This window comes from Microcebus murinus, chromosome 14 (assembly GCF_040939455.1).
Source record: "Microcebus murinus isolate Inina chromosome 14, M.murinus_Inina_mat1.0, whole genome shotgun sequence".
NCBI classification, from domain to species: Eukaryota; Metazoa; Chordata; class Mammalia; order Primates; family Cheirogaleidae; genus Microcebus; species Microcebus murinus.
The window spans coordinates 46,191,833-46,263,921 of NC_134117.1; the positions used below are offsets into that span (position 1 = coordinate 46,191,833).

At 39.2% G+C, this 72,089-nt stretch overlaps 1 protein-coding gene across 1 annotated transcript; it reads left to right on the forward strand.

The window, feature by feature from the left end:
• The first annotated feature begins 11,674 nt into the window (after nucleotides 1–11,674).
• ZNF365 (zinc finger protein 365) lies at nucleotides 11,675–36,066 on the forward strand. The gene is made up of 5 exons (XM_012762744.3): nucleotides 11,675–11,815; nucleotides 13,503–14,258; nucleotides 25,375–25,555; nucleotides 33,620–33,657; nucleotides 34,472–36,066. Exons 2-5 carry the CDS (start codon nucleotides 13,516–13,518, stop codon nucleotides 34,731–34,733), a joined length of 1,224 nt encoding a protein of 407 aa, XP_012618198.1. The 5' UTR covers nucleotides 11,675–11,815; nucleotides 13,503–13,515; the 3' UTR covers nucleotides 34,734–36,066.
• The last annotated feature ends 36,023 nt before the right edge of the window (nucleotides 36,067–72,089 follow it).

The following is a 72,089-nucleotide window of genomic DNA, read 5'->3' on the forward strand; positions in this document are numbered from 1 at the left end:
TCATATCCTCATTGAGCATCATCCAGTTTCCATTAACTGCCTCAAATAGCATTCAAGTTTCACTAATAACTCCATGGTCCTATCAGCTCTTCCCACCAACTTGTCCTAAAACTATCACTATATTTTTAGGTGTTTGTTACGGTGGCACCCCATTTTGAATTATCAAAATTTGTATTTATCTACTGTTGTGCAAAAAAAAATATCACCCTGAAGCCCTGGACTAAAACATCAAAAACAATTTATTATTTACAATGCTTTCTATGGGTAAGGAATTAGCTTTTAGGTTGGTGCATACATTCTGGCTCAGGGTCTTCCATGAGATGGTAGCCAGATGTTGGCTAGGGCTGCAATCATCTCAAGGCTTGACTGGGGTTAGGAATTTACTTCTAAAGGCTGGATTTCCCACCTTCTAGAACAGTGAGAAATAAATTTCTTTGTTTGAAAGCTACCTAGTTTATGGTATTTTGTAATAGCAGCCCAAACTAAAATAAATGATAAAAAAATGACAGAATTAAAAGAAGCAATGGGTAAATCCATACTTCCATACTCATAATGAAAAATTTCAGCAGACTTCATTTAACAGCTCATAAAATACTCTAGCAAAAAATCTGTAAAAACAGCATAATAGACCAATTCGATGTAATCATTTATATAGAATACTGCATCAAAGAATGACAGAATTCATTTTCTTCTCAAGTGCAAATGGATCTTTTGCCAAAATCACAAAGAAAGCCTCAACAAATTTGAAAAAAAATAGAATAATTTACAGCATGGTATCTTTCCACAATAGAATAAAGGAAAAAAATAACAATAACAAAGATATTACTAAAATAATGCTAACTGCTTGATAATTGTGCAATAAACTTTCAAATAAAACATCAATAAACAAAGAAATCAAAATGTAAACTAGAAAAGTTTTTACTAAATCATAACAAAGATACAACATATCAAAGTTCATGGGATTGAGCTACAGCATGAATAAAAGGAAATGCATTGCTTTAAATGCACATATTAGAAAGGAAGAAAGACTAAAAATTAATCATTTAAGTTTCAACTCAAGGGGCAAAAGAAAGGCAAGGCACGGTGGCTCATGGCCTGTAATCCTAGCACTCTGGGTGGCTGAGGCAAGTGGATTGCTAAAGGTCAGGAGTTCAAAACCAGCCTGAGCAAGAGTGAGATCCCCCCGTCTCTACTAAAAAAACAGAAAGAAATTAATTGGTCAACTAAAAATATATAGAAAAAATTAGCCGGGCATTGTGGCACATGCCAGTAGTCCCAGCTACTTGGGAGGCAGAGGCAGAAGGACTGCTTGAGCCCAGGAGCTTGAGGTTGCTGTGAGCTAGGCTGATGCCATGGCACTCTAGCCTGGGCAACAGAGTGAGATTATGTCTCAAAAAAAAAAAAAAAAAGGTGAAGAACAGAAGCAAATAAAATTTAAAGACAGAAGAGGAAAGAAAAATAAAGATAAAAACAGAAATCAGTGAAAAGCAAAACAAACATAATTAATAGTATCAGAACAGCAACAATTGAATATTTGTAAAGATTAATAAAATGTATAAGCCTGTAGCAATACTGCTTTGGAAAAGGAGAGATAGCACAGATTAATTAAAAAGGGGACATTAATGCAGATCTAATAAGAAGGATAATAAGATAATGTTATAAACAATTTAGCATCAATTGATTTGACAATTTAAATGACATGGATAAATTCCTAGAAAAATACAACTTACCAAAACTGTGAGAATTAGAAAACCTGAATAGCTTCAAATCTATTAAAGATATTTAATTCATTATTTTAAAACCTTCCCCAAAGAAAACTCAAGGCTCACATGGCTTTACTGGCAAATTCTTGCAAAAATGTAAAGGAGAATCTCACAAATCTTACACAAACTCTTCAGAAAACAAAGAGACAACTGTTTTCTTCATGTACCTTTTACAAGACTAGTATAACCACACACAATTCTGAAACCTGAAAAGTACATTGGAAGAAAGAGACTTACAGACCAATCTCACACAAACATAGATATTTTTAAACAAAATATTAAGCAATTGAATCTAATGTTATAGACATTGAATTTATTCTAGGTATGCAAGATTGGTTCAACATTTAGAAATCAACATAACCACATTAACATAAAAAAGGAGAGAGATTATAAGAACATCTTGACAGATGCAGAGAAATAATTTGACAAAATTGCCCCACCCCCTGTTTATTATATATTTTTCAAAACTCTTGGTAAGTCAGGAAAAAAGGCAACTTTCTTAAACAAATAAAGTATATTACAACCCCCCCCCCCAGCAAGCATCATGTCCAATAGTGAAATTTTGAAGACTTTCCTTCTAAGATTGCAAATAAGACAGGAATGCCTGCTGTTACTGCTTATATTCAACATTTTACTGGAAGTCCTAGTCATTACAATCTTTTTTTTTAAAAAAAAGATATTAGGATTTGAAAGGGAGAAACAAAACTGTCATTATTTACAGATATCATGATTATATGCCAAGAAAATCCAAAAGAATCTATAGACTATTTGGAGTAATAATTGAATCTACGATGTTGTTGAATACAGGGTCATCATTTTAAAATCATTTTTATATATAGTCTGCAAACAACTAGAAAGTTATATTTTAAAACATGTTATTGATACTATAATAGCATCAAAATACAAACTACATATAAAATCAAGACAACAAAAGATTTTGTTTTGTTGCTCCTCTAACCAATCAAATAGATGCTTATATGATACTACTACTCACATACCAGAATGCTAAATTAAAATCAGAAAGTTCCAAGAGTTGGAGAGATCGTGCAGTAAGTATTTGGAATTCTTATGCATTGCTGGTAGGTTTCTAAATGGGTATAACACTTTTGAATACTATTAGGCAATATCTACCAAAGCTAAATATATGCATAGTCTATGATCTAGCAATTTCTTGCCTAGGTATATATACCACAGAAATGTGTGCAGTCCCCAAAAGACATATCTTAGTGTGGAAATAAATGAGGATTATGCTAATGAGAACAAACAAAGGCTATTGATTCGGAGCTTGCTCTAGCAAGGGAGTCAGCCACCATCATTTGCGTTTGGCAGAGACTCAAAGGCAGGCAGAGGAGTGGGAAAGCTTTATGACAGAAAAAAGAGAAGGAGTCAAGTATGCCTTGATTGCAAGTTGCTGGCCCAGGGCAGCTGAAGGTGGCCAAAGAGAAGCGAGGCATCCTATTTGATTGGTTAGAAGAACATATTTGGCTTTCTCTGGTTGGTCCTAAGTTAGAAGTAGAGCCCAAAATTAGGGAAACTGGCAGTTAAGATCAGCTTCTGGCCATTTTGGGGCCAAGCTTCCTGGACGGATTGCTACAAATGTTGTAGGTCAGAGCTCTGTTTTTCTATATGGTCCGGGCATTGTTTGCATATTCAGTGTCTCATTAGAATGTTCACATCAGCTTTTCACAGTAACTCCCAAACTGGAAAGTACCCAAATGTTCACCATCAGTATAATGTATAAGTAATGGGACATATTCACCCAGTAAAATACTATACAGCAATGAGAATGAACAAATTACAACTACGCACAACAATATAGGTGAATCTCACAAACATAATGTTGAACAAATGTCAGACACAATACGATTCCGTTTATTTGAAGCACAGAGGCAAGCCTAATCCACACTGTTAGAAGTTAGGATGATGGGACTCTTATGGGAGGAGGGATAAACACTTGATAGGAATACAAAGCAGTGTTCCAGGACTGTGGTCCCCAACCCCAGGCCATGGACCGGTACCGGTCTGTGGCCTGTTAGGAACCGCACTGCACGGCAGGTGAGCTGGCTGGCAAGCCAGGGAAACTTCGTCTATATTTACAGCCGCTCCCGTCACTTGCATCACTGCATAAGCTCTGCCTCACGTCAGATCAGTGGGGACATTAGATTCTCATAGGAGCGTGAATCCTATTGTAAACTGCACACATGAGGGATCTAGTTTGTGCGCTCCTTATGAGAATCTAATGCCTGATGATCTGAGATGGAGCTCGGGTGGTGATGCTAGCGCTGGGGTGTCCCTACAAATGTAATAAATGTAATGTGCTTGAATCATCCTGAAACCATGCCCCTCCCCATCTGTGGAAAAATTGTCTTCCATGAAACTGGCCAAAAAGATTGGAGACCGCTGTTCTAGGAAGCAGGTATCGCTTTGTTTCTTGATCTGGATGCTGGTTACATGGGTGTGTCTAGCTGTAAAAATTCATTAGGATTTAGACGTATGATACGAAAACTTTTTATATGTATATTAGTTTCCGATAAAAAGTTTGAAATGTTCTAACAGCTCACTTTCAAAGAGGAATTAGACTGGAAGGTAGAGACTGAAGAACACTACTTATTTTCACCTAATAATAATAATGCTCCAAAGAAGCTACCTTTTTAACTCACCTTAAAATCTTAGCCATGACCTGCCTAGTAAAATATACCTCTTAGAATAACCTAGGCAACCACTCCTGTGCCGATGGGGGCTGGGGGAGGAGATTCTTTCTTTCCAATCAGAAGAATTATTTCTGTAGACAATAAAGGGTAAAAATGACTCCAATTAAAGATTCAAATGTCTGCATTTGGGTATAACATTTAAAAAGATTATCCCATTAATTTATGAGTTTAACCAAGTTTGAGTGTATACCATGTTCTTCCTTTATATACAGGAGAAAAGTCTACATATATTTTATTTTCAAGTTCAGTTCTCTCTTGCCTCTAGTTACAAGTGCTTTTTCTTCTCTGCTTCTAAAAGCAAATGTAATTTCCACCCAAAATAGTAGAATAAAATTGCCTATGTATTTTAGGTCCCAGAAAACAGGCCTTATTTTGACAGTCAGTTCCATAATTTATTCTTCACAGAATTACATAATTCAAACTAATTATTTAACAATCTCCATATTTTAACTGTCTTTTTTTGTATATCTTATTCCATAGCGACATGCTTTCTAGCTTTCCCACAACCATTTTGCTTAGCAAAGATGTCCCAAAGATTTTTCTTCACATTATAAACTACCAAAAAAGGAAAGGGCTTGAAAATTTGTGAATAATAGGCACTGAGAACTTTCCAGCACAGCAGCCATTTTCTTCACATTCAACAATTTTTGAGGGACCTTGGAGTATTAGGCAAGGATCTAGGCACTAGAGCAGGGGTCCCCAAACGTTTTAAACAAGGGGCCAGTTCACTGTCCTTCAGACCGTTGGAGAGTGCGCACTGTGGGCCCGAGATGAGTCCACTGCTAAGCAGGACAGGCAGTGGTGGCAAAAACACCCTGCAGGCCAGATAAATGTCCTTGGTGGGCTGCATGTGGCCCGTGGGCTGTAGTTTGAGGACCCCTGCACTAGAGGTACAATGGTCAAGCATGTAGATTCTTAATTTAGGTAGCCTGGGTTCAAATCCTAGCTATGTAATTTATTATCTCTGAAAAATGATCTATTGACTGCTTTATGACTCAGTTTACTCATTTATGAAGTAGGAATGCAAGTAATACCTTTCTTCTTATTGCGGCACTGTGTACAGCTAAGCTAAGCGTTATAGCTCTTATTCATTTGACAGGGGAAAGAACCGAGTGGCACACCAAGAGTCCGAGAACAGCCTTTATTCTTCTACAGCTCTCTTCGTGTCTTCTGATGTTCTCCCTCCTTCCCGCCCTTCTGCCTCTGCTTTTATACCCTTGGTAGGGCTCAAGAAGCGTCCAATCAACTACAAGCTTTAACATGCAATCAGCAACAGGCTTTAACATCCAATCAAAAACAGTGGGATGCAAAAATTACCCAATCAGGATCACGCAAGCAGTGTGGACGGAAACAGGCCGCAGCATGTGGGGGCCCGGGCGGCTGTGTGCCCCGGGCTTCCCTGGCCAGGCCCCAGCAATGTGCCTCTAACCGGCCACGTGCAGCACTCTACCCCGGAGATGCAGAACTATGGGAAGGTGGAAATCGCCCGCGTCCTGGCGCCCGCCATTTTCCGCATCATTCTGGCCTTATTAGGAAGGTTAAATGGCATATTATGTGAAAACAACTTGGAATCATCCTTCGCATACGGTAAGGATTCAATACGTGTCAGCTGCTATTACAGGAAGTGATGATATCTAACACTTTTTTGACAAATCACCTATTGACAAACGTCTCCACCACCACCATGACTGCTTGCCATGTCCTCTCCTCCAACCACCCATCCACAGCAGCAAGATGCCACATGCATTAACTGAACTAGCAACTGGGATTTTGGCCTTGCACATTCCTTAGTTCAGTCCAGCTCCTGCCTTTTACAAATGAGGACATGAAGCCCAGAGAAGTTGCCCAGCTTGAATCAAAACTCACACAGTTAATTAGGGGTGAAGCTGGGATTAGACCTTGGCTCTCCACCTTCTTAGTTCAGGCACTGGGCTAGAGAAGCCTGCAAAGTGGAAAATTAGCCTATCCTCTCCTCTGGCTCATGTCTGACCCCACCAAGGGGAGCAAGAAAGCAACACTGTTTTTCTTACGTGGCAGGCCCCCACCTTGCTGTAAGTTGTCTATATTTAGCCTCTATAGATGGCCTGCTCCCTGCAGCTTCACTCTGGCTAACAGACTGCTGTGGGATTTAAGGCACTCTCCATGGTGTTGCTTGGTGGTTGCCATGCCAACGAAATTTAATGAAAATAGAGTTTTCTAGCTGATTATTCTGGTGGAGGCTTTAAAGCCAGATTACAGCCCTGACTCTGAATCTTAAATGATGCAAGTGATTTGTACTGACATATAGTAGACATACCATAATACTTGCTGAAAGACAGAACAAATACATGTATGCAATTAGTTGCATAAGGGAGCTGGAAGACAGCAGCGAACTGAGCTGTTACTTAAAGTCAGCGTGGAGCAAGTTTATTCACATCTTCCTTGGTAAGTGGTGCAGCTGCAGATTTTCATAATTACCTGACACTGGGTGTGAAATGATCTGTCTGATTCCAAAGGACTGTTTCTGATCTTTAGGCCTCTTATTAGCCCTGCAACCCAGGGGGTTCCAGCTGCACACCGATGTTTGCTGGAGACATGGAAAAAGAAACAGGAATCTAACCCCGGATTCCCCTTGCTGGCCTTTTATTTGGGGCACTTATTCATATGTTAGAAGGTCTGTGTTCAGTCCCTCTAAGGTTGCCTTTTGGCAAATGTAATCAACATATTTAATAAATGGATTTTTAAAAAATTTAAACAGCAGCCTGGTCAGGAAGCCTGTGTTTGAAAAGCAACCCTTATGGCCACAAGGAGTGAAAGTTATTTGATAAAGAGAGAGAAAAGGGAGCTCATAAATCTCCATTCACCCCCTTTTCTAGGTCTTTCAGCAAGGATTATCTGACAACCCCAGCCTGAAGGGCTCTTTCCCTTCTCCATGAAATCTATTTTCTCTAACAAGCATTTGGCCTTTCTCCCTCTTTCTTTCCTCCCTCTCTCCCTCTTTCTCTTCCTCTTTTCCTTCTGACCCTTCCACTCCACCCACCCTTCTTTCCACAGTCACACTGCAGAGACCCCAGGCTTTTGGAGTCAGAATTATCTTTCAATCCTTACTATCGCCAATGCTTATTAGTGGTGTGACCCTCAGCAACGTTCATCACATCCTCAGTGGCATTTGCTCTGTGCACAAGGGACTACCAGTGTCTGCCTTGTTGGTTAGTGTAACAAAGAAGTGTTTCTTAAATGTTAGTGGTCATGAGAGTCACCTGGGGAGATAGGTGAAACTGTAACTTTCAAGACCCACATTCACAGATTCTAATTGGTTGGGTCAAGGTCCCACACATCTGCATTTGACAGGCTCCCTAGGCTCCATGGGCCCCACTTTGAGAAACCCTGGGTATGTGCATAAATATTTATTATAGTAAGACATATTGTAAATACTCTAAAGGTGAGAGCTATGATCATTAATCATTCAGCATTCACTGAAGATCTACTATGTACCAGGCATGATGCCAGGCCCTGTAGATACTTCCCAATTAATTTCTTATATATATATATATATATATATATATTTATTTATTTATTTATTTATTTATTTCAGCATATTATGGGGGTACAAATGTTTAGGTTACATGTTGCCTTTCCTCCTATTTCTCCCCCTACTTATTTTTAAAAAATTAAATTACCAAGATTGAAACTTACATTGATTTTTATTTTATAATACTTAGTTCATTAAGTCAAGAAATGTGGCAATCTTTGTGAAATTGAGGATGGTAAATTTTCATACATTTCTTAAAATTTGAGGTTATATTTTATAATTGTCCTAAAATCAACATTTGACCTATCATAACAAAACTTTTCTGTTCATGAGGGTCTTTTCCTGGAGAAGGCAGAAAATTTAAAGTCAATTAAAATTAAAAGAATGTGCTAATTTCAACATCGCAGGTGTTGAAAAATTTAAAGTCAATTAAAATTAAAAGAATGTGCTAATGACTACATGTGCAGCCTAACCTTATCTTTTGGATTCACTATATATGTTTATATAATAAATTTGAAAGTTGGCTTATTTTATAGATTGGTTAATACATCTAATTTTTCTTACCATTATCATAGAGGCCTTTGATCTATCAATGACAGAGTTTTGTTTATATTGTAACTCAGTTATGCACATTACCTTATGATTAATTGTGGAAATAAAGAAATGGTTCCTAACATTTAATTAGAAAAAAAGAAAAGATAAAACATGATTGTAAATAATATAAGAAAATATAATTGATATAGCTAAAATTCTTCAGCATTTCTTTAACTCAATGTAGTTGTACTTTATTTTTTTATTTTAGCATATTATGGGGGTACAAGTGTTAAGGTTACGTGTATTGCCCATGCCCCCCTCCCTCCTTGAGTCCTGTATTTATGCTTTGTGTCCGTCCCACTAGTTGTAAATTTCTGGAGGGCAAGATAGGACAGCATAATGTGGCATAGAAGCACATCAATGTTAGAAAACATGAACTCTAATCCTGATTCTATTATTTATTAGCTAGGTAACTTTAAGCAAGTCGCTTTACTTCTATATATTTTTTTTTATCAAAAAATGTACAGGCAATGAGAATTGTGGGTAAAAGACTGGAGTTTGGTGACCGGGCTCTAAGGCTTTTGAGTGGGGTAATCTGGAGAAAGTTATTTAATTTATTTGAGCCTCAGTTTCCTCCAGTGTGGAAAGGGGATTCATTTGTTCACAGTCATTCCTTCAACAAGTATTTTTCGAGCACTTTATATGTGACCAGCACTGTGCCAGAAATGGAAATATACTGGAGATGAAGACAGACAGGGTCCCTAACTCATGTGGCTTACAATGTGATAGTGGACACAAATATTAATCAGACAACTACACACAAAATGAATTCTATTGTAATAAATTCTGTTGTGATAAATTCTCCTACTCAGAGTTAACCTAATCTGGGAGTGTCAGGGAAGACCTTCGTGGAGAGGGCATACTTAGGCTGAGCCCTGCAGGATGAGTAGGCACGACCAGATAAAGATGCCCCAGAGAAGGGAAGAAGCTAGACTGACTCTTAAGGGATGCCTGTGTGGCTGGGGCTGAATGCACAAGGTTCCCCCATCGCAGGTGTTGAAAGATTAAATGAAATAATAAAGCATTTAGCACGGTGCTCAGCACAGAGAGGCATGATCACAAAGATAACACATCTTACTGGTTTGTTGTGAGACAACACATGAAGAATTACTATGTAAACCAGTGGTTCTCAAACTTTAGCATTCCTCAGAATCACTTGGAGAGCCTGTTGAATCACGGATTGCTGTGGTCCCTCCTCCAGAGTTTTGATTCAGCAGGTCTGGCACCAGGTCAATGATACACACTTTAACAAGCTGCCAGGTCATGCTCATGCTGCTGACGGATGGGGGCAGGTGTGTGTGTGAGTGATGGTTTGAGAACCACTGGTGTAAGCTCTAAGGTCCCAAATGCCTGTTGATCAAAGTTGAGTCTCCCACAATGCTCAGCTTTAGAACCTGCACAGAATAACCTCTCCATAATTATTTGATAATATTTATAGTATTTTTAGGATGAGCAAAGGCCCTGGAAAATCTCCATCCTTTCATTTAACAGGGGAGGAACTTAAGGACCAAAAAAGGAGAAGCTGCTTAAGAAACCGAGGAGCCTGAACCCCAAAAAATGTTTTGCCTCTAGAGCATACTTCTGTTGCATTCTGCCATGAAGGCAGCCAATGAAAAGTTTACCCTGCGTGCACCTCCCAAGATGACCTGAACTTCCAATGTGTGTACCTTTCAGACTTTAAACATTCTTACTAAATGAATTGGTTGTTGGAATAAATATATTTTTGAGGGTGAGTCAAAAGGTAACTTCAATGAAATATAATATTTTCAAAGGGAACATACCCCAGAACAATTGCCTATCTTGACTTATGGAGGTACATATTATTTCCACTTCTCTTTTTTGTTTTTTTTACAGGCATGTAGGTCCCTCTCTTCGAGAATTAATAATAATGATACACGAAAGGACAAGGATAGCTGACTTTAGCAGTGTATGTCTAGTTAGGGAATGTGTTTTACTGTCATCACTTCATTTGATCCTCACCACCATATTAAGAGGTCTGTCCTGATTATCTCCCTTTTACAGATGAGGAATCCAAGGCACAGAAAAGTCTAGTTACTTGACCCGGGTCCTACTGTCAGGATTTGGATCCTAGAACTTGGATATGAATCAAGTCTGATTCCACAGCTTGGGATCTTAATTACATTAATGCGATAACTCAGTTGTCAAAAACAAAACAAACTCAACCAAGGTAATTATTGAGCTATTAATAATTACAGTTAAAATAAAATCAGTGCTGAAATGAGTCATAGCAAGCCTGGAGGACAAGGCACATTAAAAAAACTGCCTACAGATGACCAGAGACTCTCCTTTTGACTTGAAAACCCAGCAGTAACTTTTGACCTGTTTCATATTTCAGGAGTTAGACTAGCAGTAACCCAAAACAGGCTAAGAAACAAAACAAAACCAGCAAGCTGAGACATTAAGGTCCTTCAAAAGGAAAGAAATCTCTCTTTGGGATGGTAAATCTTCCCTTCTCCAGAGGAAGGGGCGTCGCCCCTCAGAGATGTGGGTGCAGGTGGGAGATCTGGTTGCCTTTAACTGCTTATTCACGACCCGTGTACTTTACTAGATCTAGTTCTGCCTGTCAGCGTAGCTCCAGGACACTTGGCCAGGCAGGCTGGAGCAGACTCTCTAGGTTAGTTATTTGGGGACGTTCTCGCCCTCTTGCTTACGGACAAAGAGGCCCTAATATAAAAACCCAGACCTTCCTGCTGGCGGATTTTCAAAGATGCCCAGCGATGCCTCCTCCTCATCCACACTCTCCCGCACCCCTAAAACTGTGAAGTGCAAAAAAAAAAAAAAAAAAGAAAGCTTGCTAGGCCTGCAGAAAGCGCGGCGCCTGCGAGGCGGGCACGCGTCTCCCCTTCCCTCCCCGGAACGGTCCCGGCCTCTCTCCCAGTGATGTCAGTGGACTCCTGAGTCGGACCCGCTCCCCGGCTGGTGGAGGGCAGAGAGAGCAAGGGTGTCACCCGCAGCGGTGGCGGCAGCCCGGGGGCGGCGGCGCTCCAGGCCCCCCGGCCCCGGGCGCGCGGTGTCCCCGGCGGCCGCGAGCGCCGCCCCCGCCGGCTGGCCCGCGCCACGCTCCGCCCTGGACGCCGCTCGTCCCGGCGCGGAGGTGCGGCGGGGGGTGGGAGCCGGCCGGGCTCAGCCTGATTTACGGCTCTGCTGAAAACCGCTTCGCTCCCGCAGCATCGGCACCGGCGGCGGCGGCGGCTGCAGCGGCAGCAACAAGTCGGGTGAGTGGCGGCCGCCGGGCATCTGCGCCCGCGGTCCGGCCTGGGGCGCGGCGGAGGGCACCGATCCGGGGTTGCTGGGGCTGGGCAGCGGGTTCCGGACCCCGCGGCGCGGGAGGAGTTAAGGGAGCCGGCTTCTCGGCCCCCACCTGCAGCAACTCGTGTGCGCACGAATCCACTTTGGCATCCGCGGACTCCCACGCCGCGGGGGCGGGGAGAGCTGGGACCCCGAGGCAGGGTCATTGCCAGCCTGCCCTACTCTGGGAGAGTACATTAAGGGCTTTTCCACCAACCCGGTGGACTGGGGTTTCCTCTGGGCCCATAAAAGCCTGCATATTCTGGAGTGTGTGATTACCGTTTCCCCCTCCTGGGGGCCACCCCTCTCTCATTGCCTCCCCCAGCATCCTGACTTGCCCTTTTTCCTCCTCTTTGGCTGCGCGCTGGGTTAGTGTTTGCATCTCATCCACCCAAAACCAGCGGTTAAATATCCCAGTGTAGCACAGGAAGAGGTTCCCTTTTTGGGGGGCCCAAGGCTTAACCTGGAGGCTGTGCTTGCTTGGCTGTGTGGGGACCATTTGCACCGCTGCTTTTGAAGAGGGTGAGGACCTAATAATGACACTTTTCACCCAGAGGCCGCAGCTTGGCTCTCTTCTTTTGGGGTCCAGTGCTTGTTACATTTAAGTAGAAACCATTCCTTAGAGGAAATAGGATATGCACTGCTTGCAGAATTGGGTTGCTAGCAGTCATCTGTTGCTAGGGCAAAGATAATACATTCCTACAAGGAAAGAAGAACTTCCTGTTATTAAAAGAGTTATGCTGATACTTACCTGGTTCAGACATTGGCCATCTCTACAGGATGTCATGTAAAACAACATCCGGGATAAGACAAATCCATCCAGAACACTCTTATTATAATAAAATCTTGGCCATGATGTCAAATGGTATTTGACATTTTGGGTTCCCAAATTTCAGGAAAGCTCGAGTTATGGGGACAATTATTGTCATGATTACATGTTGATTTATGTCATCATAGCAATAATTAAAGGAAAAACTTAAAGACAAAGATCTCAGATGGAAAATTTGTCAGCTGATTGTGTACTTAAATGCCACTGTGACTAGCTTGAGTAATCTTTACTATGCTTGAGGAAAGATCGCCGAGCTTGTTCTTTTAGGTCCTATTCTGATAATTCATGTGAGTTTTCCTCTTTTTTTTGTATTCATGCATATCAGGAAAATAGGGCACGTTTTTGTTTTCAGTGTACTAAATTCAGGAGGGCAGGAAACTTGAATGCTACTTCTGGATCTACTACTTTCCATTGGACTTTGGATTAATTGTTTTACTTCCTTGCTGCAATGTTCTCATCTGAGAAGAGGGAATGTTACCCACCTTTTCTGTTCTAGGCAGGGGTTGGTGAACTTTTTCTTTAAAGGTCGTAAATACGTTCAGCTTTTGGGCCATACAGTCTCAGTCACTCACCTCTGCCACTGCAGTGCAAAAGCAGCAGTAGACAATACCGAAATGGATTTGGCTCCTGGGGTGTAGGTTTTAATTGCAACATAAAATATATGCCAAAGTCACTTGAAACCAAAAAGCTTCTGCTGTCATGGAGATGGGTGACAGTAATTTCAGATAGAATGTTTTTCAGCAGACATGTAAACTACTTGGTTTTCTTTTCACTCCCCCTCCCAGGACTTTCAGAGTAATGCAACAGAAGGCTTTTGAGGAAAGCAGATATCCCTGGCAGGAGTCCTTTGAGAATGTTGCTGTGTGCCTGCCATTCGGTTGCCCGAGGTGTGGAGACCATACTAGATTTAGAAGCCTGTCGTCCTTGAGGGCCCATCTGGAATTCAGTCACAGCTACGAAGAAAGAACCCTCTTGACAAAATGCAGCCTCTTTCCATCCCTCAAAGACACAGACCTGGTCCCTTCCTCAGAACTCCTGAAACAGGGAAAATTGCAGGGCAGCGGCCACGTGGTAAAGCAGAAACCGAGCTATGTTAACTTGTACAGCATCGCGCACGGGCACTCCAAGGACAGGAAGCCATGTGAGGTGGTGGCGGAGAGGCCCGTGTCCTACGTGCAGACGTACACTGCGATGGACCTGCGCGCAGACTCGCTGGATGGGCCGCGGTCCAGCCCCGGCCTTCCCACCTCAGACACCAAAGCTGCTTTCGAGGCACACGTCAGAGAAAAATTCAATCGCATGGTCGAGGCGGTGGATAGGACCATCGAGAAGAGAATCGACAAACTCACCAAAGAGGTGGCCCAGAAAACTGCCGAACTGTTGGAGGTTCGGGCAGCTTTCGTGCAGCTGACTCAGAAAAAGCAGGAAGTTCAGAGGCGAGAGCGGGCCCTCAACAGGCAGGTGGACGTGGCCGTGGAGATGATAGCTGCGCTGAGGCAGCGCCTGACGGATTCCGAGGAGGAGCTGCTTAGGAAAGAAGAGTAAGTGGTGCTGAAACAGGGTGCTAACCCCATTGCGGTAGGCACTCTCCACCCGCAGGCTTTCATTATTTGCAGGTGCCTTGACTGCCTTTCTCATTGGTATAGTTGAACCAGAGGCACAAGGCTTTGATATTATTTACCCTTTCTGTGTATGGTCTGCAGCCCAGCAGGATTAAAGTCAAAATATCTAATTCCTTTTCACCTGGGAACTATAAACCACAGATAATGTTTGGTAGAGAGAGGAGGAGGAGCACAGCCTACCCATGGTGCATCCATTACCAGCACCAAATGGTGTTCAAGGATGAGTTGGAGGGCAGACAGGGTGTGCTGGGAGAGCCCTTCCTTCTTGACAGTCCCTGTGTTGTAAAGTCTAGAGCAGGAGATACTGTCTTCAAGTATAAAAAATATGCCTCAAAGATAAATAATTTTTTATTTATTTGCCATATTGGATTATATGTCCATGTCAATTAAATGTCCATAACTGAGAATTTAACTATAATTCATATTTGGGAGAAGCAGATGTTAGGAAACCCGGAGGAAAGACTTTTTTGTATTGCTATACTTCTTTGACTTAAGTTTGAGACTTTTCTTTTTGTCAAATGATTAGTGAGATTAGATGAAGTCTTGCCCATTTGCAAAGAGCTGATACTGGTTTTCACAAGTTATGGATCGTAGAAGCTATTACTTGAAAAAATCATCATACTTGGAGAAGCATTTTCTTTATCAGTAAGTATGGATTTAACCCAAACTAGAGAAGTATACTTAACAATTCAGTGTATTTCCCAAATGCAGAACGTTGAATTTCATTTTAAATGGAGGCCCAGAATTCATGGAATCAAAGGACATAAAAATGGATAGAGTAAAAACATGCTAGAAGTTAGGTTTCCAAATAATTTGAGTTCTATTATAGAGACTGATTTAATTTCATTCTTTCTTTGCCTTCTGGCACTCTTCTATCTTGTGCTGTCTCTTAAACTAATAATTAAAACTTTCTGAGAAACCCTATATATTAGAGGGATCATTACTTGCTATCACTAAATGCTTACATGCTATCTTGAGGGAAAGCCTAGACACTTTTTTTTGTACAGACTAGACATATTTTAAATTACATGGTTATGATGGATTTGAAACAGCTGCTGACTGACTTTGCTCCTAGGGAAATGATCTCTTGTGAAAAATGTTTCCCTTTTGGCTCCTGGTGTTTTCTGGTGGGAAGTTAGTTTCTTGACCTGTTAATGGCCACCAGGGTGACCCACACTGCACTACTGGAAAAATGGTGGATGGGGTTGCTCTATGTGTAGAGAAGATCTTAGAATTAAATTTGTAATATTTCTGTTTGATTCACTAGCAGTGAGTTTGAAAACCAACCAAATTAATTTTTTCCATTTATTCGTTTTATTTATTAATTACATAAGTAATCGTGAATGTGGGATTTGAGTGGTGGTTGGCTAGAGTATGAGAAGACATGGGAGGGAGGATCATATGGTTAGATGTAGGTTATTGTCAAGGATCTAATTTTTGTTTGGGGTGGTGAGTTCAAGGGTACTTTATTATTAAATATAACTGATTAAGTAAAAGTAAGCCATGCATGGATCAGTTATGATAATATGTTATGGCTAATCCAAGGCTCTTACCTGTCCACCAATTGAAAAACTAATACATACTTGTACAAAAAAAATTTTTTTAATAGGATAGAATTGTATATGTTAGAAATACCCCATCCAATCCAACCATACCCCATTCCATCCTCCAGAGACAACCACTATTAGGTTCAGTAAATGTCCTTCCAAATCTTTCCTGTGTGCATATGATCATATGTAATTTATACACACAGAATTTCTGTTTTTCCAAATCATGACATATACTATTCTGTCACTTATGCATGAAATTGTTTTTGCTTTAACATAATATATCTCAGGCATCTTTTGTACACTAAATACAGAATTATGCCATTCCTTTTGACTATGTATGTATAGTATTCCATGGTATGGATGCATCATGACCCATTTATACAGTTTGCTATTGATGAATACATAGTTTTATGCCATTTTCCTAGTATTAAAAGTAGTGCCTCAGTTAATATCCTTGTCCTTCTTTGTTGACATTTTTGTGAGTCTACGTGAGGGAAATTAGAAGTTGATTTTTAGTATGTCACTTTTGGACAAAGAGAAAGAAACGATTATATTTTTAAAAAGCTTTGGAAAAAAATAGTGAAATTACCTTAAACTTTTGAATATAAAACACAGTCTGAACTTTTTTAAGTCTTCCTTTGAGCCTGTCCCATCAAGTTCTGTGTTCAAGCCTCAAATAATCACTCTTTCTATACATAAAATGGCACTGAAAGAGTCTTGTTTCCAGGGAGGACACTAGAACTCTTGGTCTGAGCGAGAGACTGTGCACAGTGGCCTCAGTGTCTACAGTGTCTGTCCTCTCTCTCCTCCTCCTGCCATCTGAATGGGGATGCAGAGCCAGCTGCCCATCTGCCATCTCGCTGACACAGGGTTGATTTGACCAGATCTGCCTGGCTGAGTGGTGTCCCTTCCCTCCTCACCTCTCCCTCAGAGACCTGTGCCTTCCACCAAAGAGGTGGCCTTGCAGACAAAGGGTGGAACCCACTAGGATTTGTGTTCCTCTGCTCGACACCTCCGCAGGAGCTCTCCAGGCCCATTTGTGAGAGAAAGCTGGTTGTTAACCATCCCATGCACAATTGACTTGATCTCTGCGGACCCTTTGAGTCACAGATGGTAGATTTGATTAAAAAAAATGCGAACATCTAGTATTTAACATTCACGTAAGGCTCTCTTGCTTGTGGTGTTTTTCCTCCAACTTTAAGAATCCTTTCTTTCAAACTGGAATAAAAGACTCCAAGCTGCTTCTGCCCTGGGACCATCTATAGGCTGAATGAAGCCACTTGGTTTGTAGAAGTCATATATATATATATACACTCTGTAACTGAGGAGATTGCATTGGCAAAGCAGTTGACCTTTGAACCATGGGTTTGAACTGCACAGGCCCACCTAGACACAGATTTTCTTCTGCCTTTGCCACCCCTGAGACAGCAAGACCAACCCCTCCTCTTCCTCAGCCTACTCAATGTGAAGATGACAAGGATGAAGGCCTTTGGGGTGACCCACTTCCACTTAATGAATAGTAAATATATTTTCTCTTCCTTATGATTTTCTTAATAACATTTTTCAATCTCTGGCTTACTTTATTATACAGTATATAAAACATATAACATACAAAATTGTGTTAATAGGCTATTTACGCTATCAGTAAGGCTTCCGGTCAATAGTAGGCCATTCATTAAATTTGGGAGGAGTCAGAAGTGATATGGATTTTTGACTGTGTGTGAAGTCAGTTCCCCCAAAGTGTTCAAGGGTCAACTATATTTTGTACTTTTGTGCTGGAGACTCTCATTGTACCCCTGAAGAGAGGTTTCTCTATGTTTTTGGAGTTCAGACCCAAGAAAGAAGTTGCTCATTGTCTTCACAAAGTCTGTGTAACTTTAAAAGTCGAGCTGAAACAGGTATTTACTTATTGAAGAGTATTCAGAGCTGTTGGGTAGCACTGCCTGTAATCAGGAAAATCAATCCGCCAACTGTGCAGGGAGGTATCTCTTAACAAGAAAAGATGAACTTAGTACCTATTTGCTGGCCTCAGTTAGTCTCCTGGGGTTTGGAGAATTTGAGCGTGATAACAGTAATCCCAAATTTACTTATACACTCTTTTGCTGGTGAGGTTGGCAAGTCCTGACGGAGCACCTGTATGTGCTAGGTGTGTGTGATGAGGATAAAATGTGTGGTATTTTCCCCTAAGGTGCTATGCTCTATGTAGAAAGAATAAAGCACGCCCATGAACGTGCCCATGTCCAAACCCAGGGTGGTTTTGACAAGTGCTTAAATACAAGCCACAGTTTCAAGTTGATAAAACATTAGAGAACAGAGTTTTTCTGTGTGGGGAGGCCACACTGAGGGGATGAGGAATAAGGACAGAATTTGCTTTGGTGGCCAGAGGGGAGTGACCTTGAAGGGGCAGCAGGGAGGGCTGCTAGAGGCGGCTCCCAAGTGGACCGAGTAACTTTTGATTTGAGAACTGGAAGGTACCTCCTCCGTCTTTTTCGGGAAAACACGCTCATTTTACAGATGCAGAAAATAAGGCCCAGAGAGAGCAGTGGAATGACTTGCCCAAGGACAAAGATTTAGTAGCAAAGCTGAAACTGGAATCCAATTTCCCTGTCTCTCTGCCGAGCGCTTTTTCCATTAGTTCACTGTGTTCCAGCCAGATTTCTGAAAATGTGATTTTTGCCCAAAGCGTCAAGACTTATGTAATACTGAATGTGGCCCATTTTGGAATGGGCTTGCTTCTTTGCTATTTTGAGAGGGCTGCCACAGTGACATCATTTATTTTCCTGATGTGATTAAAGAAAATGTCAGCCTGCATCGGAGGTGTTGGGAAGCAGGGAAATGGTGGTGTCGTAAGCATGGTCATGATATTGAGCTTCCGAACATGGGACCCAGGGCTTTTAACTTCTAACGAGGGCTTTTAACTTGACTCTGGGATGTCCTTGCTCCTCAGGGTGGGACCTGTGCCACTGCCAGCCTTTGATTGCTGTTAAGAGGCCCCTTTGTGATTCTATCTCCAGTTTCCATCCTACTCCCTTGCAAGTGACAACAGATATAATGTTTCTCTTCCTCTTTCATCATCTGCCCTGTTCCCAGCCTGGAGCATTGTAGTAGACAAATGTTGACTGAGTGTCTGCTGAGTGCCAGGTACTGTTCTAGGTTCTGGTCATACGGTAGTAAACCAAGTGATTCTAGTTCCTGCTTTCACAAGACCTTATAAACCAGAAGGGAAAAAGAGACATCAAACAGATCATTAGAGGTGTGACAAAAGAGACATTGCAGGCTGGCTTGAGCCATTTAATGTCCATTTAGGTTTCTATCCAAAGATGGCCTTGAAATGCTGCCCCTTTAAAAGGCAAGTGTGTCATGGTAACTTGCTTTGCCTCTTGCCACTTAAGTCATTCCCATTTTTGGATCTGCTCTAAAGTGGTGAGTAGGCAACATAGTGTCCAGACTGATCCACAGCTAGGAAGCAAGCCAAGAAAAATCAGGGAGAGTTCCCTGGGACAGAGAGGGGTCCGTTTGCTCCATGTTGTTAGTTCATATATACAGATGGGGTCCTCTCTTTCCAGGCTGTGTTCCCTGCAGACTCATAAACTAATAGAGAATAAACTGGATGTCAAGCGTGCCCTCTTTGGGATGGCATGTGGTAAAATCTGGAAACCCAGGAAAATTTCTGTTTGTCTCTCCATATCTCTCCTTTTTTCCCCATCCCCTGATACCCCACTATACCCCTTCTTTAGGCCTGAGGGGCTTGGAATGTAGAGTTGATCTACTCAGAGCCAATAAGAGTAATTTGATTGTCTCGTTAGAGTTAAGGACCAAGGAGACTAGAGCTGGGCCCAGCCCCAGACGTGTGGCTGGTGTGGATTCCAGCCTATGGGGTCCCCGTAGGAGCACAGAGGCTGACTCCCAGTGCCGGGAGGTGGTTGACTCCCGCTTTGGGGTTTGCCTCCTGGCTGACAGTACGGTCTGTCTGAGGTGCCCTCTGATCAATAGCTAGGCTATTTTCAGCTGGAGGTATTTTTACCATTTCATATTCCTCTGAAGAGGTTCATAAATCAGTAATGTAAAACGAAATTTAAATAGCGTGGTAGAGCCCTGCCTTTGGGAGGAGAAGCCGCTGGTGTTAAAGTGTTGTTTAAGAATAGAGGAGAGGCATCCGTTTTAGATCCCACCCCCACTCCTGTAGGAGGCACCTGTAGGTTACTCATTGGTTTTATGCATGCCCCAGTACTTGTCTGGAAAAAAGAAACTTAAGGATCTTTGTGTTGGTTAACCATTTCAACTAGAAATATAATTGCACATTTCATGCATTCAGCAGAAAGTCCTTGAGCTTCTGTTGTGTGCTGGGCTCATGTTAGGTGGGGGGTGGGGCATCCCAGTGAAGGAGCGCACAAGGTCCCCGAGTCACTGATTTTACAATCTAATGGGGTGCATGGCACAGCTGGTCTCAGGTGGCGTGCGCGGTGACAGGGTACTGTAGGGCTCTGTGGGGAACACAGCAGGGGCATGCTCCCTAGCAGGAGAGCCTGAGGTCAGGGGATCCTTAAGAGTGGGGACTTGGGAAGGGCAGGAGGAGTGACGCTGGTGGAGAAAATAGCATATCCAAAAGTAAGAATCTGGTTCAGCGCAGGAATGAAGGAAGTTCATATAGACACAAGAAGTGATTTGTGGAGAGTAGATTATTATAGTACATGATAGGATCAGTTCTGCATTAAAACGCACAGTTCTGTGCCTATGCAAAATCGTAGTGAGCACCCAAGAGCATTAATGCTCATTTCCGTCAGTCTCCATGCATGCTGCTTGGATAGCTTGTCTTCGATTTTTCTGAATTAACCTATCTTTAACCCACTTCCAAAGAGTAATTGAGAGGGTTCCCTGTGTAAAATATGAAATAATATTATCTATGTTTCAGACCTTATGGTCATCCTGTAAATGAATGAGTATGTGAGATATGGATATTTTTTCCAACTAAAGCTTTGGCTCTGTGGAAAAGGGCTTTTTCACTCAGTCTCCCCTTCTGCTGTGTTGGTTTCTGAATCTGACAGATTTCCAGATCTGCAAATCATTCTGCATAATAATGAACTTCAAGGTCAGTTCCTTATACTATACTTGTATTTTTTTTTTTAGTGTCAAATATTGCTTTGAGAAAGCATGTCTTCCACTGAAGCTAAAAACCTTGGATTTAATAATATTTAACTTTTTTTTCTATTTTAATAAATAAGAAGTCAAAGATGGGGCCGGAAGTGGCCTGGAACCGGTTAATTTCCCCAAAGCTGGTCTGTACCCACACCCTGACTGAGTTTCACTTGGGGCTGCCCTTATCTTCTCATCTCGCCTTCCAGCTTTCACACTGTATTCTGAGTCACAGGGTTGAGAACCTAAAATAAAACCACACAAGTCTTTTACTGTTCTGTCTGATAGCATCGCATTATTCTTTTTCTTAGTCACATTCAACTCAGCTTTGTAATTATGTATTTATTTATTTCAATGTCTGCCTCTCCCACTACGCATATCCATTACATAGTAACATAAATTACATATTTTTTTATGACAAATAACTATTTTTCTTAAAAACAATTTAGTGAAAAGAGTAAAATCATTTTAAAAGTTTTTGTCTGGCTTCTTAGAAAAAGGTGGATTTTAGTAGTTTTACATTCCTTCTGTTGCAAATTTGTTGTTCTGGTTGAGGTAAATGAAAACCTGGTCTCCTACAGATATATTATAAGAAAAAGAAGGGGTGTTTTCATAGTCTTGTCAGATAATAGTGGATATTCTGCTCTGATACTATGCCAAATGTGGCAATTGGTGGTTTCTTAAGGATTAATTGCAACAAGAGATCTGAAACCATATCGTTGAACATTTTGTTCTCTCTTACATTCTAATCCATTGCTCTGTTTTGCACTTGAGGTGAATATTTTACTATTTGGAGCATAATTATTAAAGAGGTTACAAATGCAATGTGGTTAAACCCCTTTCTTTTCCATTTGGAAAAATTCCAGGTTTCTTGGGGAAAGAAGAGGTGATTCTGGATATTGTTCATCCAGACTGAACAGGATGTGAGTGAAATGCACACATGCTATTCCACAGTCAGTCACTCGGTTTTGATACTGTTTTTGTCTAATAAAGATACCCTACACAATCTCAGTATGATGAACTTCTCCAGCCCTCGTTGTCTTGCACGTTTAACTTCTCTTTTAAAACAAAATCATACTACATCATCAGGCTTGTTTTAACTGTCTTTTCCCTTCTAGTTGATGTGATGCATCCACACACTGAAATTAGGTTAGCATCAGTGCCAGGCTGGTTGAAAAATGCAAAGGTGTTAACTTCTCAGCTTCAGGGTACAAGATAATTGGTTAGAGGAAGTTAGAAAAAGATCCTTCTCTTCTACAACATGGCATGACACTCCACGATTGGCTAGGAGCAATGATCTTTTTCAAAGTTTTATATGGAACCAGTAGCAAGACATTGGGTGATGTAAAAATGTAGCCCACAATCACAGGGTGTTGTATTCATATTTGTTCTCTTGCTTTTGTGTTGTTAATCCTGTGAGATTAAGCCATCAAATGTGGCTGTCTTCTAATATGCAAGACTGTGTAAAGAGGGCCCTAGAATAGTATATCCGTACAGAGAAAAAAACTGGGAAAAATGTACCAGATGTTGACAGCAGTTACCTCTGGGTGGTGGGATTTGGGGTCATTTTTTATTTCTTCGTTGTCCTTTGTAAACATTAATTACAACAAATATCTATTTAATATTAGGTGTCAAGCATTGTTTTGAGTGCTGGGCTCGGAACAGAGAACAAAAAGTTGATTTATGATTTAGCAGGGGCTAAACCCAGCAGGGGCTAAACCCAGGCAGGTTCTCCAACAGGTCAATTTTTATATTTCCCCTGATAAATATGAATAAGAAGATAAATGTTGGAAATATTATCAACCAAAATAAATTGAAAAAAAAAAAGACTGGCATGGCACTATTTTTTTTTTTTTGGTTGTTTTCCTTGCAAATACAATTTGAATAGTGTTTCGTGACTCAGTTATTCTAAATATCAGCCAGGAAGTCTCTAGGATAGGCTTGACTCCAAAAGAATAGAAAGCTTAATGTCAGAAAGAAGAAATAGTAGCCGTTTTCCGGGGGTGTGCTTCCATGGTGCTTTTGAGCTATGGTAATACTCCATCCAAAGAATCTAAACTATAACCAAGAACCACGAAAGGCCTGCAGGTAGCATTTGACAGACCTTCCACTCTTTAGCTGCTAGTTAAGTTTTGTGGCTCACCTGAGAAACAGAGCAAAGTGAATGATGGTGGAGCTTAAAAATTGGCTGTGTTCAAGGCTTGAATAACTAGGACCTTGGAAAGAACATATCTTCTGTTGAGGGCTCATATGGAAACATCTGGAAATAAACTTGAAACTTGATGATGAAAGAAAACCCTTTTCCAGAAGGACTCTTATTTCTCTTGTGTAGCTTATTTCAGTTGTGTAGCTACTGAAAGATACTGGAATTATTACAGGAATAGGATAGGAAACTAGAAAAAGAGGGGATTGATATCACTAATATTTCTTTGAATGAATCATTATTAGAGCTAGACTGCTTTCTGTTTTTGTAAATGTATAATTCCTAAGGTTTTGCAGATATGTGACTCTGTAGGAAATGTCAGAAAAGTTTCAGCATGGCCAAGTGTGACATAATATATTTGTGAGAGAAAAATCATGACTAATTGTAAAAGCAGCACAGTGACTAGCAGTACAGAATAAATAAGTTGGAAGCCACTACCAGCTATTTTGCAAAGATCTTATGTAAAACTGTGACTTCCTGAGCCAGATTCCCCGGAACTTCTACTCTTATGAAATTATGAAGTTTAGTAGAAAATAAAGATCAAATGGAGGTTGAGAAGGTACAGAGAAGGCAATGAATTTAACTGACTGTCTAGAACAACTGAATGAAAATTAATAAAAATTAGGGGTCATTAAACTGAAAGAAGCTGAAGGGACCAGTGATCAAAGTCTTTAGAATCTTGTATATGTTGAACGTGGCAAGAACAATGGGAGGTCCTTCCTTGAAGGTTTAGACAGATTTTGGCAACACATAAAGGAAATACTATATCCAGCAGGTAGTAAAATTATGTAATTTGTTAGCTCCAGAGGGGATGGCAGAACATACAAGAGGGATGACTAAAAGGACATTCATGGCTTTTTATTAAGTGAAGACAATAAATAGGGTGAAGAGAACTGTGATAATATATACCTACTGGTAGTGTTGATGACCTGGTGCTTGGGGTAGGAAAGAGGGTGTGGAGAGAGGGGCCTTGAGAGGGGAAGATAAGGTAGAAAAAGGAGAAAAAATCTGTGTGTGTGTGTTTGGGGGTGTGTGTGTGTGTGTGTGTGTGTGTGTGTGTGTGTATTTATAAAGAGATGTTCATGAGGATGGCTCCCAAAATAATGGTGGTGGTCTCGAGATAATGGAGTTTCAGAAGATCTTGCCTTCTTTATATTTTAAATGTGGTGTTTAAATTTTTTTTAAATAAAGAGCTTATCTTATTTTATACACCAGAAAAAAATGTTACCTTTATACTTCCAGTAAAATAAAAGGAAAATATAAAATGGCAATAAAGCTATTAGCAATTTTCTGGATTTGTGGATTTATAGAGAATTATGTAGCTAATAGTATCATCTGAAGTATTTTGCTCAGCTTTTTAGGGGAAGGCCCATTGCTCCTCTTATGTCAGTACTAGAATAGCTTTCCCATTGGTCCTTGGCTTGGCCTCAAGGTGGCTTTTTCAGTCTCAGTTCAGAATTGGACAAGACGACTCATTTGATGTACTACTTCGGTGCTCAGCATGGCCTCTTGTCTCTACACCTTCCCTCTCTCAAGACCATTCTCGCTCAACAGCCAGACTTTTAAAAATGTAAGTCAGAACTTATCTCAAAAGCAATGCATCTCAATGAATCTCAAAACCAATTCACTGGTTTCCCATCTTAATTTGTAATAAAATCTGGAATCATCACAGCGACCTATGAGGCCTAACCTGGCTCCTTCTCCATGCAGACCTCCTTACTGTACTTCAGACCCATCTGCATGTCCCTGGTTCGTTCTTTCCAGTTGTCTGTGTGGCTTGTTCCTCAGGGCTTCCTTCAGGTCTCTGTTCTAGTGTTACCCCATCCAAAGTGTTATGTCTGCTTTCTGAAATATTACCCACCCCTTTCCTTACTCTGTGAGTCTGTCCCTTTGCACCGGTTTCAGTTTTCCTATGTGTTATCACTTACATACCTGACATATGTATTTGTATATTGTATAGAGACTCCCTCTACTAAAATGTAGTTTCTAGATATAATCACTAGGATGTAATTTTATCGCTTTTGTCATTGCTGCAGCGGTACTGCCTAGGATGGGAACACACATAGTAGGCACCCAATACACATGTGTTGAATGAATGAATTCCTGTCTCATATTCTCCACTCTGTGTTCTGACATTTTTGCTTTGCAGAGAAGTTGTCACATTCAACCATTTCCTGGAAGCAGCAGCTGAGAAAGAGGTTCAAGGGAAAGCTCGGCTCCAGGACTTTATTGAGAATCTGTTGCAACGTGTGGAACTGGCGGAGAAACAGCTAGAATACTATCAAAGCCAGCAGGCCTCCGGCTTTGGGCATGACCTCAGTGGGCATGTGGTGAGTCCAGCCACCAAGGGTGAAGTCTCTGTGTGTGGCGGGAGTGGCCTGTGGGTTGAGGACAAAGGAAAAGGGAGATGGGTGACTTGCAGGGACTCTTTAGACATCATTGGAAAGCACTGCTTGGGCCATGCCTGTGTTGTGGAAGGGATGCCAGGGATACTAAGCACCTGGAAGTAAGCTAAATCCTGGGTGCACAGTTTCCAGCTCGTCTTGGCCCTCTCGCTCCCAGCCATTGCTGAGTTGGTAGATTGAAGATTGGTAGATTGTCATCTTCTGTGGTAACAACACCTTCTTCTGGAACACCTCCTGAAGGACCTACCTGAGTCTGTTTTACAGTTAATTTTTTTTTTTAATAAGTAGGAGTACATGCTAAAATAATGCTAAAAAAGTTTAGTATAGTAAATACATAGACCAGTAATGTAGCTTATGATTGTGTACTGTACATGAATGTATGTGCTATACTTTTATACTGACAGCTCAGTAGGTCTGTCATACCAGCATCACCACAGAGACGTGAGTAATGCTTTGTGCTGTCACTACATTATGGCTAAATTGGTAGGCGATAGCAGTTTTTCAGTTCCATTATAATCTTATGTGACCAACCATATATGGTCTCTTCTGGACTAGTAAATATTAGTGACCAACCATATATGGTCTCTTCTGGACTAAAAAAATAAATACTTCTATATTTGTAAAATAAAAGAGTCTGAAGTATCCAAAGAAATCACGTGTCCCAGCCTTGGTGTCCAAGTAGGTCAGAAATTATCCTGCTTTGGAGCTCTTCAAGAGAATCTTATAAAATTGGCCCTTCTCAGGAAAGCAAGATCCAAGCACATATCCTTTTTATTTTATTTTTCCCTTAGTAGGGAGGAAAACACTGTTCAGCAGTCTCTATAGGTTAAAATTCTTTAAGTAGATTTGTAAAAAGAAAAAGTCACAGATGATAGTTCTACAATAGATTTCTGTATATAATTTACATATAGTTTCAGGGGCTTAAGAAACACCCAGAGCTCAGATGAGAACCCTGGATGTGGGTAAAGACCCAAATGCTCAAAAGTGGCTTTATCCAGACTACCTGGTCTCTCTGGAGGGTGGAGGGAGATAATTAAGCATGCTCCAGGGGAGGCGTGGGCATATTTGCTCTCTCTGTGATATCCTTGGTGGTATAAACACAAAAGCCAAAGAAGGATGTTTGATCCTCCAAAGTGGTTTATTTATAACATTTTCAATGCTTATTGAACTTTATTTATGCTTACCTCTTTCCCAGAGGATTAAAAATTATTCTTTTACTCCCCCTGCCCCCAACCATGGACTTTATTATAAGGAAAAGAAAGATAGGAAACATTTATGCTGACCAAAAGATTAGCAAGGTTGCTGTTAGTTGATTAGAAAGTTTGCTTTGTGCTTTCTGGAAGCCAAGATTAAAAGGAAACATGATTAAATAATTACATTAAATAATACAACTAATTATCCAAAAGAAGGAATTAGTTGAAAGGCAGGTGAATAAAAGAAGGAAGACAGGAGAGGGGGAGAAGGAGAGAGGAAAGAAATGAAGAAATCCTACATGGCACTTGCTGTAATAATGTACCCTGTACCTTAGAGCAGCACAGCGATACAAGCAAGCCCCAGAACTTTCCAGAACAAAAGTAGACTGGAAGGAAGAAAATTTGTTACATCTATGAGGTTTGGGTCACTACATTCAAAGCAGTCTCATCCATGCGACATATTTATTATTCTCTGGGTGGGTGTCTGTGGTCTTCCACATGCAGCACTCCTAAGGGGCAACTGTCACCCCACAACTTGGTCCCTCTGTGTCTCCTCCTTGGGAAACCGTGAAAGTATCCAGTCCTGACTAGCTGTGGCTGCAGGGACACTCTTTGAGCCTTTCCTGCTTTCTTCCATCCTACTCTCTGTCAAGAGAGGCTTGTGGCATGAGGTCACGGAGCCCAGGTGTGAGGTGAAGAGGCCTGGCTGCCGACCGGGCAGGACAGTTTGTCTTCCTGGGCCTGTAGTTCTTCTGGAAAGTGAAGGTTGGATCAGTACTCTCTGAGGTGTTTTGGCCTGTTAAATGATCTGGTCATCATCTGACTTTGCTGGTTGGGAATTCTAAAATTAAAAATGTAGCCTTAACATTTTCAGTATTTAGGCATGTAAGTCACCCACAGCTAAGAAATACATGAAATCCTCCTATGCTAAGCCAAGAGGAGTCTCAAAGAGAGGAAACAGTGGAAGGCAATGAGTAAGAAGGAAGGCCTGTTCGTTCTCTTTTTTTTAAATATTTTTTTGCTCACTTCCTCTGCTCAGTTTATTTTTTTAGCTTGAAAGTTGAACACTTTTCAAGAGACGTAGCCAGTCATTATTTCTCATCACACCAAATCACACAGTCAACAGTTGGGTAGCATCTCAGCTCCTCTTGTCAGATATGTACATACAAAGTCATATATAGTCGTGATGCTTAAGGTTGGGACACGTTCCAAGAAATGTATGGTTAGGTGATTGTGTCATTGCGTGAATGTCACAGAGTGTACTCACACCAACCTAGATGGTATAGCCTACTCCACGCCTGGGCTGTATGGCAGGCGTCCTCAAACTACAGCCTGAGGGCCACCTGTGGCTCGCTGAGGACATTTATCCTGCCTGCCGGGTGTTTTTGCTGCTGCTGCCTGTCCTGCTTAGCAGCCGACTCATCATGGGCCCACAGTGCGCATGTGTGGAATGTGCGCCGAACCCTCCAACGGCCCTCCAGCGGTCTGAGGGACAGTGAACTGGCCCCCTGTTTAAAAAGTTTGAGGCCCCCTGCTGTATGGTGTAGCCTGTTGCTCCTAGGCTACAGACCTGTACAGCATGTTACTGTGTTGCAATTGCAACCCAGTGGTATTTGTTCATCTATATATATGTAACTATAGAAAAAGAACAGTAAAAATATAGTATAAAAGATGAAAAATGGTATAATCCTATAGGGTACTTACCATGAATGGAGCTTGCAGGACTGTAAGTTGCTCTGGGTGAGTCAGTGAGTGGCGAGTGAATGTGAAGGCCTAGAACATAACTGTACACTACTGTGGACCTTATAAATACTATACACTCAGGCCATCCTAAATTTATATTTAATTTCAATAATAAATTAAGTTGCTTACTGTGACATTTTTACTTTATACAACTTTTAAATTATTTTTCAACTTTTTGACTCTTTTTTTGTAATAAACTTAGCTTAAAACATGAACATTCTACAGCAGTACAAAGATATTTTCTTATATCCTTATTGTATAAGCTTTTCTATGTTTTTAACATTTTTTTTTAATTTTTAAACTTTTTTGTTGAAAACTAAGACACAAACGCACACATTAACCTAGGCCTACACAGGGTCAGGATCATCAATGTCACTGTCTTCCACCTCCACATCTTGTCCCACTGGCAGGTCTCCAGGGACAGTATCACACAGGGAGCTGTCATCTCCCATGATAACAGTACCTTCTTCTGGAATACCTCCTGAAGGACCTACCTGAGTCTATTTACAGTTAACTTTTTTTTTTTAAATAAGTAGGAGTACATGCTAAAATAATGCTAAAAAAGTATAGCGTGGTAAATACACAGACCAGTAATGTAGCTTATTATTGTGTACTGTACATGAATGTATGTGCTATACTTTTATAACTGGCAGCTCAGTAGGTCTGTTATACCAGCATCACCAGCATCATCTCACATCACAGAGACGTGAGTAATGCTTTGTGCTATGACATTGATGGCTACATTAGTAGGCGATAGTGGTTTTTCAGTTCCATTATAATCTTATGTGACCAACCATATATGGTCTCTTCTGGACTAAAATGTCATCATGCAGCACATGACTGTATGTACACACAAATATACATAGATATGTATGTGCACACACATATACACATAAATTATATATACATACACAGAAAATGTATACAAATATGGTGGGAAAATAATAGTTATGTCCCAAATAGGACATGATCTGCCTTCAGCAGATTTGCTTCACCTAAGGAAGAATTGGCTAAGTCAAATAAAATAAAGTGCAGTTAGATTATAGCAAGGAATTTAGAAACAAGAGTTATGTGTGAGCAGGGCATGATCTTTGTCTGACGGTTGGAAGGAGAATACGTTGCCATGGGAAGACCAAGAATCAGTTGTGTGATTTGTAAAAGGATTGGCAGATATATTTTCCCCTTGTTTCTGCAGATAATACTTTAAACTCTACTTTGAACCATAATGTGCCACATTATAAGACAGTCTGCAGACTTTATAGGCCATTTCTCCTTGTTACTTAGTCTATTTCACTGTAATACGGTTGATTATCTCTTATCCGAAATGCTTGGGACCAGAAATGTTTTGGAGTTCAGATTTTTTTCAGATTTTGGAATATTTGCTTTCTATTTACTGGTTCAGCATCCCTAATCGAAAAATCCAAAATCTGAAATGTTCCAATGAGCATTTCCTTTGAGCGTCATGTTGGCTCTCAGAAAGCTTCAGATTTTTGGAACATTTTGGATTTTTGGGTTAGCAATACTCAACCTGTAATAGTTATCACTATGTGAAATTGTCTTTACTTGTTTACTCATTCATTGTGTTTCCCTCCTCCCTGAGACAAGGGACCCCATATATCTCGCTGGCAGCAGTTTCCACAGCACCCAGTAAGCACTGTGCCACCAATACATTTGTGTTAAATGAATTACTGCTAATCCTAATTTAGCAACCTGCAGGACATAAACATAATGCTTAAAATAAGATTATCCAAGCTGTTTCATGACCTTCCATTTGAGCAGTTCTGCGAATGATTTTGACAGATGGGAGAGTAGGTCACTTTGTGTCTAATTCAACAGCATTTTTCAGAGCATAAAGATAAAATATCCGAGTAAGCATGTTGTATTTTTAGAAATCAGCCAGGTGAAAAAGAACATCAATGCTCAAGGGGATTGAGGGAAAGATGCAGATGCCAACGCATTATTTCAGAAAAGGCACTAAATGTGAGGGGAAGGAAATGTTTCCATAGCACAGGAGAATCTTAACGTTAAGAAGTCACCTTAGGAAGAAGCCAGTTACAATATCAATCTAGGAATTTCACTGCTCTCTAGAGGTGGTCATGAGAAAAAGGGAAGAGGAGAGAGGGAGGGAACTGAGGTGGATGCAGGAAAGGAGATGAGGAAGATGGGCAGTTTTTGCAGCAGCCTTAGTGGTGAGGGTGAGAGCCCCTCGGCTGGGGTTGGTATTTATGACTGCTCTGGAGGAGGGAGCTCAGGTGTGCAAGCAGAAGGGTGCAGGGGAGTCAACTCAGAACATTCTGCTCATCCTGCAGCGCTGGGGCAAGAACTTGCCCAGGTGGGGCTGAGGCGCCAGAATCGTGGGTTTCTGGGTGCTCTACACCTTCACTAAGCTGGACCAAATAGGTTACCAAAGATGTTATTCAAAGCTTCCCCTGTTAAAAGCATCCTAGTTATTCTTCGTATTTATAGCCACAGATGTCCTGGGAGGCCACATTTAGCACTTTGATTACAGCAAAGACGAGGCTCCTCATTTTATAGATGAATGTATATTACAGTTTGAACATCCCTAATCCAAAGATTGGAAATTCTAAATGCTCCAAAGATCTGAAACTGTTTGAGTGCTTCCAGGGTCATCTTCAAAGGAAATGCTTATTGGAGCATTTCAGATGTTGGCTTTCCAGATTAGAGCTGCTGGACCGGTAAAGTAGAACGTAAATATTCCAAAATCTGAAATACTTCTGCTTCTTCTGGTCCTGAGCATTTCAGATAAAGGATATTCAGCCTGTTCTTAGGTTGACTTTCAGTTTTGAAGCTCTTTATATTTTTCCAGCCTGGAAACTTTGATCAAAGACTTTCTTGGTCCTTATCTTAATGTTCTCCCCTTTCCCTAAACAAAAAGAAGATAAAGGGGCGAGAGTAGGAGAAAAGGGAGGTAGGTAGATGGGCTGAGTGGGCCAGGAGGAGCAGTGGCCTCCTATATGTTCACCGAGAGGAGAGCTGAGGGAATTCCGTAGTGGCTGTGATAACAAGCCTCACCTCCACCCCAAACCTCACCCTTTATAGGATCTTCGGAGAAATTCTAATACAGCCATTGCTTTCATTTAACTTACTATGTACACACTTCTTTGCACATGCAATATTCACATGCTTTTTAGGGAGGTAGGGCAGAGCAAAGGCTTGCCCTCACACTTGTAAAGCACTGAGCCTTCACACCAGGTGCTTTTAACTTTGCTGCCTCGGTTTTCGAATCTATAAGATTGGAAAAATAATGCTTACCTCGTAAGGCTGTTTTGAGGGCTAATTCTGCTTGTTGTGTGGTCAGTATTTAACCCAGCGTGTGGCATAAAGACATGCACCATTTATGGGACCTATATGCATATGTGACGTTCATGGCCTATTTTTACCCTCTTCGTTCATGTGTTTCCCTCTCCACAAGACATAATAAGTTCCTCACATTCCCTGAGGTCCCAGAAGGGTTCTTTAGCGAGATTCATAGGTGCTAAGGTTGTAGTTATGAATAAAGCATTTTTGAAGTCTGAGACCCCTTTGAACATTTGATAACACTGTTGGCCTTTTCCTCAAGGAGGGAAGCATATACATGCACTTACTCATTCTCTCCTTCTCTCCCCTCCCCATCTCTCACTTTCACATAAAATTCCAAAAGGCAGTGTGTATACATGTATGACAAATTGATAAACTGTTGCTTACATATTTACAGTAAAGTGAGCAAATTTTGTTATGCCTAAATAACTTTTTTTAAAGGGAGAGAATGATTTAAAGGAGGAAAAGCCCTGTGCATTTTTTTACAGTTTACTCATTTATTAAAGTTCAAGGAGCTTATGGCTGAGAAATCCTTATTGGTGATGGTGGGTTGAGGAGCAAAAAAATGGAAATGAGGATGCATTCCAGGTCCTCAGAAGCTGCTGACCCGGTATATGCCTGAGCCATCTGTCCCACCTTCTTTGTATTAATATATTGGAACCTCATGTCAGGGTGATGCCTTTTTCTATTACAATTTACTAATTTCATACCAAACCCAGCCAGCATGAACAGGGCCAAAATATTGCTGACTTTTGATTATGTCAAAAGACAGAAGGCAAGAATCCCATCTTGCCTCTTTGGGGACATGAACCTCAAAAGTTTTCTTAAGGAACCTTCTTTGTAGCTTGCTGCAGACAGAAGAATGGAGGGAGTGATCCTGTTATGGTGAGCTTGGTTTCTCGGATTATTTTAGTATAGCAGGGACATGTTTTGGCCATGCTGCCCAAACACCAAGTTGGCCCTTTCTCCACATTTTCTTTGCTGTTCTCTCCCATCGGTCTGCCTGCTGGTGTGGCACCACTTCTTCTAGTAAAAGCTTCATGCGGGAGATCCAGGAACTGAAGGCTGGCAATACGCTGGGTTTGCCTAGAAACTGGATGGTGACATCTGGATCACAAAATGATAATTATCAACTTGTTCTGCAAATGAGGGCATTCCGAGCCCAGCCACAAAAGTGCATGCAGCTATTTTATTGCATGAATTATTAGGAGTGGAAAATAATCTCGGTGATAAATGGCCTCAGGGACAGTTATGGAGTTGGTCTTCATATGCTCTCATTTTAGAAATGATGTATTTTAGGCAATAAACATTTTATGCCAATTTTCCCCTTAGTCAATACATTCTGACCAGCCACAGCTGCAGTAGATTAGCTGCAAATACAGCCTGAATCAGTTAAGAAATAATGGTACATCATTCCAATTTATAAGAACATGTTTCTTCAAACATTGCTCTATTGGGGGACTCTTTGACTTTTTGAAATTTTTGAGGTCTGCTGACACAGACTTCTGAGAAATCTCAGAGCAAGTGCCCACAGATGCTCCCTGAGTAAGTGAGGGTGAGCAGGAGACGCTCTTGTTTGCTGATGTAATGGCTGGTGGCTCCGGTAGTGCCACCATGCAACAGTCCACGACTTCCTTAATGTGCATTCAGTTTCTTTAAAATGCCAGAACGATTTTTAAAACCAAATCCATCTTTCAGGGGAAGTAACATTTTTTTCTCATTTGTTTTCCTCCAGCTTACAGATGTCTCGTCAAATAGGAAGCCCAAATGCCTGTATGTATATTTTTTTTACTGGGACCATTTGATAATGTTTGTATTGAATGTTTTCCTTTTGTATTTTATATGCTATCTATGATATAAATGGATTTGAGAGACTTAGGTGAAAATTTAAGTGGCCGTTGGCCCAAGGCCACACAGACTTTACCTAACTTTGTAAAATGCTGATGTGACTTTCAAATATGCTAATAGTCTATTAGTGTATGGCACTGGGGTAGTACTAGAGTATTTTCATAGTATTTTATAGTATAACTTTCTCTTATTGAGGTGTAGTATGGTCATAATAGCTCTATAGTACTATTACTGTAGTATATGTTTACTACATTGTATAGTATAGTATAGTATATATTTAGTATTGCATAGTATTGTTTAGTATTAATATAGTATTGTATAGTATATGTTTACTACATTTACTACAATCTATGAATCATGTATTTGGAAATAGCCGTACAATGGATTTGTCTGAATTCCCTAGTGGTCACTCAAAGAGTCAAGAGATACAAGTTCTGGTGCTGTCTTCTCCATAGACCACTGTATGCATTATTTGGTGTGGTCATTGCAATCTTCTATGCCTCAGTTTTATCACTGGCAGATAGGACCAGTAATATCTCCCTGGGAATATAGTATTTTGTGATGATTTCATGGAGGCCATGAGCATTTTTGGAAGAAAAATACCAATATATATTTGTCTGCCTGGCAGTGTTATCACCACTGTAGTATGCAGAAGTGATTGTGCCATGAGTAGTTATTATTCTTTTAAGGTTTTAAAGAAATCTTTCTTTCTGTTCATCTCTCTTCCACCCCTCTGCAGAAGCCGAGGGCACCCGCATGCGGCCTGTAACCACCCTGATCTCAAGACCCACTTCCATCCCAAGGGAAGGAGCCACCTGAAAAAAGCCAAGGATGACAGAGCCAGCATGCAGCCCGCCAAGTCCATTCACGAACAGGCCGAGTCCTCAAGAGAACTCTGCAGACCGCCGAAGAAAGGGGAGCTCCTAGGGTTGAGCCGGAAAGGCAACATCAGGCCCAAAATGGCTAAAAAAAAGCCAACGGCTATTGTGAACATCATCTAAAAGGGTGGGTGGCTCTGGACCACCCTCGCTGGGTTTTGAGGAATGTTGTTCCAGGGGCCAATGATAGTGTCCTTTTGGACACATCCCATAGTAAGACACGTTGGAATGGCAAAGGGCATAACACATCGAAGCACCTTGATTAACCAGAATTCAACAAATGGGAAACTCAGTGAAGCAGAACTGTATTATAACCATACCCTTATAGAAACTTGCAAATTACAGAAAGAATAAAAAAAAAAAATTAAAGTTTTATTAAAACAAAGTGGCAGCTTCTAAAATAATTGGCCCAGTCTCCAGTGGTTTTGGCATCTGGGCTTCTATGCAGTGGTCATTAATTCTCAGGCTCAAAGCCACACAAGATGACAGGCATTGGGAGAGCATTCAGCTGTGCCCACTGCTCTCTAAATTGGGAGGCGAGGAATCAGAGTGTAAAGTTCTGTTAACAGCAGTGAAATAAAAATATTTGTGTTTGTTTTTAGCCTTCCCCTCAGTTAATTTGAAATCCTCCAAAATAAGGATTCTGGTTTAATCAAGATTTCAGTCTTTGGGTTGCTTGCAGGACTTGCTCAGTCAGACTTCAGTTCTCATGTCGACGGAACTGTTTTTCAGTTTTGTTTGATTGAGGTTGTTTGGGGCCCCAGATGCATGGTTATTCAGATTTCGGTACACCTCTGCTGTCGTCTTTGGCTGAGCATTCTGCGTCCTCACACCAGGCCTCCAGCCTCTGTCTTAATAGCAGCTGCTTCTGTCGCGATGGCTGGGGAGGACGGTAAAACCCTGCTGACCAGCACGCAGCTTTGGCGCGGTGGCTGGGGTGGTCGGAATGCCAGCGAGTTGCGCGCTTGGTGGCACCGTGACCATTCTGGAAGCACTGTGGCTGTTACTTGGCCCTTGCCTAGGACCTGCTTCCCTGGCAGTGTCAGCGGCTCACTCTCTGTCAGATGTGGACTTTATCTCCACTGGCCTAGCTTTTCCACTCAGCAGCTCACTTCGCCTCCTGCTGCTTCTGTGCCCTTTCATGACTAAAATACACGTTCTTACCTTTCAACCGAGTACCTGGAGTGTTCACTGTACATTGCATTCTAAGGTAACTTCTGAAATAAACAATGCATGTAGGAGCCAGAATCTGACACTGTCCTCCCCTTCCTCCTGCCCCAAACGGCTTTTGTTTCCACAAAGAACTATCTGTGAAGAACATCCTGCTTTATGATTTTCCTCAAGAATAAGTTCCCGTGTTAAATTTTTCCCTTACATTTAGCAATATCATCAGATCTCACGCAGAGTTCAAAAGTGCTGACATCCTTCTGGAAACAAGAATAATTTTGTCCACAAAGGGTACATATATATATACATATATATATATATAAAACACATATAAAATATTTATGTCAAGTATATTAATAATTTATTTTTAAATACTCATGGAGAAAGTGTGTTTGTGGTGAGTGGTTTTTAAACTATATATTTTTGTTCATGTAAATTGAATTCTCTTAATTTAAAAATTAAAACTGTAACCTAATTAACATTAGTAGTATTATGATTGTTATTGCAATAAGCATCAGATTAGCAGTGCTTTAAAAATAGGTAATAAAGCAGTTACTCAAAATGGCAGTCAATTGAAAAATGTAACTTATACAAATATTTTAAATCTATCATAGTGAAAATGTTGATTTTTGAATCTTCACCTTGACTTTTGGCCTATGGAGGTGGACCATTCATGTGATATATAGGCAGCTATCAAGTGGGGAAAAAAACATTTCTGTGAATATCACTGTTTAGGCTAACATTGTAAAAATTGTAATATTATAATTATGTGGAGAATTAACCTCCTCCAGAGCTATTTATTATTGATGCTTATACCATGATTGCACTTTTGCCTTTTACATACTAAAAAAATGACATGTTAGTTGTATTGCATGCTCTTTGTCCTGTAACGTGTGTGTGATGACAACTTGTTTTTAAAGATGTTATATAGCCAGATTTTTTTTCTTATTTAAAGTAACTGATGTTTTTGATTTTCATTTAACATGCCTAGAGGGTATGGCAGCTCTCTTTGACAGTGGTACCCAATGATCTTCAGAAAGCACCATAATGTCATGCTACTCTATCCACATTACACAAAACAAATTATTTTTATATTTATTTATTAAGACATTTTTAAGTTCCCACTAAATTTTGACCCCCATATAAGGAAACGTGTTATATGTGTTGTGCTTCCTTAGAGACATAAATTTACTGTTGAAACACGGGAGCTGGCTCGCTCAGAAGGATACTCCCAGTTACATACCATGGCCTGAGCTGTGTGCCATGTCCCATTTGTGTCTTGTTTTTAAATATTTTCTTTGCCCACATGGGCAGTCAACCTTAGAGGTAGGGCAGTTGCTTTTTTGAAGAAATCACCAAAGTTTCTGGGAAAACATGTTCAGGGTTAAACTAAAGAATAGATCTAATTTTATCATTTGTTTTGTAGGTGAGAAATCTTCATTTGAACTATTCTTTCTTTTTCTTTTTCCCCAAACTAGGTTACAGATTCTTATGTGCAGGGTTCAGATTGCTTAGACACTGTTTTCCAGTATTCTGCAGGGCCAGTCAGTTGTATAGAAGTTGGAATATTCTGTTCCCAGAATTTAATAAAAAGTTTTTAGATTATGAAATATTATAATAAAGCTCTATTTCTGACTAATGTCTTGGTACGTTTTGTCTAGTTGAAGTTTTTGGGGGGCCAGGGATGTTGCTCCATTAACAGTGAATAAAATGATCCTTCATGAATAATCTGTTAAATGTGTTAAAAGCTATTAAATCACCATGATCTTGTTCACCCATAAACTTTCTTGAAAATTTAGCTCGATTATTTTTGTTCATCAAGTATTTGTGAAGTGTGTGAGCACCAGTGGTCTCAGGTATGATAAAAAACAAAAGTACAATGAGAAAATAGGTTTTCTTCTAGCTAGTGGGGATCAAAGAGGAAGTGGTATTTGAAGAATGAGTAGGCTTGGAGGTAGCAAAAGAGAAGAGCATTTTAGGCAGTCTGAGCACAGTCGTGAAGATAGGAAGCACAGGACAAAGCCTGGAAAGTAATATAATTTTACCTTTTGTGGCCATCTGTTGGCTTGTCTATCTCCCTGTCTACAGGGTAAACCCCTCAGGTCTGCATCTGTCCTGTAGTGCTGTATCCTGTCATGAAAGAACTGTACCAGTCTTGGTGTCTCGCACCCAGCTCTGGGCCTGCTGCCATGTAGGCATTGAGGAGAGATCCAGTGAGACAGCATCATTCGTTCCTAGAGCCTGGGAGGAGGCTCATCTTGCCAGTGAGGAACAAATAGCTTCAGCTATAGGAAGAGAAGGACCACAAGTATATAGAAACAGGCGGATCCTTGGAGCACTCCTCTTAATAAGGGCCCTTCCAGCTAGGGCTGGAGCATATGCAGTGGCTGGCCACCCCTCTTATCGGTAGGGGTAGCTCCTTTTGATATTCTCCCTCTTTTGATATTCTCCTTTTTTGTAGCCTGCATCTATGGTATGATAGTACATGGCATTTCCTTCTTCTGAATTCATGGTACACATTGCTCATTGGCCAGTTATCTTTCCTGGTGAACACAGACATAGCCTCAGAATCCTTCTTAACACAGCCATGACCAGCTGTGGCAGGCAGAATAATATTCAGACCCCCCCCCCCACACACACACGCACATTTTAGCTTTGCAACTAAAGAATTGTAAGTAAAGGATAAAACTGTAAGATAATATGTGTTGTTTAAGCCACTCAATTGTGGTAATTTGTTAAAGCAGGCATAGGAAATGTTTTTTCTTTTTATTTTTCATTTATTCCTTTTTATTTTTAAGAGACTGGGTCTCACTATGTTGCCCAGGCTGGAGTGCAGTGGCTATTCAGAGTTACGATCCCACTACTGATCATCACGGGAGTTTTGACCTCCATTTTCGACCTGGGCCAGTTCACCCCTTCTTAGGCAACCTGGTGGTTCCCTGCTCCCAGGAGGTCACCATATTGATGCCTAACTTAGTGCGGACACCCAGTTGGCATAGTGCACTACAGCCCAGAACTCCTGGGCTCAAGCGATCCTCCCTCCTCAGCCTTCCCAGTAGCAGGGACTACAGACGCACGTGCCAAAACGTCCGGCCATAGAAAATGAATATACCAGTTAATCAGATACAGCACACAAATTGCAATCTATTTGCCATTCCTCAACAATGGTGCAGCTGAAAGAGTGCTGGCATCAGCATCCTGCTTTACAACCTACATCTGCCGGGACTGAGGGTCCAGTTTCCTCATCTGGAAAATGGACAGAATGATGTCTTGCCTTGGCCATGTAGGAAGTACCCGGCAGCAATCACGAAGTCTTTCCTCTTCCCTACCAACTCCCTAACAAGGACTTGAAAATAGAAAAACAAGATTCTTCCCAGTGTACTAAAACAGAAAGCCAGAAATAATAAAACAGAGCAGAAAGTTATATAAAATTGCATTAAAAAGTCTCCATGGCAAAGAACTATCACTTGATTGAAGATATTAACCTAATAAAAACAGATAGGTACTAACATATCTCAAGAAAGACATCAGGCTCCACTACGTACTAGTTTTATGATCTTGAACAACTTATTTCATCCACTGTAGTCTCATTCTCTGTGTAATCAGGATTATGATGCAGATCTAATGAGATGATCCATGTAAAGTTTTTGGAAAAATCAGTGCTTCATATATTTATTTAAGAGAGAGTTAGTTAAATATGGAGACTTAGAAAATGGTGTGTCAGAAAAACAAATCTCAATAGCATCTTTTGGGGATATATGGGCCAGTAAATAAAATTCCCCTTCCAACTTCTGAATCAACCAATAATTACAACACACGAGCCCAATGCTCGGAGACCAAAATATCAGTGCTACTTGTAAAGCTGGATTGTGGAACACTCTTTGACTTAGAGCTCTATCCATTGCTTTTGGATCTTAATGCAATTGCTTTGATTTGGTTCTTGGGATCCTATGTCTTCATTCTCTAAAGGATCAAGGTGGCATCTCTGGTCTTCTTTTCTTGGGAGTCTCTACCCCAGTTGTAGTTGACATTTGTCCTTCTTTATGACTGTTCAGAATTTGAACCCCCTTGTTATGTCTGCAAGGAGGTTCCTCACCGAGTATGGTAGAGCCATCTCCAACTGTAGAAGCTGAAAATGCCACATAATCACTTTCCTAGCCTTTCCTAAAGCTTTGTGACTTAGATTGCGCTAATCAGACATGTCCACTTCAGTCTTTGATCAGGAAGAATTGACGCAAAGAGAGGGTGTACAGAATGATGATGGAAGTCTGGTGATGGAAGAGAGTGGCGGTGGCAGCTCCATGCAGTTGCCTGAGGTGTTGTAACGACAATTCTGACAGCAGAATCCAGCATCCAGAGTGATGGAGGTAAGTTGTGTTTGTGCCCACTGGCAGTGACACTGGTGTTTTCACTAGACCAGTTCAGTGGTTTAATTTTGGTGTTGTCGCTGGCTGGCTAGCACCTCCACACCTGGTTCTCCATCCTTCTCACAGATAATGTGAGCTAATATTGCCAGTTTAATAAACCCCTTCCTAATACATCAGCTAGAATCAATTTCTCTGCTTGCTGCTAAGAACCCTGATGAATATAGCACATCTGCTTCAAGTAGTTGGGGAGGTGAGGAGCCGCTTCCTTTTAAGTGGGTCTGGAGTGAATTCCAGGTGGGTTGTAATAAAGTATCCATATGGACTCTGGCACAAAAGGGTTTTTGTGTATTCTTACTTAGCCCATTTCCTTCTTGGGCTACAAGGTCAGGTGTAGGGTTCCCTGCAATTTGTCTAGCAGGAGGGAGCCCTTCACCAAAGTGAATACTCAGTTTGGCTCAACAGCTTAAGGTCTCACCAGACGGATCTTGCCAGAATCACTAAAATTAACTACGTATCTCTCCATCCAACTAACCAACCATTCACCAATCTATATTTGGGGCCCTGTATGAGACAAGTCAGACAGTGGTACGTACAGGGGATATAGGCTGCCTCGTGACCAGGTATGTGTGGGCTAGCTGGTGAAGTGTTCTGTACCATCAAGGCCAATCCCCATCATAGTCAGCCTCTCTGTGATGGTGTCCACGTTACCCTGACTGGCCCTAGTGCCTCTGCAGTCTTCCGGGACCTCAGTGTCTCAACAGAATCCCTGACTTTGTCATTCTCTGTCCAGTGACACTGTGTATTTTCTTCATAGCACTGATTACTGTTTGTTTATAATATTTATAAGATATATTTGTGTCCATTATATAAACTTACTGGCTATAATAAAGAAAAAATTGCTTCATGACTCAAATTAATTAGTGCAAAAATTGCTGAAGATTTTATCATTGTTTTTAGGCTTCTTAGCACAAGTGAACTAAAAGTGAAGCTCAAGGTTATCCTTTCTAGCTCTTAAGAAGAGTTTTCACCTCCACCTCTGAAATGCTCTGCCAAGAGTACCACCCAGTGGATCATCCAGGTAATCCATCCTCTTTTTTTTTTTTTTTTTTTCTGTTCATATGCCTTTCCTGTTTCTAACCTTTTGCTGCATACTTGGATTCTCTTCCTTGTCTTGCCTTTGGTTTTCAGCAGTTTTATCATGATGTGTTTAAGTGTGATTTTATTTGTATTTATGTTGATTATGGTTGCTTCTAAAATCTGTGGACATTTTATCTTCAAATATTTCTTCTGCCTCTTTCTTTTCTATCCTTTTGGGGCTCATAGTGTATACATGTTATACCTTTTCATTGTATATGAAATACATGTATTTCACACATGTCTCTTATGCTTTTTTATGTATTTGGATTCCTATTCTTTCTGTACTTTGGTTGGATATTTTCTATTGACCATTCTTCCAGTCCATTATTCTTGTCTTCTCCTGTGTCTAATCTCTATTAAATTAATCATTTCAGATGTCATATGTTTTAAATTCTAAGATTTTAATTTTGATTCTTTTTCAGGGATTGCAATTCTCTGAGAAATTCTCCATTTAAAAATCTACTTTCTTTATTTTCTTGAACATATTAATCATAATTATTTTAAAGTCCATGTCTGCTAGCTCTAATATCTATGGGTCACTTGTGGTTCTATATCTATTGCATGTTTTTTCTCTTGGTTTTTAGTAATATGGTCCTGACGCACAGTATGTCTGGAAATTTTTTAATTGAATGTTGTTGATTGTATATAAAAATTATATAGGCTTCAAATGAGTGTTTCTTTCTCCTCAGTATGTTCACCCTTTCCTCTCCTAGGCAAATGAAATTGGGACTGAGTATCTTAAAACAATTAGGAATTGCACTAAGTTGAAGCTGATGTTTAGTTTTGGAAGGCTCAGCCTACCTCTGATTTGGCCCTATTACTAAGGTTTTGTCCCTCAGGATTTTCAACTGAATGCTTGGTGAGTTCATTGGGCTCTCTCTATCTCTCTCAATGGGAGGATCTAATCTTTGTCTCATCAACATTATGAAACAGTGAAAAATTCCTCTCTGATTTTCAGGTTTTTGGCTTAATTTGCAAGTCCTAAAGTTTACTCTTGTTTCTTTGGTACCATAAATATATGATACTTTGTGTTTCAGATGTTTTCTGCTTCATATTTCATCCTCCTGCCCTCACAGCTTCAGAAGTTGGCAAATGTCTTGAGGGGTCATGTGTTTGAGGCCCCTCAAGTTTTTAATTATGTCTCTATAGCCCACAAAACCATTAAAATCTTTGCTTGTTTTTGTTTCTAACAGCAGTCTAAGAAAATCTTTAATTGCCAATCTCTTAGAATTTGCAGATGCCCCTAGGGAATAAGTGACTGTATATTATCAATGCATCTCTCTGAAATTTTCCCCTTTTGAGAAATTTAGCCATTCTTGTCTTCTTTGATTCAATGGCTAACTGATGTCTTTAAATAGGTTAATTTGTATTTTATTTAGTGTTTGTAGTTGTTCTTGAGGGAACAATTGGTCAGCCACAAATTTCTCCATTCTACCCAGAACTGGATGTTCATATCTTACTTTTTTGTTTGACACATTGACCATATAATTTCCCTGGTTTTTCATTTTTGTTTCACCTTGGATTCTATTTCTTAGAAACCCTCAGCTCTGAGCTGTGCAAATCTTTTGATTCCTCCCTCAGCACAGGTACCAAGACAGGTCAAGTTCTTAGGCTTCCAGCTGATCAGATAAAATATTACCAGAAAAAAAAAAACTACTGTGAAACTAAAACTCGATATAAGCTCACAGAGAGAGCCAAATACAAGAAACGACTTTTGGTAAAAGAGTGATTATTTGTACCTAATTTAATGTTCTTCTAACAAAAGAAATGAAAGTACTTTCTCTGAAGAATACTTTTCACATACAAATATTCCCATATTTTCCTAATACTGAATCCAAAATCTAACATCTGATATCTTGAAAGCAAAGCCGATTACCTCCAATTTCTTGATATCTGAAAATAGGAAAAATAGTGGATGGATTAAAAATGTTTGAAAGGATCCTGCGATATTAGGTGACACTTTGCAGCTCAAAATAAACTTTTTCTACTCACACTAAATCATATGAGGTTATGGGTAGTTCAGCAGACATGTAATCAAAAAACATGAGGTTATAAGTTGAGTATCTCTTATTAGAAATACTTGGGACCAGAAGTGTTTTGGATTTCATATTTCTTTTGATTTTCAAATATTTGCATTATACTTACTGGTTGGACATCCCTAATATGAAAACCCAAAATTCAAAACGCTCCAATGAGCATTTTCTTTGAGTGTCATATTGGCAATCAAAACGTTTTAGATTTTGGAGCATTGTGGATTTCAGATTTTCAGATTTGAGTTGCTCAACCTGTTACTATGATTTTTTTAAAAAATTTTAATTATTATGGATACATAATAGTTGAATATCTTTATAGGGCACATGTGATGTTTTGATACAGGCATACAATGTGATACAGGCATACAATTAAAATTTTACTTTATTTATTTAGTTTTTAGAGACAGGGTCTCCTTCTATCATTCAGGCTGGAGTATAGCTGTGTGATTATAGCTCACTGTAACCTCAAACTCCTGGGCTCAAGCAATCCACCCACCTCAGCCTCCTGAGTAGCTGGGACTATGGGCACAAGTCACCATGCCCAGCTGTATTTTTAAAATTTTTTGTAGTGACAAGGTCTCACTACATTGCCCAGGCTAGTCTTGAACTCCTGGCCTCAAGTGATCCTCTTGCCTTGGCCTCCCAAAGATGACAGGCTTGAGTCACAGCACTTGGCCTTTCAACCTGTATTAACATAATTTAATGTGCTTCTCTGGAGAATTTCAGATGATTTGAGATCTAATAGATCAATTTTGTTAGCATAAGAGTTATTGGAAATAATATTAAAATATGTATTCCTATTCAAGAGAATTAACCTCAGTAAGTGTACTTACTTTGTTTACCAATGACCACTTATGTTGTTCCTAAAAATTTCAAACATTAGTCCTCAACTACTTGACTCTACTTGAGCTAAACATACTATTCTTTCTCCTTATTTTGCGTCACTATAAAGTTTGCTCATGCATCAGCCTAATGCTGATTATTACTGTGCATCCTGTCTGAAGTGTTTGGAGTAGACTGTTTTAGTACTTTGTGCCCCAGTTGTCATTTTAAAAAATACAAGTAATGACCCCAATGGATAAAAAATTTAATAATCTTTCATAAATGGAACCTGCTATAAACATGAACAAAATGTCCATTCCCATTCCTTGGTTAATGCCATGTTTGATTCAGCTAAAGTTGTTTTCTGCAGGCTTTACCTCTAAAGGGTTGGCATAGAAAATGAGCAAAAATGAAACTTGGTTTATATTAATGAAAACATTGGGACATTTGATAATATTCCTCAGATCTATTTGTCTAATTAATTTAAGCTAGATATGCTTCAACATCCACAACCCAGACTTTTGCTGGTTTAATTTTTGCCTTAGAGAGGGATGGGACTTAAAGATCTTTAACCTCCTTCCTTTTTATACTTGGAAAAACTGAGACATGTTTGATGGGGTGACATTCCAAGAAGCACATAGAGAGTTAGTAGCAAAGAACTAAACTTCTGCCTGAGTCTCTTAATTTTCTTAAACTTCAACCTCTTTGAGAACAATTAACCAATTTACTTTTTCTTTAAAAACTTGCTTTTTTCTTACAATGCACCTGTATATTAAAAATATAGGCCGGGCGCTGTGGCTCACGCCTGTAATCCTAGCTCTTGGGAGGCCGAGGCGGGCGGATTGCTCAAGGTCAGGAGTTCAAAACCAGCCTGAGCAAGAGCGAGACCCCGTCTCTACTATAAAATAGAAAGAAATTAATTGGCCAACTGATATATATATAAAAAATTAGCCGGGCATGGTGGCACATGCCTGTAGTCCCAGCTACCCGGGAGGCTGAGGCAGAAGGATCACTCGAGCCCAGGAGTTTGAGGTTGCTGTGAGCTAGGCTGACGCCACGGCACTCACTCTAGCCTGGGCAATAAAGTGAGACTCTGTCTCAAAAAAAAAAAAAAAAAAAAAAAAAAAAAATATAGAAGTCAGAATCAGTGTGTGTATGGTGTATAGTATGCTAGCTTTTGTGTGAAAATGGAGGGGAAAATAGGAAATATATATACACAAAAGGAAGAAATGGAGGGATAAATTAAAACCTAATGAAAATAGTTACTTGGAAGGGAGAGAACAGGAAATAGGGGACAGGGATGAAACTAAGACTTTTCTGAATTACCTTGTCATATCATTTTCCTTTTGTAATCATGTGTTTTTATATAATAAACAATTAAAATGTAGAAAAATTGAAAATAATGGGAAAAATCCACAAATAACCAAAGGAATAAAATCTAACAGGACTACAGTCCACCTTAAAATAATGATATTTGAACATCCCAGTGAAAGACTCAACTCTCATCAATATTTCTTCTTTCTCTTTTAATAGGGAAAAAGCACATAACTTTTATTAATATTTATATGCATTGGGGTTCATGAAAAATAGGATTTGCTAATTAACTTTACGGAAGTCTATTGTTTCAAATGACCAAACAGGAATGGAGTTTCTGGAGCTAGGTGCCATGTAACCTATCTTTAAAATGAGCCAGTTCTTCAAAAACCAGGAGATTCAGAACAACCATGATTGGTTGGGGCACCTGAGCCAGCATGAGGAAGTCCCCTCTGTGTTAAGTCCCCTCTGTGTTATGGCTATAAGGAAATGAACTTTGAAACGATTCTAGAAAAAGCCAATTAGATGTTTATACTAAATTTTTTTGTCATTTTAAAAAAATTAGGCTTCAAGTAACTGGAAAGAATGGAAATATATGGGTATAGTATTGGAAGAGAAAGGCTATTTTATTAAAGTCTGTTTATGCACACTCACCTTGGAGTTGGCTCTGTCTTCAACGAGAACAGTAGCTTTGCTCCTTCTGGTTTAAGGGGCAACTTCCTCAAAGGGCAACTCATGCCTTACTTTTAGGCAGATAAAGCCTAAAAGGATAGAAAACTTTTCTTGCATCTGTTGAGTTTCAACTGCCTTTAGCTCGAAATAAGCCTTATGCCAATGTGACATAATTTGGGTGCGGCATATTCTGAGTCCTTTTAGAGCAAGTTCAGGTAGTCAATAGAAACAATGAACCTTAAACAAATAGCCAACAATTTTATTACTATCACACACAGTTGACGAGTATTATGTATATGGTCTGGAAATTTATTGCCAATATCAGTACTGACTTTAAGATTGCCTTCCTCAAACAGTGTGGTCAATTTTTTTAATGAAAAGAAAGCCAACAAACAGTACATGTGTGCATTCTGCCTTGATACAGTCTACTCCCAAAGATGGTGTAATATATGTTACACAGCTAGTCTCTGGACTGTGTCACTCTTAAAGATGGTCCTAATGAAGCTTTGATTTGGAACGTATAGTCAGATTAATATTACTATTTTTGCAAACTTGAACAGGTTACTTAAGTTCTCTGAGCTTCCATTTGCATACGTAAAAAGTGCTTATAATAATAGTTCTTACTTCATGGACTTGCTATGGGGATCGACATAGATAATCCTCAGTTAAACACCATTTTAGGAATATAGTGAGAGTTTCATAAATTTCAGCAATTATTCAAAGAAACACTGGTTCAACAAGAAAAATAATTGAAAAGTAAAAGTAAATAAATCTATTTGTACATTAAAAATGTGAACTACATTATATACACAAAAGAGTATATGTAATATATGGAATTTAAAAAATAATAATAAAATGAACAATCAGGTAACCATTACCTTGCTTAAGATACAGAATATTTATAAGAAATTTTGAAGTCCCTGAAAACAGTATTTTCGTTAGTTTTGTTTGTTTAGAATTTTTAAAATAGATTTTACTGTTTATATCTCCTGTGATTGATTTGTTTTTCTTTTTTCTTAACATTTTTTCAATTTGTGACTCATACTTATTAGCTATAGTTCACTCAATTTCATTGTTTGAGATGTTCTATTACATAAATGCACAACTATTTAATAAATCCATTTTACTGTTGATGAATATTTGAATTGATTTCAGTTTTTGCTATTACTACCAATATTAATAAGAAAATTCTCATGTATTTTTCTATGTGTAAATGCACAAGAATTTCTCTAGTGTGTGTTCCTAGGAATGGAATTGTTATTTTATAAAATGTGCATTTAACTTTACTGGGTAATTACAAATAGTTTTCTGAAGTGGTTGTATTAATTTATCATCACACCAGAAGTGTATGAGGGTTGCTGTCACTTTGTTTCCTCAATAGCACTATGTATTGTCAGTGTTTTTAATTTTAGCCAGTTTGATGGGTGTGCATTGGTATCTCATTTTTGTTTGAATTTGTATCCATGATTACAAATTAGATTGAGACTTTGCTTATGTTTATTGGCCATTTGGATTCCTTCTTTTGTAAGTGCCTTTAAGCCGTTTGCCTATTTTCCTATTGGGTTAACTTCCTTTTCCTTTTCTTTTTTTCTTTTTTTTCAAATTAACCTCCAGGAAGTCTTTACCTTCTCTCACTCTCTGTTTGTCTTATATTTTTTATGTTGTCTTTGGATGAACAGAAGGTCAAAATGTTAATATAGTCAACTTTATTAATAGACTTTTCTTTTATGGTTAGTGCTTTTTTGTTTACCTCCCTACCCAAGGTTATAGAGATTTCTTCATACATTGATTAATGTTTTACCATTAAGTATGATAATTGCTATAGGTTTTTAGTATGTATCCTTTTCAGGTTATTACAGTTCCTATAGATTCCTAGTTTGTTAAGAGGATTTGTTTAATACATATATCACAAATGGATATAAATTTTAAGGGATGTTTTCTTCATTATCCAATGAGATTTTTCTTTTTTTTCTTTTTCTCCTTTAATTTCTTAATGTAGTTGATTGTGTTCATTTGTTTTATAATATTAAATAAACTGAATTCTTGGAATAAATGATACTTGGTCATTATATTATTTTTAGATACATTACTGCAATTTTCCTTTCTTGTATTGACATTGTCTTCTTTGGCTATCAAAGAAGACAAAAAGGCATAAGGAAACTTTTTGGGAGCTATAGATATGTTCATTATTTTTATTGTAGTGATGGTTTGAAAGGTGCACACATATGTCAAAACTCATCAAATTGTACACTTTAAACAGGTTGTATTATATGCTGATTATACCTCAATAAAGCTGTAAAATATATTTAAAAAAAACCTTACTATTTCTGAAACAGTTTGTGCAAATTTGAAATTAACCAACAATAAATATTTGTTAGAATGTATCTGTGAAACCACATGGAATTTTGTTTTCTTTGTGAGAAGATTTTAAAAACTGCTGATTTAATTTTTTGGTATTCATAGGATTATTCAAAGCCTTTATTTCCTGACTTTGGTCAGCTTGGGTATGCTTCAGTTTTTTCTTTTAATTTATCCATTTAATTGAATTTTCATGTTTCTTGGTAGAGAGTCATTTGTAAAATTCTCTTATTTGTTTTTAATCTCTAGAAAATATTTCTTTATTTCCTCCTTTTGATTTCTAATATTGTTTATTTTTGTATCTTCTCCTTTTTCCTTGGTTAATCTTGCCAGAAGTTTATCTAGTTTGGTAATCATTTCAAAGAATCAGCTCTTGTCTTTGTTGTTTCTATCAATATTTTCCTTTTTATTTTTATTACATATCATCTTCTACTTTATTTGAATTTATTGTTATTGTTTTCTAACTTCTTAAATTGGAAGGTTAGCTCATTGTGTTAGCCTTTCTTCTATAATTTTCCCTTTTAGTGTCTCTTAGTTATATCCCACAAATTTCAATGTGAAATGTTTTGTGATTTTCAATCCTAAGTATTTTTAAATTCTGTTTTCTTTTTTGACCCATAAATATTTGAAAGTGTGTTTTTAAATTTCCAATTGAATGGATTTTCCTTCTGTTTATCTTCTTCAGTTAATTGTAAATTCATCACATAGTAGTTAGAATATGTGATTCTTTGGCACCAATCCTTTGGAATTTGTTGAGGTTAGCTTTTGGCCAATTACATAATCAATTTTTATTGTGCTTAAAAATGTATATTCTCCTAATGTTGATTGCAATGACATCATATATATACATATATATCATTTACGCATATGAAGTTAAGCTAATTGATTTAATTATTTATCATATCTTCTGTGTATCTTCACTGGTTTTATTTTGTCTGTATGATCTATCAATGATTGAGAAAATTATGCTAAAATGTCTAATTATCATGGTGTACTTAGCATTTTCACTTATTAGTTCTGTCAATGTCTGCTACTTGTATATATCATTAGGTATAAAACATTTGACATTTTTATATCTTCCTTAAGAATTGAATCTTTTATTGTTACATAATGATCCTCTTTATCTCTGTTAAAGTTTTTATCTTGCAGTTAATTTTCTCTAATATTTACATAGCTATAGCAGCTTAAATGCCCCCCAAAATGGCATGATGTGGCTGATTTATATTGGCAGAAATTTGGATAATATGTGTGGGAATGGATTAGAAGTGTGCTAGACCAGTTAGGACTAGGCCAACATTTTCTCATGAAGTACTTAACAGAAATTCTGGATTTATTGTGTTAACTCAAGGGACTGGGAGTATATTTACTGTTTATTTATTAATATTAATAATTGATTGAAAGTGCACTCAATGGTGGCCCATACTAAATAAAGTTGAATTGCTGAAACATTATTGGTATAATACAGAAGAAGGAATATAAAGGCTTAGGAGGACAGAAATATTGTAGTGCATATATCATATCTGTCCCACTCCCCACTCTTTCCACTAAATGCTCTCAGAATGGCCCAATGGACACTTTCATAGGCAAGGCATTGAGAAAAACATTGGTGAATGGAGCTTAAGTGTCCTGGGAAAGCCCTGAAGTAGCTGTCTTCTGCAACTCCAGGACAATGGTGGGAAATGCTGTCACTGGAAAGGGCTTTTTAATTTTAATGATGATGATAGAATCCTGAAGTGGTAGCAAATAAGTAGAAACACTTAACTTCCAGTGACAAAGTAGATGTGGTTATGGAATGGTTGACAGGGCCAGAGCAAGAATCAGAATGATTTTACCCACAGACATCTTGGGTAGCACCCAATTAATTGATTATCAAGTCCATAACTGAAATAAATAGGTAGCCATTTGGTTTGCTAACAAAGACCTAAGTCATCAAAAATCATGTTGTCATCCCCAATTTCCAACCTGAGCCAGTTCACAGGGTCTTATGAATAAAGGAGAGTCTCATCAATTTAATGAAAGATCCTACAACAACGGCACAATTATATGCTGTAAATCTGTTACATAGCTTTTCCCAAAGTAATCTGTGGCCATTTAACAGGGTGAAGCCACAGTAGGCAAAGTGAAAATAGCCAAACTTTTTAGGGATTACTTCTCACTGGTGTTGAGCAGATACAAATCCCTAAGGACTCAAAATGCCCTGATGGTCCATTCGTTAGAGTGGGGGCTTTGTAGTTTAGGTGGTGAATGGAACTTTAACCTGAGTGTATATCACATACAGCCTAGGAGGTCTACAAAACCACACTATGCTAATCCCTGAAAGCATGATCGAAATAGATTTAATTAGGTCCTGATAATCTCCCCACATTGGCATCCTCACCACTGGAGTAAAGGCTTTAATGATAGAAATGGCCAAGAAGTCCTTGAAATTTCTTCCCCCAAATGGTAAACAATTATTAATACTACACCCATAAGGTAATTGCAAAGATCAGTGTCTCTATAAAAATCTTGAAAGCTGTAGGGTTATTGATTTTTTTCAGGTCAACATTAAGTCATCTATTTGGTCTATGTAGACTACGGATAAGTCTGAAATAATTAAAGTAGATAATTACAACTACAGATGTTACAGATATTGACTCCTTGCTGGAACAATAGCTGGTATTCAGTTATTGATTTGGATAATGTTCCTCCCTGCCCCAATTCTGAATAGCAAAAACCATGTGAAGCAGTTTGCTTTTATCTGCCATGGACAGCAGTATGGCTTCAACATTTTAGTTCAGAGCTATGTCAGTATTCTGGTTTTCAGTGATAATCTAGTCCACAGAGACCAAGATAGTCTCACCATTTTGCAGGACAGCATGTTAGTCCATTATATAGATGACTCATTCTGATTGGACTATGTGAGTAGGAAGGAACTAGTATTTTAGAGGTCTTGATAAAATGCATGTATGCTAGAGGTGAGAGAAACACCCCATGAAAATTCAAGGCATGTCATCTTGGTCATCTTGGCAAAATTTCTGGGGTTGAATAGACTGGGAAATGTAATATCTCATAAAAAATAGAATACAAGTTGCTATACCTTACACACCCTTATTAAGAAGAGACAACATTTTATGGACATCTTTGGTTGTTAAAGGCAACCTGAACCACATTTGAGTGTACTTCTCTGACCCATTTACCAGATGATAGTCTGTAAATTTGGCAGTTTTGAATAAGCCTAGGATAAAAGAGGCTCTGCAGGTGGTCCAGACTGCTGCACAAGCTGCTCTGCGATTTGGACCTAATGACTCAGTAGATCCAATGATGCTCAACATGTCTATGGCGGCTAGAGGTACTAAACGTATGGAGCCTTGAGGAACCTCAGTAGGAGAATCACAGGATTTTAGAGTGAGGCCACACCCTCTTCTGAAGATAATTTCTTCATTTAGGAAGTAGTTCTTAGCCTTCTACTTGTCCCCAGTAGGGACTGGATGCCTGAGAATCTCCAGTGGCAAGCAACCTAAGTAGCCCATCATGAGTTAGGTGTTATCTTATCCACCAAAACATAAAATTGCAAGTTCATAGAGCACTCCCTGATCACCAGGGAAAAAAGAGCTGTATATAAAATTGAGGTCAATCAGCTTTTGAAGATTAAACTGAATAGCATGAGCATGTGGTACAGACTCTGATGGTGCCTATTCCTGCTGCATTGCCACTTCGCTGTCAACTCACATCTCTGGTCTCCTAAGGAGTAGCCCCGGTGAATTGTCTGAGGAAGGAAGTATTAATATTTGGGCCTGGTTCATGGATGGTTTCACACAGTATGTTGGCACCAGCTAGCAAGAAACTTACTGTAATGATAAATGAATTTATTGTGAGAATTAACATATAATAGATACTCCATAAATGTCAGTCTATCTCACCAGTTTTCAAACAGTATTCTGTAGTATGTCTAGCATGTCACTATCCAAATAAGATTCTCAAAAGAATTCCTGGTCTAATAAGTTTAAAACATTTTCTATTGAAACTTAAAAAAAAAATGAAACTGAAGGAGTTCTAAAAGAACTAATATACTAGGATAAATTTAGGATTTTGACATTTCCTAAACTTGTTTGACCTTAAGACACCTTCTTCATAGACCATATTACAGTATTAGTGCTTTTCAAAATCTACTTGAGGAATTTTCAACAATTAAGACTTTTTTTTTTTTTTGAGACAGAATCTCACTCTGTTGCCCATGGCATCAGCCTACCTTACAGTAACTTCAAACTCCTGGGCTCAAGCAATCTTTCTGCCTCAGCCTCCTGAGTAGCTGGGACTACAAGCATGTGCCACCATGCCCGGCTAATTTTTTCTATATATTTTTACTTGGCCAATTAATTTGTTTCTATTTTTAGTAGAGATGGGTTCTCACTTTTGCTCAGGCTGGTTTCAAACTCCTGACCTTGAGCTATCTGCCTGCTTCGGCCTCCCAGAGTTCTAGGATTACAGGCGTGAGCCACCATGCCCAGCCAGCAATTAAGACTTTGACAGAATATTAGTTTTGATGGCCAGGAAGAAACATTTAAAATTTTTATACTAACTCTAGGATGTAAGATGTGCTCATCTTGTTTATTCTAAATGACTAGAATTTTAAGTTCAAAAAAGATTTTAATAGAAAATTCTTGCCATGAGGGTAATGTAGGTGACACTACCCAAAAGGAGTGTGTAAATCAAATTTAGGTGGTTTTCCATTTTATAATAGGGATTAGGGTTACAAGGAGATCACAGCTCTGTGAATCTAATTAGGATATAATGAAATGCATGCTTTGAGCTTACAAACCAATTGATTTAGAGAGAGAAATAATTATAATAATGAGCATGATATTTGGCACTATGATTACATAGTAGGTTATTCAGATTATTAAAATAATTCTTATGTTCAAAATTGAATATACCTACTTTTGCACAATGAAATGAAGTTCATGAAGTTGAAGGATATTACACTTTCTTCTGAGACACTGGTGAGAAGAAAGAATTGTAAACAAGATTAGGGCATGAGGTTAGGAAAGAAAAAAATTAGATCTTCTTACAAATGACTGTGTTATTTATGAGCTTTTATAATAGACCATAGCAAATATTATTATATGTAGAAAGAACAAAAAGTGATTGATGAGACCAAATTTCTGAGAACTCTATTAATTTGAGAAGCCCACAAGTGAGTGTGCTTGTCCAATGAATCTTAGTTTAATTTTGATCCCATTACCCACCTTTGTTATCAAATGGAACATTTAATGTTCTGTTTTAAGTGATACGAGATGAAGAGGTGGTAAGGTATATGAAAGATTTTTTTTTTCGAGCACCATGTCCAGGGTTGTTGCAACTATTAATTGCATCATACTATAGACAAGTTCTTCTCAACTAGGATGTGGGGGGAGAATAAAGCCATAATACCCTCACTAATCCATTATATGCAATGAATTAAGTTCCCTCCTATGCATCTAGAATGCTACTAGCTATGTCTCATTCTTGGGGGAATTGGGAAAATAGTCATTCCAATAATTTTCTGTAGGGCTAGTTCTCTAGTGGAAACTTGTTTGAGAAAGGCTGTTCTGGACCATGGATTACATCTCACCTGTCAATGAGAGGTTTAAAAATTCCTGCATGCCATCCTCAGTGATTCTGATCCAGTTGATCAGGCATGGGACTCAACAATCTATGTTATAAAAATCTCTCTGATTCAACAGAGTCTGGGAACCACTGCTCCAAATAGAGAATGCTAGTTCCAAGATGCTTTATGAAACAAGTGTTCCACGGCCCCGAGTGCTGCGGTTGGAAACTCCCAGTGACATTACTGTATAAAGAATCTGCTAAATGTAGGCTTTATCAGGGTATTTTCCAGCTGATTTCAACTCAATCTTCCTGCTATGCCACTTTTAGAAATCTATTCTTTTCAGTCTTGGAAGTTTTTAAATTTCTGGAATCCCTTGTTTTTTAAACCCTACCTCATTTGTTATACCAAAACAAATTCCAGATGAATCAAAACTCCAAATATCTTTTTTAAAAAATCTATCAAATAAAAAGAATGAAAAAAAGAATAAATTTTTTTTCTTTATTTGTTGAGTGGAAATGACCTTCCTAAGTAAGACAAATGCTAGAAGCCATAAAGAAAAGGTTGCTAAAATTTATTACGTAACATTTAATATTCATGTATAGTAATTATGTCTAATATATGACCTATATAAAAATATGTAATCTCAATATAGGCAAAATAAAAACACAGTGACAAGCAGAGGATAATATTTGTAATATATATGCTAGGCAAGGGCTAAAGTCTTTAACTTGGAAAGAATTCATAACCAATAAGAAAAAGATAAGCAAGCTTAGAGAAAATACATAAGAACAGGCAGTTCACAAAGTAATAACCATAAATTCTCAATAATTAGTTAAAGAGGGAGCCAGATATGGTCCAGCCAAAGGCCTTCATGCTCACTGTTCCTTCTGCCTGAATCACTCTCCCCCAGATACCCTTCGGCTCACACCCTGGCCTCTGAAGTCTTTTCTGGAATGTCACTATGTTAGGAGGCCTTCCCTACTTAACATTGCATAGTCACCACCAGCATTCCCTACTCCCCCTCCCTCAAGGGACCTATCACCACTGGATGTGCCATGGTACATTCTTACTTACTTGTCTATTGTTCATTTCTCCCCATTAGAGGGCCAGGTCCATGAGGGCAAGGGATTTTGTCTGTGGCGCTTACTGCTATTTCCCTCACTCTTAGATTAATCCCTCACACACAGTAGGAATTCAATAAATATTTATTGAATGAACGAATGAAGAAAAGGATGTTCAAGTCTCTCATAATTAGATATGCAAGTCAAAACAACCATTTTGTCTCTATAATTATCGATAAAGTTTGTCTGTCAATATTCAATCAAAATGTATGAATCTCTCCCTGTATGTTAAAGCTTGTACTAGAGGTCTCATTCCTATAACCCCAGGAGCAAAATATTCATCTCTGTCCCCAATCCTGACGGTGTGGTTCGCCTACTAGATTGATGATGTCACTGTTTTCCTAATCCTTGAGTCTTCTTTCTTTCAGTTGACTCATCTGGACGGCTGAAGTAACTTCTGTTGGTTCCACTACCTCCAGCCTTGATCAGTGCCACACTACTGTGAAACTAACATGAAACATAGCCAAAACAAACCTGAAACACACCTCCCCACCTGCCACGTTTCTGTACCTCTGGGGCTGTTCCTCGCCATAGCAGTCTAGGGCCTCCAAGGTCTGGCCAACCCTCCCTACAGCCTGCCCTCCTAAACACACACAGCCCAAGTTTCAGTATCCTGAATATCCCCATAACTTTGTTCCTTTGTGTCCTTTTATGTGATGGTCAGTCAGGTGCAGCCACCGGAGAGGCTCTGGAAAATGATGTTTATTATACTCATAGGTCTTAAAAAGAGGATGTATGCCACATCATTCAAGGCCATGTAAAGAACTCCAATCTCTGGTCAAGAGGCAGAAGACAGGAGCAAAGAAGGGGAAAGCAAGGCTAGTGCCTTTAATGGGGTTTCCGTGGGAAAGGCTGGGCTGGAAGAACAGTTCAGGATTAGCTAGTTTGCATAATTTCATGGGGCTCTAAACTATAGCTGCCTGATACCTGGCCCTGGGATGATTAAAGCAGAGGACTATTGCCTCCTGGGGTGTATGGACCAGGTAGAGTATGGCTCTGGATCAGTTAGTTTGCATATCAAAGGCAAGCTCCCTACTGAGCCCTTTGCCAACTCTAATAATTGGCTAACCCTGGTTGGGCAGTCTTCTCCCCAGCCAGCAAGGTTTTAAAGATGTCAAAACATCCTAATGCAGTCATACCCCACATAATGTTTTGGTCAATGATGGACCACATTTATATTGGTGGTCTCATAAGAGCGTAACAGAACTAAAAGTTTCCTATTGCCCAGTGACTTCGTAGCCATTCTAACATTCTAGCACAATATATTACTCGTGTTTGTGGTGATGCTGGTGTGAACAAACCTACCGTGCTGCCAGTTATATAAAAGTCTATCACACAATTATGTACAGCACATAATATTTATTAGTGATAATAAAGAACCGTGTTACTGGCTTATATATTAATATTTACTATACTTTTTAAAAATCATTTTAGAGTGTGTTCCTTCTATAGTCATGTGTTGCACATTTCCTCATTCACCATCTTATATGATGAAGTCAATGACAGACCTCCTATAAGACAGTGGTCCCATCAGATTATAATATCATATTTCTACTGCACTTTTCTATCTTTAGATATGTTTAGATATGCAAATATTTATCATCGTGTTACAATTGCCTACGGTACTCAGCACAGTGACATGCTGTATAGATTTATATCCTAGGAGCAATAGGCTATCCAGGGGTCCTCAAACTTTTTAAACAGGGGGCCAGGTCACTGTCCCTCAGACCGTTGGAGGGCTGGACTATAGTTTTAAAAAAACTATGAACAAATTCCTATGCACACTGCCCATATCTTATTTTGAAGTAAAAAAACAAATGGGCAAAAACATTCACATGTGGCCCGAGGGCTGTAGTTTGAGAACGCCTGGGCTATACCATATAGCCTAAATATGCAGTAAGGCTATAACATTTAAGTTTGTGCAAGCACACTCTATGATGCTCACACAATAGCAAAACCACTTAATGACACATTTCTCAGACTATATATCCATTGTTAAGTAATGTGTGATTGCACACAGAAAATAAATATCTAAACTATAGAGCAGTCCTGCCTATGCTTATAGTAGTTCTTACTACCTATAATACTTTTTTGCCAAATACTCCCCTCAACAGTTGGTCATTTCCCTTTTGCACCCTGCCTTGGTAATCTGTGTACTTGTGTTGCTTCACGGTGTTACCCCAGAGGAATGCTGGCCCCTGCTGTCACCCTCACGTTGCTAATGCTTTGAGTCTATGACGTGGGGAGGGAAATGCCTGCTACCCTCTGTGCTAACACACTTCTAGATTCTAGAAGGCAACTCCCGCATTGGGGATCTTCTTTGGTTCTGTTCCTGCAGTAGGTCCAGTGCTACAGATCAGAACTGCCTGCCTCTTGCAGAAGACTTCTGAGTTGCTGAGAAATCAGCCTCAGGAGACTTTAGCATATGGGAAAACACCATATTCGACTTATTTGAACATCACAGAGGCTAATATGATGGACAACCAAGGGTGGCGCACGAACTTTGCAGCCTCGACCAGAGATTTAGTCAGAGAACCAGTGTTCATATCATCCCTTGCCTTGCTTGCTATGTGGTGGACACTTTGTGATTGATGCCTTGCTTGGTTTTTCTGGAGACATAGCTAGGAAGAAACATGTCAGGACATGTATGTTATGATATTTACCTTACATACTCTCTCCTACTATGGTTCCTCAGTGAAAGTACTGATAGTACTATCGTGAGGTTGAAATGGTTAGATTTTTTTTAAGACTTAGGGGATGTAGATATGTACTCAAATCACATTCTGGACCTCATGCCCTATATTTCCAGCCCAACATTAGAGAGGCCCACAGAGAAGCTCCTCCCAGGGCACAGTGTGGATCCAGCGTTGGGATGAAACTCCTTCATGTTACAGCTCCACACTGAGCTGCAGTCCCCACGTGGTGCTGACTGTGGCTTGTCACTCCAGACTCCTCCTTACTCTAGATGTGTTCTCTTTCAGGGGCTCTCCCAGTGGTGTGCTACTGGTTTGTGGGGTAGAGGTGGGGAAGGCCCTCATTTATAGCATCCTGGCTTTTCTTGGTATAAATGTTTATGCCACGGCCAATTTCAGGCTACCAATGGGTAGTCACTGAAGACAGTTTGGATGAGAAGCACACAATGGGCTCTCTCTAGCTGGCGGGGACTGGCTATAGCACACCTCTGAGTTCTTCATCTCCCTGTGCATCTGGTGTCTCTCTCCAACCAGACATGCCTATGTGTGTCAACCTTGGTCATGGACAGGATTTGAGTTCTCCCAAGAAGCTTCCCAGGCTCCATTTAAACCAGTGGACATGCCTAGAGAAAGAACTGGGAGTGGATATTGTTGCATATTGTGCACATCTGATAGAGAATGTCCCAATCTCAGCTTTGGCTCGCCTGAGACATCCTGTTTCATATATTGGTGTTGACTAAGTGATCACTGATTGCTGTTTGGCACCCAGCCTTGAGGATCTCAAAGTGTTTTTTGTTATATTAAAAAACTGAATTAGTATAAGGATATTTGCCATTTAAAGAAGTTGTTTACATAAACTTCCATAGGACTGCTGAGACCTTTTGGTGCTCTCTCTTCACGCAATGCTTAATCAGTGAACTACTCCCAACTCTAAGCAGAACTAGATTTAGATATTTACAATAGACTAGAAGATAAACAAATTAACTTTGCTGTTAGTAATAAGTTGGCTTTAACCTACTACTATTAAACTTTCTGTGTATGTGGGTGGGGGCAGGTGACTGCATTTGCCATTATTGAAGCGTTGGGGTATGTGTATGTGTACGTGTGTGTATTGTTGGTGGAATTCCCTGGATGTCCATATCTTAGTTTTTCACAGTTCAATTTATTGGGGACATAATACTATCAAATGTGTCAGTTCTTCTAATTGCTTAGGCCATTTCAACAATTGAAACTTATTAATTATTAAAAAGGGAACAATGAGTTTCTTTCCCTTTTATGGAAATGGGGTCATTGTCTCTCTTTTGCCTATCAGAAACTAGGATAGACTGAAGCTCGATGTTTCATCTACCACTAGGACTCACAATTGGAAGTGGGGAAAAATTAAAGTTCTGGTTTTCTTGCCCTAGCGTTGCTTACCATAGAAGTTTATTCAGGTTTAATCCCAGCATAAAATCATCCCAAATCCCAAACAATGACAGTTAACAAATAAATAATAAAATCAGAATGATATTACATATGCATAGTTTATATGAACTTGTCATTAATATTGTTAATGACACTGTACTAGTCCATTATATGAGAATACTGTAATTGATTTGACTCATGTAATTCAACATAAGCATGATTTGATGATGATAATAAGAATTTGAAGAACATCCTTGTACCTAAATCTAACTCTTTGATTGTTTGCTTAGGATTGAATTATAGATGTAAAATTGTTAGATCAAAAAGTAAATACATTTTTAAAAGTTCTTGTTTTATAGACCAAGAAGGGTTATCAAGATTGAATTTTTATGGGATACTCATCTTCCTAAAAAAAGAGAAGGGTGAAAGCCTTCCTCATTTGAAGTTTAATAAAGTAATAAACATAGAATGGAATGGATCCTTGGGAGGTCTTTAACTTAAACTTTATCTGCCACAAAGCTAAAACCCCAGAGAAAACAGGAAATGCTCATTTAGTGACAACTTTATAACCAATCATTCATCACTCATTAACAAAGTGACCTTGCCAAAGCAGAAATGAGAAAGAGATATTGGCAGTATTTCCAGCCTATGCAAATGCTCAGCTAACCTGGCTAGCTTGTTAGGTGGAATTTCTTTGTGTGTTTGTTTTTTTCTTTCTGCTGTAACACCAAGCATAAGGTATCTGACAAACAAGATGTAATATGACAAGCAAGGTGTGGCCTTAGGTGTATTCCTAAATAAGTGGCTGCCACACCCGTCTTCAAGGAGGTGGTAATAAAGATTAAGAGTCAATCTATCATTTTGCTGTTGTTTTTATCTGTCATGTAGCCTGTAATAATAGTGTTTCCCTTTTAAGTGGCTCTTAATGTATTTGGCCAAAGGGTGAAAACCAAAGCAATTGGTAGAAGTCAAGTGCTTCACCATCTGTCTCTATCATATTTCCCTGGTTGCAGTTTCAGCAGCCCTGCCTGGTAGGACTAATTTCTTTCTTTTTTTTTTTTTTACAAATAGGTGAAATCTATTGATTCTGGCCAATCACCTTAGACTTAGAAAAACATAATGGCTTTCTTCCACTTGCTCTTTCTTGTTACTTATGATACTATTATCAAGTACTAATGCTAATGGTAAAAACAGTACCTCCCTTGGGTATCGTTTCAGGATTGTCTATGCAGAAACAAAAACATGTGTGTGTGTGTGTGTGTGTGTGTGTGTATGTACATACATATACAGACACTTAAAAACAAACTCACATGGACTTGTCCTACATACATGCATACTGTTCTTGTTTCACTTTACATCATATCCTGACTTCTCTTTATATCAATAAGTAAATATCTGTCCTCTTCTTTTTGTAACAGCAAGTTAGTCTACGTATGTCTCTAATGTAATTTTTTGACCAGACTCCTACTGATGGGTATACCTGATTTTTTATGGTTCCAGTCAATGCCACAACGTAGATCCTAGTATATTTATGGGAGTATAATGTTTATGATGAGTCTCTAGGCCAAAGGATGTATAAAACAAAATGTTTCAATGATAAGGACAAAGGAAAACAGAGGATGAACTTCTGGATATAAGAATGGGATAAAAATGCTATTATTTTAAGAAGAATTTCCTAGAAAGAATCATCCGATAAATTTTCCACTCTGCCATTTTAACTAAAGAGGCATAAATAGCATTTTTTTTTATTTGTTTGCTTTTTTTTTTAAGTACCCAGACCAAACAGAAACTCCAATAATGATATTGAGATCCAAGAATGACACTTAAAAACAAGGTTTGATGTCGCGCGAAGAATGAGAGACCTGACGTCATCTTATAGTTGGTCACAAATACACACTATGATCTTGGGATCTCGTCTTTCTCATATAGAAAAAGAAAGTGTTGCAAGATCTTAAAGCTATTTTCTTAGTCTGGTTTCCCGTGATTTGTCTGCCACTTAGGTCTTCTAGCAGTGTTGTTCATGAGTGGATCTGGTTAAACCTGCTAGCCAAGCCCTGTGAACATGGGCTCTGCTAGCTACTCCAGCCTTTGCCCAGATTAGCACTCCTGGGAGTTGATATTTCAAAAGAACATTCTTCATGTTTCCCATACTGTCTCTTCAATCAGCCCCAGACATTTGCTCATGTACTCCAGGAGGAAATTGAGCTAATACTCCATTAACCCAACCCCCAGAATAGTCCATAGGAAGACTCCAGTTTAGAGATGACAGAACATCAGTGTTGCTCCTAAGGATTGAGTGACTTCATTCAGTCTTTTCTGTCTTGGAGTTTGCTTTCTAGGAACTATTTCACCGAAACGGGCACCTGGGTATTTACAAACCCAGCCAGATAGATTGACCATTAACATTTCCTGGGTTCTCTTTCTAAGTCCTTCACTTAAGCAATTAATTAAAAATCTTTTAAGAGGCCTTTACCTTTCAAGACCATTGCGAATAAATTAGTACCTCCATATTTGCGGTTTAGCCCAACACTAGTGAAATATAAATGCTCAATAATGATAGCAATTATTAATTACAATTATTATAATGACAGAAAGTGAGCAATCTTACAAGAGCAATTAAGATAAATTTCATGGCCTAAAAGACTTCCAAATATGTCAATAAGATTGAAGAAAATCAGGATAGCAAACAACTTCTTTATCTCAAATAATGTGAAAAGGTTTTGGTCCCCAGAAATGTTATGGCTGGGCATGGTGGTTCACATTTGTACTCTCAGCACTTTGGGTGGCTGAGGTAGGAGGATCACTTAAGGCCAGGAGTTCAAGACCAACCTGAGCAACATAGTGAGACCCTGTTTTTATAAATTTTTTTTTAAATTAGCCAAATGTGGTGGCACATGCCTGTGGTCCTAGCTCCTTGGGCAGCTGAGGCAGGAAGATAGTTTGAGCCCAGGAGTTTGAGACTACAGTGAGCTATGATTGTGTCACTGTACTCCAGCCAGACAACAGAGCAAGACCCTGTCTCTAAGAAAAAAAAAGAAAAAAGAAAAACACATTTCTATTATAAGCTCTAAAATTTACATTGAGATCTCTTCCAGTAAACCCGAATTAGATATTTATTCCTACCCACTTTTCATTCACCATGAGGTTTAGCAAACCTAAGGATATGTCCAAAGCAAAAGCACTCCACAATTTGGGTTTCCCCTGAAGCCCAGATTACCAGGGAAATCAAACCAAAAGGAACTACAACTTCATCCCAGATTGTGGACCATTCCTCCTAGGTCCTACTGCTGGGTATCTTTAAGCTCAACTTGGAGTTCTTTGAAGAGGGATTAAAAACTGAGGGAGAAGTAAAGGGCAAAGATAACTCAAATAGAACTAATGAGTTACTAACGAGTTTAATGAGCTTTTGGAGGCCTCTGAAATTCGGGTTTCTGAAATGAATTCCCTCAGACAGTAGACATATGACTCACCAACTTTGGCCATCAAGGCAGACTGAGTCATCTAAAGTCAGCTGAATCACCTGCTTTATAAGAATTGGGGCTGGCTGGATATTTCTGTCTCTCTGATTGCAAGTATTAAGCATTTAAATATAAGGAGAATATGATGTCCTTCTTAGGAAAAACCACACAAATTGCTCATGCACAGATGGACTGCATTAGTGAAAACAGATTAGTAATTGTTTTTAGTTCCTGATGATGAAAAAACTGCTCTGAACACCTACCTCTCTGGATTCTTTACTCACCAGATAAACCAAGTGATACTTGATGAGGAGCCAGATTAGCATTTAAGAGGCTGAAAGCCAACCCCACAGAGCCAAAAGTCAGGGCCAGAGAGCATCCTGAGGTGTCATCCGGAGAGCTGGTTTTTAAAGTCTGAATGCCAATCTAGGTCAGACACATTATGTGTAGAGTTTTTGAAAAAAAAAAATGTTTCACAATAAGGGACTAGTGAAAGAAGGCAACTAACATCTTCATTGGAAATCCTGAGGAAGTTAAGACATTTTTCGGAGTGCTCAGTTCCCTTGTTGTGTGTATTTTTATAGTTTTTTTAGTGGGATGGAGGTTTGGTGGAGTCAGGCTGCTATAAGGGAAAGAATCCGGGTCCAGGAACTGAAGATTCTTAGCAATCTGTGGGACCCAGATGCACATTTGGGCCTTTCTAAACCTCAGTTTCCTTCTCTGATAAATGAAAAGTTTGTGTTAGATTGATATTTCCCAAACTAGCTTGAACATAAGAATCATCTGGGGCACTTGTTAAAAAATACAAATATACCTGGCCTCACCCACACCTGTTGAATCCAAATGAGCAAGGTGAGGCCTGAGAATTGGTATTTTAACCAGCACCTTGGGTGATTCTTATGTTCAGACAAGTTTGGGAAACACTGAATTAGATAATCAGTAAGATAACTTTCAGTTCTAAGATTGCTCAATGATTATTCAACACACCAAGCCTTTTTCTGCTCCTGCTTCTTCTAAATTGGGGAAGTAAGAATCAAGGGAAAAACAAATCGAGTTAGGTGATGGGTGGAGAGGTGGTGGTGGGGCTGGCCTGCGACTCCATCATAGGCATATGAAGATTCTTGGGTATACCCAACCTTACGTGCTCATGCCTGCATGTTATCTCTGCTCTAAATTAATACCTTCTCTTAGGAAAGGCCTGATCAAGTGATTCATCCTAGAGATTAAATAGTTCAAGAGCCTTCTCGCATTTACTATGGCATATTAACAGGATTGGGAGCCAATGGGACTGATGAATAGAGAATGTCAACAAGCCCAGAAAGCATTGAAATCAGGCAATGACCTTACCTGCTCAGAAAACTGCATTGAACTAGTCCCACCTCTAGAAGGAGAGCCTGCATCAGTTCGAGGACAGTGAAATAGGACATTCATCCTCTAAGCAAGGAAGTATACCAGAAATCAGAACAACATTCGTGTTGCCATTGCAGAGCACAAGCAGTTTGAGTCTCTTCTCACAAACCCACCTGATAACAAGGGACACTGGAGCAACCTTCTTCAGAAGAGTGAAAACTCGTACATCATAAATGCGTTCCTTCAGTAATCAACTTTATTTATTGAGTAAATTCATTTATTCACACATTCAACTTCACTTCTTGTGTCCTCCATGTGCCAGGCACTGTTCCAGGCCCTTTGGACACAGCGGTGAACAAGACGGCTTCCTGAATGTATGGAGCTTGTATTTTAGAAGGGGAGGTTGACAGTAAAAAAGATGAACAAATATATAAGACCATTTCAGAGGAGGGCAAGTGATATTATGAAGACAAAACAGAGAACAGTCTTAAAGAGTGATTGTGCGTATAGATCTTACTCTATAAGGCTTGCTAAGGAGATTTAGAAGGGACTATTTAGACAGGACTGTCCCACGTACAGATGACCATGCGTCTCTGTGTTGGTGAGTGAAGTAATTGAGGTCAAGAGAGGATAAAGGACTTCCTCAGGAAACAGCAAGACCAGAGCCCAGGTCTCCTAGTGTTTGCAGGTAACTTTCATGATAAACTTAACCTTCTGAATGATACTCCCCATAAGGAGGTTCAAATTTTTTGCCTCACTGATGTCTTAGATGTATTTATCTGCATCCTTTTGTAGGACTCAATGTGTCACTAAGTAGCGTTTAAGTGATGAAAAAAGTTTAGAGATCTGAAGCAGTGTGAAGCTCTCCACCCTAAATGCCGAGCAATCTTAGTAGCCCATTTTCAAGAGAATTAAAGAATAACATGGAGCCAATAATAGTGAAGTAGTGTAGACTTTTAACATCATCCAACAAAAGCTGGGGGAAAATGGTTTGTTCCCAATCAAGGGAGATCTGGAAGGGTTTGATCACCAGACATGAAAAATCAGTCCCAATTCTCATCCATTCTGTTAACTACCATGGAAGTTATTTTTACTACGGGTATTTACAGCTACATTTCCATCCAGACTCCTGAAAATGACTAAATTCTTCCATAGCAAGAAAACAAATTCATTTCTTTAAAAATGTATTGACTCAGGCTATTTTGTCCTGTTCCCCATAAGCAAAGTGAATAAATAAATGGCATGCTCAAATATAATACCATTTCTGGAATATTTAACAAAAGACATGTATCAAAAATGATTTTTCAGCATGGGTACAAGACAAGCTACCCATTCTGACTGTTCTATGGCATTTTGTCCTTTTTCCTTGATGCTTGGAAGGTAGAATTTCACAACTGAGATTTATCAAAAATTTTTTTACCTCTTTGGTGTTTGGTTTTCTATACTGTAACACTTTAAGACTGTTATTTTCCTTTCTTAACCAGCCTTACTGATGCACTGGTCTGAACATCTTTGTGAGACTGGCTTATATACATATAAAGGAGCCACCAGCATCTGATGTATTATAAAAGATACTACAATTAGTATGCAACTGGAAATCCCACCAGGCAAGCAGCAAATTTTCCAGACTGTCTTCCAGACAGATGGTAAAGTTTCAATGGCCATACAAGTTAAATAGAATAGAATATTGGTTAACTGGTACTAAAATAACTAGAATCCTTAAACTAAATTATTGGGTTTTGGTGGTTAAAGAGGGTATAGGGCACCGTTGTTTGTATTTAGGGGGAAAAAGCCACTGGCAAAAAAATAAGTAAGAATTGAAGTTTAGTTACATAAGAAAATTATAGAATATATTCAGATGATCTGTAATAGCACATAAAAATGTAAGGTTAAGAAGGATAATTTTGATGCTTTACAAGACCTTAATTGTTAATTAGGTTCACTACTTCTTTAAGGCAGGAAGAATTTTTTACCAAGAAGTTTTTATTCAGCAAGAAATAAAGATTTCCTGAGGTCTTTTGAATCTTGCTAGAACCTTTGATGACCAATATCATTGCACTTACTAAGTTCCTGCTTGTTGTTGAGTAGAACAAATTAACTGAAAAAAAATCAATGGTCAAAAAATAGTCAATTGGAATACAGTAAGATCTAGTCCCACAGTTGCTGACGTTGTGCCAAGAATTTAATATATCTGAGGAGGCTCATCTATAAAATGGTGATGATAATAGGGTCTATTTCATAGGTCAGTTAGGAGGGTTAAATGCCTAGCTCGATGCGCGGTACATAATTGGTGCTCAAAAAAGTGTTGCTAGTACACACAGCCCAAGCATTTCAAACAAGTCCTATAAGCAGATGGACTTCTCACTATAAACTTTCTTATGAAGTCGACATACACTCTCCAGTTAAAAGGGAGAGTCAAATACCGAATTTAAATGCATGTATGAAACATGTATTCTCTGCTTTCAGTGATTTCAGAATTAAAGATCATTTTGGATGGTTTATTTTTAAAAGCCTTCTACAATCTATACCCATAGATACAAATATATGTGTCTGTGGGTGTTTTGGAGAATAGGATTGGGTAGAGGCAGGGAAATGTGGTTGAATTCGGCTAAGCAACTAGCTGTTTTGTAACTAATGATTTGTAAGTTAGCAGTTTGGCTGCTACTTACAATTTTTTTTGCCTTTTAAAAAAACATGTAGTTTGCTGAAATTTGTCTTAAAAAGTTGATCTATATCAAGCTTTAGGATAACTTCGTCATGGTTTTTCTTGCTCTCTGGAAATTCTATGCACGTCATAGAGTAAATGTCAAATTATAAATAGGAAATCAATATTCTTCTCTAAGAGGCTTTGAGAACAAACAGCTATTTTAATTCTTTCTTAGGAAAGGATTCCGTAAGCAAGTGTAATAATGGAAGCAAATAAAATGCAAAGGGAGTTTTAAGCAAATGATTTTCATCTCTAGCTGTGTTTTCCAGTAAGTTAACAAACTCAGATCATCAAGGTGAGGTGTAACTCATAAACCTTGTTCCTATAAATTTATATATGTGTATGCCTGTGTGTGTGTGTATAGTATATGCAATTTAAAGGTTGCGAGATTGGTAGCAAAAGCCCTTTTCTGCGGAAGCCCCTGGCTTCTTTCCTTTTGAAACTGACCAGAAATGTGGAGCCCTGATAATTATATACTTTACCACTAGGGGGTGACAGCTGATAATGAATCAACTTCCTTTGACTTGAGACAAAACACAGGCTTGATTATGTAGGAATAAGGTTTCTTCTTTTATTGATGGCTTGGTGATGTCTGGTTTGATGAGTTTTATTTGCTGAACATGCTCTACACCCAACATCATTCCTGTTGTGATATGCATTATGGTCCCAATGGAAGGACACTTAGTGCTGGACAGCTTTGTAGATTTCAAGTTACTGTGTGGAAAATTAGTTAACAAGTAGAAGCTTTTATTCACTCATGCATTCGTTTCATAAATATTTGTTTCATAAATATTGTCACAGGTCTTGTGGCAAGCACTGGGGATACAGCAGGGAACAAGAATATGACATCTGCTCTCATGGAGTTTTTATTGTAGGGAGGAAGATTACAAAGAACAGGTAAACAAACACGTACATAAAATAATAGTGAGTATTAACAAGATAGATTAAGGTAAGAAACATGAGAGTGAGATACAGAATAACTGGAATTAGGGAAGAGATACCATCTTAGATCAAGTAATTACCTTATCTAAGGCTTTTGCTATTCACTATCTAACCAGCAGATTTCAGAGACACATTGTGCCGTAACTTGGTTGATGTCCACTTGTATAGATTCTGGCAAAATCCTAAAAACCCAGCATTTGGTGCTTTTGAAGCTTGGAGTATCACTGAAGGGTGGTATCTAGCACCAGAATTCCTCCTCAGTATGCTTCTCACAGGTACTTTTTTTTTTTTAGAGCCAGGGATCTTGCTGTGTTGCCCAGGCTAATCTTGAACTCCTAGGCTCAAGTGATCCTCCTGCCTCAGCCTCCCAAGTGGATGGGACTACAAGCACGCACCACCGTGCTGGGCTAGAAAGCTTCATTAAGAGAGGCATCAAACAAAGAATATGCCTGATCTCTCTCCATTCTGCATTACAGCCTGTCTAACTTGCATCCATTTTGTCTAATTAACTGGAGTAATTCTTGAGAAATATCACACACACACACACACACACACACACACACATTTCAAATAAAAGATAGTGTTCATTTAAAGTCACTTAGCACTTAAAATAAGAAAATTATCCTAGTGATGACAAAATTATTGGTAAGACTCTAACCTTGCTGCTGTTGATATTGAACACACAGTTTTTAGTTGTTTCGGATCATTTAATTTCATTTCCTGTTTTCTTAGTTATTTTCCTTACCTGAAAGACCCTTCCTCTTTATTCTTCATCCATTTAAGTTCTCCTCATCTTTTAACTTCTACTGGGTGTCTTTCTTTCTCTTCTCTGTCTCTTTCTGTCTCCCTCTCTCTTTAAATTTTCTCTGCACCCAATATGTACTCTTTCCTTTTGTTTATTCCAGAAGCACTCATATGATTGAACAATTGATTAAATAATGTTTGCTTAGGATTTTATAATCATTTCAATTCTAGCCAAAAATAATGTTGACTGGCTACCTAACAATGACTCCCTTTCCCAGCGTCCCTTGCTGTTAAGGATGGGACATGTGACTCAGTTCTAGCCAATGAGATTTAAGGGGAAATATACTGGTATCTTCTGCTAAAGCTATATTCTCCATAGCCAAAGGGAACAAGCATATGTGGAAGCCCTCTCATGGCTATGGCTCTACCCTTGCTCCGCTATTGGATGAGGTTATGAGGGATGTAATGTCTGGCTCTGTGAAACCATCTTGTGAACAAAATGGGAAACCCAAGAGACACTTGGAGATGTCAACCCAGTGACCTTGATAGTGTGAAGCTGATAAACCATTTCTGGAACAACCGCCCTCCCGCTTCTTATAGCATCTAATTTCACATCTTTATTATTTATTTGACTATTAATTTGGTATACTGTTACTGACAGCCAAATGAATCCTAACCAACACAATCTAAATATTAAAATCCCACAAAAACATCATCTCACCTTTAATTTTAATACCCCTAAGGACTTGGCCCAATGCTTAAGACAGAGAAGTAGCTAAGTAAATATGCACAATCTGCATGTATTTCCTTTGTTCTTTCCCCACTTTCTCCCCCACCAAATGGACTTCTTGAAATTAATTTCATATGCTTATTTGAGAGGCTGCTGATTTGGGATAAGGAACTTTGCCTACGTGGGTCTGTTATACAAAATGCATGTATGTCGGAAGTAGCTTATGCTGACCTTGCCATACAAATGTTAGTGATTATGAGCTTCATAGACACATGCTTTTAGAGGGCAGAGATTTTTCTCTTACATCTTTATTTCTACCAGCATTGTCCCTTGTACAGAGCATATAGACAATGGATGGGCAAGTGGGAGGGAAGACAGAAGCAGGAAAATGCATTTAGCTACTTAACAGGTATGAGATAGATAATTGTAAATTCCTTGAACCAGAAATACTACCTTATTCATTTTTCTATCCCTATAGTAGTGTTTCTAAAAGTGTGGTCTGATCATTCAGAATCTACTGAAGCTTTGCTAAAATCAGATTCCTGGGCACCATCTCAAAACTATAGAGACAAAATCTCCGAAAGTGGCCCAGGAATTGCTTATAATTTACTCACTTGTGAGTTGCTGCCTCAGTGCCTAGAAAAGTGCTTTATATATATTAGATATTTAGTAAGTAATTGAATGAATAAATGATCCAATCTCCAAAGTAATTCCTTTAAAACCTAATATTATATATTCGACGAGGCAAAATATATCATTTAAAAAAGAGAAAAGACTTTCTTTTGAGTGGGCAAAATATTTTTTTGATAACCAAAAAGACAAATTATTTAAATGACTCACTTGGTCTCAGATATAAATGAATTGAAACTGAGAATAAGGTTTGTTTTTAATTTTCTCTCTCTCTTTTTTTTTTTGATTTTAAAGAGACAGAATCTAACTCTGTTGCCCAGGCTGGAGTACAGTCTCATGCTCATAGCTCACTGAAATCTGGGACTCCTGGGCACAAATGATCCTCTTGCCTCAACCTCCTGAGTAGCTGGCACTACAGGCACACACCACCACACCTGGATAACATTTTTTATATTTTGTAGAGACAGAAAGGTCTCATGCTGTTACCCATGCTGTTCTCCAACTCCTGGCTTCAAGTAATCCTCCTGTCTTGGCCTCTCAAAGTGCTGGGATTATAGGCATGAGCCAGCATACCTGGCATAGTTTCTTTCAATACATTAGGGCACTTAGACATTAATGCAAAACATTCTAGGTCCCCAACCCCTGGAATATCTCTGGCTACTTCTCTGTGACACTTTTCCCCACATGCTCCTCCCCAGAACCCAGGCAAAACTAGATTCAGCTACAAATTCACTGAAGAATGAACATGGTTCCTACACAGGGATAGAATGTATCTACAGTGAACAAAATGGTGAGCATTCCTTTTGGAAGGGTAATCTGGCTGATTACCCTCTTCTGACTCACGTGGATGGCTGAGTCACTCCATGCCAGCCACAGCCCCTGTGGTTGCAGACTTGTGCCCCCTTCGAAGCCCCCCTCGACTTTTTACATTGATTATTATCCAAACTATATATATTAGTACTTTAAATAGCAAAATCATGGAGTATTATAGAAAGACTTCAGCAGCCATCTGAACCATCTTCCTTATTTTACAGACACGAAAACTGAGGATCAGAGACATTGTTGTCCTCAGAAGTCACACACACAGGGCAGAGCCTTACTGATTCTTGGGGCCCACTCTTGAAGTTCCTGGGGCAGTAAGTCAGGGGCAAGGGCCTGGGAATATGTGTTTTGAAAATAGCTCCATCATTGAGTTTAATCGTCAAAGTTGGGAATGGCTCATATTCTTTATGACTTTGAGTTTCATCTGTGTTGTCTATCTCTCAAATCTTGCTTTATTGGGACCTATACTTCAATATCCACAACAGCCAAGAGCTGGACATATTTTATGTATTCAGTAAATGCTTGCGAATTGAATTGAAGAAAGTTTTAGATACTGAATATTTGACTAGGAGGTGGCAGAGAAATGGATTATAGCAATTTGGTCCAAGGCTACATAAGAGCAAATACTTCAGGTAGGAGGCAAAATAGATGGTGATTATAAGATTTGGTTGGTCTCATTTTCTTCAGCTTATAATGACTCCGGAGCCCAGTGGGCCAAATATTTCAGATAGCAGAGTCCGGATTTCTGATTTTCTTTTGCCTTCCTAAGTTGAGTAGACATGCTTAGAAAACGTGATCCCCAGGTGCTTGGGACATGTCTTGCACTGCTGTGAACACACAGAACCAAGCCCCAGTGACACTCTTGCCTTGGGGTGGCAGAGCCTTATATGGAAGCAGAGTGTACTTTTTTGCTTTACTGGGGGATCTTTAAATAGCAGGGAACAGCAACTCAAAGCTTTCTAAAGAGCTACTTAAAGTTATTTTTCTCCATGACAACAGCCTGCCAATAAGGATAGAATTTAAAGAGCCAGGACCCCAAGTAGAAAGAGAAAAGGAAAATTTCCCTGCTAAAATGAATGCTCAGCGATGAATCAAAGCCAGAGTGTAAATTCCATACATTGACTCACAACTATAGAACAGATGAGATGAGCAATCAAACTGCATTCTTTAATTAACTGTATGCAAAATCGTGGCTATTTATAAGGTGTTCACTTGGTGGCGGGTGGGGCGGAGGGAGATACTCACGGGCTTACGCTACAATTGCTGCTGCTGAAACGATGGGTTCATTTTCTTGCTTGTTCCTTTTAGAAGTTTGGAGGGATTGATTTTGTTAACGATCAACTTCTAAACAGCACTCTTGGCCTTCTTGGCCCAGGAGGGCTTGCACCTTGCAGAAGAAACACCTTCTCCCCTGGCTCAGGCTGTGGGGGACTCAGCTA

Excerpts from the sequence above, each read along its gene's own strand:
- ZNF365 (XM_012762744.3), top strand. The coding sequence starts at position 13,516 with ATGCAACAGAAGGCTTTTGAGGAAAGCAGATATCCCTGGCAGGAGTCC. Across the intron at positions 14,259-25,374 it reads GAGCTGCTTAGGAAAGAAGA|AGAAGTTGTCACATTCAACC; the intron begins GTAAGTGGTGCT and ends TTTGCTTTGCAG. Across the intron at positions 25,556-33,619 it reads ATGACCTCAGTGGGCATGTG|CTTACAGATGTCTCGTCAAA; the intron begins GTGAGTCCAGCC and ends GTTTTCCTCCAG.